We start from the raw sequence: 72,089 nt of genomic DNA, 5'->3' as shown, positions 1-72,089 counted from the left end.
TATTACAGACTTTGCTTATCGTGTCAAAAATATTAAATCGTATCGAGTATTTGGTTCAAAATTAGTCAAAATTTTCCGGGTCACTACAGTACCTACCCGTTAAAGAAATTTCGTCCCGAAATTTGAGTGAGGTCGTCATGGCTAACAATAAGAATGTTTTCATGACGAATATGAGTTGATAAATATAGTTTTATCATTATTGGGTAATATAGATAAAACGATTTGATTACGTGAAGCGTACGAGTGAAGCTGTCACAAAAGATTGAAACGTGGAGGATAAGGATTCGTCTTACTTTTGACGTAGTCACGGTGGATTTCCGAAATTCAAGGGAAAAGATAGAACTATCAAGATAACATGTTCTTGATATGTTTAGAGGTTAGATAGAATGTAAGAGTCATGTAACATGGCACATGATGATGGTACTGAGAATCATCACGTTTCATTAGAAACTCAGCATGAATTACTGTAATATAATCACGTTGATCAAGTGTAATTATATTATACTAACTCATGCATCAGTTCCCAACACTACTTCAAAACATTCCTATTTTAAATTCGAAGGTTCGCAGAATATAGAAACTAAAACAGTTTCCTTTTATGATATAATACGGATAGCGCAGATTGATAATTAATATCGAACGAGAATATTTATGAAGATATCTTCAGAAATATTGAGGATATTTACAATGAAAGATACGATAATATCTTAGAATTTTAGATTCACGTGTGATGAAGAAATTCATTCACAATGATTTAGAACAATTACGGAACAAGGCATTTTGCTAAAGATTTTATCAGAAACAGAATCATCTGGATTCTTTATGTACAAGTTTAGTCCTTGTGATTTGTTCAGAGTCTCCTTCATGGTTTGCTCAATCTGGGTTCCAGTTCCTACTTTTCTGAGCTTTGTCAATATACTATTCTTTATCTTTATACCTTCGACGGTTAAGGTCGTGTACAGTTTTTGCTGCTGTATTCAGCTTTTTTTTTCTTCAGAATTTGGAGTATTGATTTGTAGACTGGGTGCTTTTCAAAATTTCAGAGTGTAAGATCATAATTCTAAGAGATAAGGGTTATATGTATACTTATAACTGTTGATGTAGGTATGCTGCGAGATTTCAAAATACTGATTTCCTATTTCCCGTAATTGGTATGGCAATTCTCGTTATAAGATATGGATGGGTATATGGTAAGGTTTTAATGAACAACCATAATGGTTCTTCGGAGAGACTTAAGCCAATGAGTAAGGAAGTTGCTGGTAAGTTTACTGCTAATGTGGTGAGATATATACGATTCCCCGGTAACGATGACGAAAGGCAAACTTATATATCAAGGTTATAATAAGACTAATCCAAATGAATATCGAAGTTGACTAGCTGGAGCTGTGACAAAATTGGCTAATTTAGAAAAGAAATTGCAAAGTTATTTTCAGTAATAATAACGTCAAAGGAGCTAGCACAGATATGTGTTAAACGTTTTCTCAAATTCTGAGTGTTTTCAGGTGCATAACTATATGCATAATTCTTTTCTTTCGTAGATGTAGTGCGGTTGGTTCATCCTATCGATTGAGGAGTTAGCACAGATATGTGTTAAACGTTTTCTCAGATTCTGAGTGTTTTCAGGTGCATAACTATATGCATAATTCTTTTCTTTCGTAGATGTAGTGCGGTTGGTTCATCCTATCGATTGAGGAGTTTTCAAGAATCATGAAAAGTTTGAACGCAGATTGTAATTGTCAAAATACAAATGAGATTTAAGATGAAATCAAGTGGCAAACTCGAAGAATTGTTTAGTTTCATATGTTATAATTAATATTTTAATTCATTTTAATTGTCCACTGTTGGTAGTCCTCAGTTGATTAGTCCACAGTTAGCTAGGAACAGTTTGCTAGGATTTTGTTAGCGTGGATTCTTAACAAAATTTCTCATAGTTAATTTGTTTGTTTCTAACAAATTTTATTCCGTAAAATGTTTTCTTCATTATGCCACTTGTTAGATTCTGATAGGTTAAAATCCAAATATGAAATTTGAATGGAAATGGTTATTCTGTGGTGAACGGATTCATATATCTGTGGATGTAAGTAGGATAGGAAATGACTGTTGAATCAGATTTGAAGAATGTACAATTTAACTTATTAATGTGAAATTTTAAATATTCCTCGGGTATTACCTACCCGTTAAAATATTTTCGCCATTAACAGTTTGTACAAAAGAATTTTTAATTACAATCTTTATGAAAATATACTTGCATATATATTTTCTTCAGATGTAATCATGGAGTTAATGAGTTAATATGATATTAATCTCATTTGATTTTCCGTTTGAGCTAGAATAAGTAATCTCTAAAACTATTAGGAACCACATATTCTTCGCAGAATATTAATGAAGTTATGGATCAATACTTCATCGTTCATTGCTGTTGGTACTCCTTGGTATCTATAGTGCGTATGATGTTGATGTTCGTGGAACAGATTGTGATGTTGAGATGTAGAATGCGGATGTTGCTGTTGGTGATGGTGGTACTGTTGATGTTGCTGAAGCTGGTAAGTTTTGCACCATATTTTTCCAGGCTACAACTCGGGTGCGAAGCTCATTGACTTATTACTCCGGGATGATTGTCGGTCGGAACGAGCGGATGTATAAGGTTTTGAATTTGAGCTAGTATATAATCATCGCGAGATATTCTGGAATTGAGAGTGAAAATGATGTTTCGGATTGGTTCGCCGGTGAGTGCTTCAGGTTCATCACTAAGAGGTGAATTCGGTTGATGGAAAGGATCACCTTCTTCGCGTCTCCATTGATTAAGTCGACTATGAACCCATCAGATGAATTGGGGATGGCTGATTGATTAATTCATTCTGGTGACGCTGCTTCCGGAGCTGGAGTGGGACTCCATATCGGAATTCGGGGGGCTTGAACTAGTTGTGATTTCCATTGCGTACGATTTGATAAAGGATTTTTCGATATGAAATGATTTTCGGATATCGGATGATATTCTAATTACATAGAATACCTATACATAGTACAGAAGATTCCGTAGATCACAAAGGGAATTAAGGAAATGTGTCAGATAAAGTCTACAGTAACAGATACGCTAAGATATGAATTAGCAGATACGCTAAGATGTGAATTTTTTCTATACACTATTCATGCAATCAATGCAGTAAGATGTGTTTAGACTAAGAATGATAAGCAGGAATTTTTGACAAGAAATGATAAGCAAAACTTTTGACATGCAGACCAGGTTCAAGTCCAGACTCATTAATATAACCTAACAACTACTAGGTCGAAGAGCAGACTTCACTAATGCATCCTAACAAGTACCTATTAGACACACTATTGCAGACCTGGTTCGCTAAGACCACCGCTATGATACCACCTATAACGCCTCGTCCTAATCCATCCGGACGGAGTCCATATCGATTATAAATGATTCATAATAGTTGATTACATCGCGAGGTACTTGACCTCTAAATGATACGTTTTACAAACATTGCATTCGTTTTTAAAAGACAAACTTTCATTACATCGAAAGTTGACATGTATGCATACCATTTCATAATATCCAACTATAAATGACCTAATCCGTCATTTACTTAATAATCTCTAATGAACTTCAATGACTCGAATGCAACGTTTTTTGAAATATGTCATGAATGACTTCAAGTAATATCCTTAAAATGAGCTAATGCACAGCAGAAGATTTCTTTCAAACCTGAGAATAAACATGCTTTCAAGTGTCAACCAAAAAGGTTGGTGAGTTCATCAGTTTATAGTAATCATTTCATTTTCATCATTTTAATAGACCACAAGATTTTAAATATTATAAAACGTGCAGAAGTCCCATTCCAACTGCACAAAAAAATATCTTTCATATGAAGAACACCTGGGGAGAATTCAAAATATAATAGTAACCATATGTGCCGGTCTTTCACCCCACGGCTGAATACATGTGCCTTCAAAATATAGAACCTCTGTGCCGGTCTTTACACCCCACGGCTGAACACATGTTTATAAAATATAGGACAACTGGTGCCAAAATGTCGTAAATAATAAACCATCCACCCGGCTCGGGAGCTCATACGCTCTAACGGAAACCGGGGGCTAATACGTGTCATAATAATCAATCCCAATCCCAGATAATTCTATCATAGGATGTAGTTAAGGTACTTGTGTCTATTGTGTCAAACATTTATAAAAGCGCATGTATTCTCAGTCCCAAAAATGTAAAGAGTAAAAGGGATTCAAATGAACTCACCATACTATATTTTGTAGTAAAAATACATATAACATCATTGAACAAGTGTAAGGTTGGCCTCGGATTCACGAACCTAAATTATTTATATATTTATATGTTGGTCAATATTTGTCTAACAAATTAAGTCAAGTCATAGTGTACCACAATCCTAATGCTCGAGACTAATATGAAAAAGTCAGTTTGACTCAAGATGGTTTCAAAATTTATACATGATTACTATATAGTTTAAATATCGTCGTTTTATATTTTTTAAATATTTTTAAAAGATTTATTAGAGTAAAAATATAATTCATTTATTAATAAATAAAACTTTATATAAAAATATTCTTTTATATATCTTAGCTAATAAAATTTATAACGTTCATTGAATATCATAAAAATATTATGATAAGTTTTATTAAGGTACTTATATTATTTGTATTATATTTATTTGATAAAATAACATTGATAATAATAATAAGTAAAAATTGTATTATTTTGTATTAATAATTATTATTACTAATAATAATAACAATATTTATATTTACGAAAATGGTATTATAACAATATGATAGTTCCTATTAATAGTGAGTTTTTATATTAACAATAATATTCCTATTACAAATAATAATTTTTTTAAAGATGATATTTTTAATATTTATAATAATACTTTTAATAATAATAGTGGTAAAAATAATGAAGAATGATAATTTTATCTAAATCAATATCTTTAAATTTCATCATGATACTCATACTCATTATTTCCTAATCAATTTATTAATAGCTTTTAAATCGTCTTTTATATCGCGTTCAGTTTAATGATAATAATAGTAATCATAATAATTAAGTGTTACTAATATTAGTTTTAATTATAATAATACTAATAATAATAAATATTATGATAATGATAATACTAATAACTATTTTTAATGATAATAATAATAATACAATAATAATAATAATAATAATAATAATAATAACAATAATAATAATAATAATAATTAGATAAAAACTAAAACGACGATAATAACGACGATAATAATAATCATTTTTAATAATAATACAAAAATTCAATTGACAATAACTTCTAATCCGTTCATCGAATCCATTCGATATCTAAATGAAAAGTTTATAGTTTTTCGCCAGCTTTCCAACGACATGTATATCTTATACCATATCTTAACCGCATATGTAACTAATTCAGGATTTAACATAATCTATCTAATGGCGATATCAAAAGTACAAGCATGCATATCAAAAGCACTAGTCAGGGATACACTAATAATAATAATAATAATAATAATAATAATAATAATAATAATAATAATAATAATAATAATAATAATAATAATAATAATAATAATAATAATAATAATAATAATAAAATAATAATAAAGGAAACTACCTTTAGAACAAGTTAAAAAAAAAATTGCCCATGCTCGGGATCGAACCCTCGACCTCTCGCCCACACGTAAACAGCCTAAACCGTTCCTCCATTTCTGTTTTTGTGAATTAATACACAACTAAAATATAGCTCAATCGTTTTAACCTGTTTCAACTTCCTCTTCTTCTTCATTAAACCCATTTCGTGATTTATCATATTAAATCATCACCATAGCATCATTCGTCATCATCAACATCATTCCATTATTATTATTTTATTTCGTGATCATCACTCATCATCATTCTTTTCAGCTCGTCACCCTTCATCATAATCATTTGATGAGTTCTTCTTTGGCAACAAATTTTACAGAGATTGGTATTCGGTTTAGATTTATTCGACTAGGGAAAATATAACGGTCAATAAAAATTAATATGGTTTCGAAGGGTGTTTGATTGATCTAACAGAAACATTATGGCAGAAGCAAAAAGCGAATAACAGCTGCAGGAATCGAGTATATCATCATCATTTAATCACTTATCTTAATCATCATCATGTTATAACTCGCTGCACAGACAACATAAACTGGATATTGGCCCAACAACACAAGAGTTATACGGCCCAAACTTACACAATCCCTTCTAATAATTTTACGGCCCAAATTGTTGTGGGTGTTTGGGTCTGTTTACGAGAGGTGAACCAGGAGTGAAATAAAAGAAAAACGAAACAGAAAAAGAAGTTGTAGGGCTTACAAGTGGTTTTATTTGTTGAATATCTGTCGGCCACAACACAAAAGAAGGACATTCATCTTCAGCCTTTATTATGCTTTTAATATTGGTTTTAATATTTATTAACCAATACTCTTCTTTTTCGCTGAATCAAGAGAAAAGAAAACGCAGCCATGGCTGCTACTTTCGAAAGAGAACATGGATAATTGTTACGGTTTAAACAAAAAAAAAATAGAAAGTGCAGCAGCGCGAGTTGCAGGTTTAAATCGTGTTTTTCTTGGGTAGTTTGACGTGGTGGTTTCAAGGATGATTGGGTGTTCGGTTGTTAGGGTGTTGGTTGGGTATTCACGACAGAAAACAGAAATTTTGCAGTAGCATGTAGGCGATTATGGTGATCAAATGGGTTACGGTTTAACGGGTTGGAAGTAGTGTTTGAAGGGTGTTCACTAGTGATGGAACCATGGTGTTTTTCAGATGAGAAGAGGAGAGGAAAAGAGAGATGGAGGTGGCTGTCCAAAACAGATAAAAATAAATAAATAGAGAAGTAGCTCTTGTTGATGATTTGCATTGGTGTATGAGACAGAAAAACAGAAAATAATCGATATATGAAAACATTCAGATATAGAGGCATAAATCTTTACAGCTCATCAATGATTTGTCGACATTAAGTCACGGAATTAGGAAAAGGAAATATCATAGATCGTGATGTCTTTACAGCTCAATTATTTACTTTTATATATAATTATATTTAATTTTAATAATCAATAAATATTTTAATGATAATTATAATAATAATAATAATAATAATAATAATAATAATAATAATAATAATAATAATAAAAATAATAATAATTAATATTGATATTAATATTAATATAATAATGAAAGTTGGATCACAGATGCACAGTAATCAAACGAATTATTTGAGTTTAAATTGTCTGACACTACCGACACTGGGGCTATTATTTCGTACCCCGTTGTTACTAGTGGCGGATAAAAAGTACTCAGATAAATTCCATATTTTTATAACAATTATCTTTATTTATTTCAGTCACTATGATATAAAATTCAATCATTAATTATTAAATAAAAAATACATCAACTGTCCCTCTCAATTTTGGGTAAAATATAAAAAGTTCTAAAATTTGATAACTATATCCTAAATACATTTTTAGTAAGCCTAAAATTTATAGAACTCATTTTCGAGTCACCGTTTATTTTAAAATGATATAAGTTTGATTTTAACTCGCTTAAATAACCATCGAATGATGAACGAGTGCTATCACCGTTTACTAAATGAATTCGAAATCAAATATGTATATTCAATATACTTTATGTGTATATATATATATATATATATATATATATATATATATATATATATATATATATATATATATATATATATATATATTCATAATAATAAAATTTACTTCTAATAATTAAGTTGTATATTATTTCCAATAATATTTCAAACTAAGTTATATATACACATTTAAATATATATGTATCTATTTACAAATAATGGTTCGTGAATCGTCGAAAATAGTCGAAGGTCAAATGTATACATGAACACAATTCAAAGTTTTTGATATTTCAATATTACAGACTTTGCTTATCGTGTCAATAATATTAAATCGTATTGAGTATTTGGTTCAAAATTAGTCGAAATTTTCCGGGTCACTACACTAGTGTACCATTACTTACATGTTTTAACATCTTTTGCCATGTCACCCAACATGTACAACCACCACCATGTACCACCATCCAATAGCAAGGAAATGGTCCCCCCACACCCCCACTACAACCGTCGGCTTATAGGGTCACCACCAACACCACCATTTCATTTCAAACACTCTCATTTCATTTCAAAAACACACACTTCTTTTCTCTCAAATTCTCTCTAACTTTTCTCTCAACTTTTCTTGAAGAACTTGAAGGTTTTAATTCTTTTTCTCATCTTTTTCTTCCTTCAAAACCGTAAATCATCATCATCATTAGTTATTTTTGGATTTTGGTTTTTATAACTTCAATCCTCATGTTATCTTGCAACCTTTGATCGCTTTTATGATAAAGAAGCAAGAACAAGGATCAAAGCTTTGTAGCTTTTGGTTCTACATGAACTTGTAACAAATTTAAGGATCAAACACTTTAAGATCCTTTTTATGTTCAAGTGTTGGAACTTTAAAGTTCATTTCATGGAGATTCAAGCTTGTGACTTGATATCTCTTTATGTATGAATCCAAACTTGAACTTGTTTATTTTTAACTTTAAATTTATCATTTATGTTTGTGGATTTCAATTTGTATAAGTTACTTGGTCAAAGATTACTTGTTAACTTTGATCTCATAAATCTTGTAACCAAAGTCTAACTTTGAAAGTTCAAGAACAAGAAAGTTTAAGCTTACTAGTTTATAACTTTCACTCATCTAAGATTGATCTAAGTTCCATAACTTATGGTCATCTAACTTGTTAAAACAATAGTTCATTAATTTGTGCTCACCTTACTTTACAAAATTTAAGTTTTATAACTTATGGTTGTGTAAAGTTGAAAGTCTAAGTGTTTTGACTTAGGGTTTCACCAAGAACATGAGATCTAGACTTTTTAGTCTAAGATCTTTAATATCTAGTTAAGATCTAAGCTCTTTAGCTTAAGGTCTTGATTATTTAGTTTGATTCAAAGTTTATAGCTTAATAGAACTTGTGATTGTGTTGAAACTAGGAAATTGATGTAACTTTGGTTCATAATCTTGCTCAAACTCTTACATAAGTTGTATTTTGCTTCCTAGTCTTAACCTTGTGTGTTGATGGTTAAACCTTGGTCAAAGTGATGCAAACATATCAATGAGTTGTACACTTGTAGCTACAAGCATCAAGGATGAGAACCGTGATAAGCATCAAGCACCAAGAATCCCACCGGAGCACTTACTTTCTGTTTTTCAGGGTCTGATCAGACTCTCTGGGCTACTGGAAAGTTGATTTTCAGTTAGTTCGGTTCGAGTAGATGACTTTTCGTTTAGGCCTCGCCTAAATCCGATATACGGTTTAGGATTTATAGCCTTCCAAAAGTCACTACGCCCTTGTAACGTTGTGCTGAAATTTCTGACCTACTTGCACTTAAACCGTCGCCACGGTCAAACGAAGATGAGTTTCGTTCTGAAAATTGGTCAGCGATTAGAGGACTCATATACGGAGCCATGGCCACTGGCCTCACATCATTTCAGTTTGTATAGAGGTGGTAGCAGCTGAACGAAGTCAGCCTTTGTTTCGGTCTCTATTTTTGATTGAAAACTTACTTTACTTTTTACATATGATGTTGATGATGATGACACTTAAGACTTAAATTATGTATATTTAAACCCGTTGGGACGATTTACTGACTTAGTAACTTTTAACTTAGGTTGACGACCTTTCGGACCGACTTACTTGCTTACTTACCTCGTATCGACTTTTACCGCGCATTCATTGTGAGTTATAGCTCCCTTTTTACTTCAACTATTTTTGGGACTGAGAATACATGCGATTTTTTATGTTTTACTTACTAGGCACGAGTACTTAAACTTTATATATGTGTGGGTTATATAATGGCATAAACTTTTCCCTTAGCTCGGTAACGTTTAGTCATCGGTTTTTGAACCGGTGAACGCGAATCTTAGATATGGATCCAGGGTTTGACATCCCCACTCGGGCTAGTCGCGCTAGCATTTAACGGGTGTTTAATTCTTCGTAAACGTACGCACTCGCCAGGTGTACTTTTAGGGGGTGATATTGACGTTAAGTTAGTTACCAAGTGCCCACGGTTAAGCATATACTTTTCATACTGTTTTGAATACGAAATCTCGTGGCCTACATTACATTACTGTTACAATTAAACTATAGCTCACTGATGTGAAGCGAGGTGTATATAAAATAGTTATTATTTTACTAGGAAAACACTATTAAATACGATACAATTTTACACAAGATATTTATTTATTTATAGAATGGATATACTTAAACCTTGCTACAACACTTATAGGCAGTGTACCTAATCGTACAGTAGTGTAGTTTTTAGTAAGTCCGGTTCGTTCCACAGGGAAATCTTTAAATAAAGCTCAACGCTATATTAGTTTACTTTTATAAAAATACAAATATATATATAAGTAATATTATTATTATAAAGGGGGGTTTTTTACCGTTTAATGACCGGTTTGTCGATTTTAAAACTTTAGTCGCAGTTAAAACCTAATGTAAAATATAAATACAAGACTAAAATTAAAGCGTAAAGTAAATAACGATAATGAAATTGCGAATAATAAAAATGCGATAAAATAAAATTGCGATAATTAAAAAGTACGATAATTAAAAGTGCGATAAAATAAAATAACAATAAATAAAAGTGCGATAATTAGAAGTGCAATTAAATATAAAATAAAGGAAATTAAATATGAAATAAAAGAATTATGCTTATTTAAACTTCCGTAATCATGATGTTTGACGTGTTGATTTTAGTTTTATGCCCATGGGTTAATTGTCCTTTGTCCTGGATTATTTAATATATCCGTCTGGTTTTTGTCCATAACAGTCCATCAGTCATAAATATAAATTGCAAGTGTCCTTGTCAAATTATTATTATACCCGAAGATAAATATTCCAACTAATTGGGGATTCGAATTGTAACAGGGTTTTAATACTTTGTTTAATGAATACACCAGGTTATCGACTGCGTGTAAACCAAGGTTTTACTACTTTGTTAACAATTACACCAATTACCCTTGAATGTAATTTCACCCCTGTTTTAATTATTCTAGTGGCTATTAATCCATTCCCGTGTCCGGTTAAATGAACGATTATTCGTACATATAAATACCCCGCCCATCGTGTCCGATCGAGTGTATATGGTAATTTATAGGGACGCCCAATTGTAAATCTTTATATTAACATTAACAAACTTTCATTTAGTTAAACAAATATAAAGCCCATTAATAGCCCATAGTCTAATTTCCACAAGTGTCGTTCTTTTGTCCAAACCCCAATTATGGTACAAAGCCCAATTACCCAATTTTAGTAACTAGCCCAACATCATGATTACTTCGTTTTAAATAAGCATAATAATAACTTAGCTACGAGACATTAATATAAAAAGGTTGAACATAACTTACAATGATTAAAAATAGCGTAGCGTTACACGGACAGAATTTCGACTTACACCCTTACAACATTTGCTAACATACCCTTATTATTAGAATTATAATTAAAATTAAAATATAAATTATATATATATATATATATCGTATATATTGAGAGAGATTAAAATTATGTGTATCAAACTCGGCAGAAAACTGGCTTTATATAGGACCTGACCAACATTTTCACTCCATGCGACTCGCATGGATTTGTGCCTCTGGCCATGCGAGTCGCATGGCCACCCTGGATCCAGCCAAATTGATTTGTTTTCTTCTTGCCGACGTAATATAATATATATAATAATAATATATAATTATATATAATTATATATATATTATATTATATTCTTGTGCATAGTAGACTAGATATTTTTGGTCCGTTGCGTCGGGCGTTTCTTCTTGGCTCAGGTCCCGGTTCCGGATTTTCGGACGTCTTCGCGTATTATTTTATATCGTGTACTTTGCGTCTTGTAACTTGTACTCTTGTCATTTTGAGACGTTCCTCATCAATATTTTGAACCTTTTTAGTTGTATCTTGTACTTTTTAGCTCTTTGGACCTTTTTGTCTTCAATTTGTCGAATCTGCCTTTTGTCTTCACTTTTTAATATTTAAACGAATATTGCTTGTAAATCGAACAATACCAACTAAAATCTTGTCTTTCTTGGGGAATAATGCTATGAAATATATGTTCGTTTTTAGCATTATCAAATATTCCCACACTTGAGCGTTGCTTGTCCTCAAGCAATATTGTCTTGAAATACTAGAATCACTTCTTTATTCTTCATACTTTGTACATCAGTGATTTCTATACGGCGGTATAAACAATGGTAATAACGATATGGTTTACAGTCCCACATGACTATAAAAATTTAGATCCATTAAGGAAATTGGATCTTTATGAAAACATTTGATCTTTTGAAATCTAGTTTTTACCCTAGATAAGTTTTCCGGAATAACCCTTTACCGGTGTTTGTAAAATATTTTTGTGGGTTTGGTGGGTTTCAGATTTGAAAATTTTAGCTCAAAACTTGCGGTTTTGTGTCACCCACTTGCTAACCTTGTATTTGGAAAGCAACACGTCCAGTTTACTTGTTCCGTATATTACCTTTCGGCAAACTACCGTCCGGTTGTAAAGGAAAGCGTTGAACAAGCAACTGTTTAAGGCAATGTCCCGTGACATGCTTTTGATTATGGTCTATAACGTGTCGGACGCAATTACTATCCTTGGTAGGAGCAATAGTAAAGCTCACCCTTATAATTTTTTCGGTCTGGCACAAGGTCCTGTCTTTGACCATGTTATGCAACCACCGTTCTTACGGTTGACACCCGATTTAGTTCAGGTGACCTAGTGAATTCCAGGTGAATTCCTAGGATTTTACGTTCCATGGTAATGAACGCATTGAAAATAGGGTTTTCAGAAAACAAATCGGTTTATAATTTTGATCAAAATATTTTCTCGTTTAAGCTCGAGCTTAGATATCATCGAATTCCATGAGTTTGAATTCTCAATCTTTAAGGTCAATCTCTAGGATTGAGTAATATCAGTCTTAAAAGCTGATTTTTAATCTTTAAGGAGATTATCCTTTCTGGGAATCTGATTCATTAGTCTTATCCAGCTAATTTGCATGGTGCCTCCCCATTGTACGAGATAAATCCTTCTCATGGTTAGGATAAATCTGACCACTTGGCGACCCTGTTTAATGCTGAGGTCCGTGGATTTCCTGCTGATTTTAGTGATGACTTTTCTAGATTTTTCGTCAACCTACAGCTGGTCTGGACGACAACTTCATGACCTAAATCAAGAAGCGCGTGTCTTTTTAGGAAGACTTTACTTCCTTTTAGTGATGGAATTGATTCATCGTGTAGATCCATCTCTTCTTTTCTTTCATCGGGTAAAACAGTTTAGTTTAGTCCAAAGCAAAAGTATTTTCAGTTATTTGTTACAGATATATGTGACATATGTTTAAAATAACTTGGTAAATTTTCTCACACTTGGCTTTTATTTTCCTTTTTATCGTCCTCTATTCCATTTTAAATGAATTTTAACATTTTAGTTTGTTTCTCAATTTATGTCCTTTCCGAGGTAACAATAATTTCGGTGTTAAAACCTAGTTTTATCGTTCATAAATATGTATAAACATGATTTTGAATTCATTTAATTGAAAATTTTTAAAAATTTTACTAGAATTGGGTAGTCAGTATATAAGACTAGGGCTGTTCTTTTTTTTATCAGAGAGCACTAGATTCTAATACAACTACTGCTTTACTAGTATTTTTAATGGTAACCAAGTGTTTAAGATAAAAATTTTAAAATCCGAAAGAATTTAATCCCTTCCCACACTTAAGATCTTGCAATGCCCTCATTTGCAAGAAATCAGTAACAATTTAAATTATTGAGGGTGATTTGTGTGAAAATGATTAAATTTTTACCAAAGTTTCCAAATATATTGGCGTTTGTTTGCTGAATGATAAATGGTGCACATCATTTGTTCATCCCGTCTTGTTGTTATTTCACATATATTTTGCATCTTGTCGTCAAAATTACTTGCTTTTGCTGAACTTAATGCCAGTCTTTGAAAATGCGTTGTTTTACCCTGTTTTGTGCATAAAATAGAATACATACAATACAAATATAATCATACATGTAATTTGAAATGGAACTTTGGCATCCCACTTTCAAACTATTAGAAAAATATTAGTACACAATAATAATAAGAATATCAAACATTACATAAACGTAATAAAATGTTAAGTGTTTAAAATAATAAAAATATAAATTACCAACTTATCTCTACTGATCAGGAGGTGGGTTAGGAGGAAAATTAGGATATGGATCCCAATTCATGTTCGCGTCCGGGTTCCATGGCTGATTATAGGTGAACTGGTATGCTGCGTCATAATCATATGAATCATAGGGTGGTCTCATTTCTGGCTGATGTGCGGGATAGTATGCGGGTCGGGTCGGATAATACATCTCGCCAGGCTGCAACTGGCTTATAATTTGGCGCTGATGATAATCCCATCGGCCATTCTCTCGTTGCCGGGAATGCTCGTAGTCATTCCGACGTTGCCATGCCTCGTACTGCATATGCCTATCATAGTTCGTCATGTATTCATCCTCCATACGAACGCCTAAATCAAGAGCAGTCTCCCGAACAACTCCTATAATGTTGTTCGCCTCTTCCATTTCATCATCCGAACCTCTTTCTACCTGTCGCTGAGGTCCCTCGTATCGATATACCTGACCACGTCTCATCAATAATACCCTTGCACCGTGATAAAGGTTTGAACTTATAGTTTCACCTCCGTCCTCTATTTCGTTCATTGGACCCCCTTGGTGCTTATCTACACCTAAATACTCTCCAATGAGAGTAATGAAAATACCACCACCTATAATACTCCCCGATTTCATCCCCGAAACTACATTAGCGAGATAATAACCAACACAATAGGGAATGTTAACGAAACTCCTCGGGTCTCTAATACACTTGAGGTAGAACAAATCGTTTACGGTCAATTTCTCCTTATTTCTTCCCCTTTGTGTAATTGTGTTTGCTAAGAATCTATGAATCACCCGGAGTTCAGCTCTGTCTATATCTAAGTATGTATGATTTCCACTGGCGTGAAATTCATTAAAGTGGGACATACGCCTCCAGATGGCGTTAATATCAAATTCCCTATCTACCCTTTCTCCTTGGGCAATCAGGCTATTACAGTCGGGGCTCAAAAGTTCAGCAGGGGTGTAAATCTGTAAGGCCCTAGCTAAATCTATCATGGACATTCTGTACATGCGTCCACCTAACAGAAATCTAATAAAGCTTCTATCATCTATCCTCCTAACATCACTGTTTAACTTAATAGTACTAAGTAATTCTATACACCATTCCCTATATATGGTTCTACGAATGGAAAATAGGCGCATCCAATCGTTAAACTGAGAATTACCATACCTTTGCACCAATAATTCCCGAATCGGTTCGGCAAGGTCAACTGTTTCCAAAGGTACCCAGTCAATTGCCCTTGGCATTTCAACAACCTTAAAGTAGAGAATGTGCATGTTCTTTTGATAATCTGGATACTCTATCCAACATCGATCAAATCTTAGATTTGGGTGTAACTGATCTTCATTAATGTCTAAGCTCAGAATCCTTTGATGTGGAGCGAATTGACGAAACTGATTCATGAATAATTGATCTTGATCGTGATATGGAATATGTTGCTCCTCCTGTTCTTCTTCTTCTTGTTGCATATGTTGTTCTTGTTCATGAAACATTTCCGGTTCGGGCTCTGGTTGCCTGGACGATGATGCTCCTGAACCTCCAGTATCGGCTCTCTGTAAAACACATTAAACACAAAAAATGTGCATCCAAATATGCATTAGTGTTAGCAAAATAATAACTTGAAACAATTATGATGACATGTTCAATTCATAACACATTTTATACACATTTTCTTAACAATAACAATTCTACACTTTTACATACGAAAATGTGTACAATGTTTTATCACATTTAAACTCTTAAACATGTCAACAATAATCACTATGGCAATTAAACACTTGTTACATGGCATTCAAATCAAACTAGTGCTCATTTTCATATTTTTGTCAAGTCTACACTTTATCAAATAAGCATATACGAAAAATGTACATCAGGTTCATAAGCATTTATCTCAAATAACATGCCAAAATAATCACTACTAGCAATGAAATAAGTTTCAAATGGCCTTTATATCAATTTATCCAAGTTCATGAATTTTTGGACTTAAAAAGTCCACTTTAATTCTCAAAAACATGTTTAGGCTCAAAGTTTGGATCATTTAACTACCTAGACATGTTACACTACTCAATTTAGCAACAATTCATGACAAAAATCGGCCATAACCTGTTTATATCAAAAAGCCCCAAATTGCTCAAGAACACAAACCCTAGATTCTTAAAAATTTGAAGTTTTTAGCTTCAATTCATGTTAAATAGCTTCTATCTAGGATATACATGCATAATATAACAACAATTTAGCTCTAATTACACCTAAATTTAACAAAATCAAAATATAAATTTTCTAGCTCAAGAACACAAAAATTCGAATTTAAAGAGATTAGGGGTGAAATCTTTACCTTTCTCCTGAAGGGGTTGAGACTACTGAATCTAGGCATAATTGTTGTGAAGTTTTGCAAGAAATTTGGTGAAAAATGATGAATTTTTGAGAGGGTTTTGTAGTAAGTTCGTGTTTGTGTATGTGTGTTGTGAAAAAGAGCAGCTCGGCTGGAATTTTGATCCTGGCCAGTTTTTGGCTGCCATGCGACTCGCATGGTATAAGCCTTTCCCCCATGCGAGTCGCATGGGGGTATTTTCCAGGTTTTTTATTTATTTATTTATTTATTATTTTTTTTTTTTTAATAACCTTATACTTTTAAAACATAAAAATTTTAAAAATTTTGTTTCTTTTTAAGACGAGGTCGTTTCGGGAAGATGCCCTAGTCCGTCCCTCGACAAAATTTTAAAATTTTGTCATTTTCAAGCGATTGTTTTAAAAGCTTAGATTTTTGGATTTTTTTTAATTTTTTTGGCATACTTTAAATCAAAAAGATTAAAAATAATGATAATAAAAGTTCTCGTCCCTCCCTCGGGTAAAGCAATTTCGGTTCAAAGACCTAGTCTTCAACTTACGACGAATTTTAAAAATCATATTCTTAACTTAATGAGATAAAGTAAATTTTTGTTTTTAAATTCACACAACTTAAATATAAAATTAAAAATTCACACAACTTAAATATAAAATTAAAAATTCACACCAAACTTAATTTTAAAAATTCATAAATTCATATCAAACTTATATTAATTTTTCAAATATTTACAATTTTAAATATATTGTTTTTATAAAGTTTACAATATTAACTTAAGATTTAAATATTAATTTTAAAAACATGGTAAAAATAAATTTAAAAATCTTTTTGTCTTTTTATCCCACTTTAATCAATCAAATATTATCAAAAATATGCGCCCCTCTTTTCGGTAAAGTAATTTCGGTTCCAAGACCTAATTTAACTCATGACGAATTTTTGAAATATTTTGGGTTGATTGATTAAAGATATTTATACCTTAAGAATAAACGTTAAATTTCGCAGTGATGTAATAAATTTTTGAACGATATCAATAATTTCGGTCGCCAAACCTAATTTTATTTAATACCAATTTAATACTTTTTAGCGAACAAATTAGCGTTTATTATCAAAAGGTTAAAAATAAAAATAAAAATAAAAACTGTACAGACATACCTGTGAAATAGATTTCTTAGTTATATGATCTATTATATTCATAAGATAGTCGGTTTAATTGGTTTTCCATGGCTGCATAGGCGTAACCTCGAGCATTCATTGTCTTTTCTTCTAAACATATGAACGGTCCGTCTCTGCATAAAGTAACAAATTCGGTATTTGAATAGGTTTGATTATTTGAACATTTACCTCCATGTGACCATTTTCCGCATTTGTGACATCTTTCTAGGTGTCGTGCTCTTCTTTTCGCTGCGAATTTTGATTTTCCTTTACCAAATTGTAACTTATTATCTTCGCATCTGGATCCTTTTCTAACTCCGTCCATTCTTTCTCTGATTACTGATACTAATTCGCTCGGTAGTATGTCATTATTACGTTTAGTGATCAAAGCGTGTAGCATTAGACCATGGTTTAATTCACAGGCAGTCTTCATTTCGTAAAAACCTAAAAAAAATAAAAATTCAGAATGGGGGGAGAAGACTAGTTCTTTAGGGTCTGCTAGGGAAAGACCATACGTGTTCCATTTTCGAGAACTACACGAAAACAGACAATCTAACTCTAACAGAAATACATATTATCCTTTAAAGACTTGATTCTCCCCACACTTAGTTAGCTGTGGTGTCGAAATTGTGATTAACTTCGTTGTCGACTTCCATCGGACCATGTATGTAATGTTTAACTCTGTGACCATTAACTTTAAATTCAATCCCATTTGAATTTATTAATTCTATCGTTCCGTATGGGAAAACTCTTTTGACTATGAATGGTCCAGACCATCTTGATTTCAATTTTCCAGGAAATAGCTTGAATCGTGAATTGAAAAGAAGAACTCTGTCTCCTTCTTTGAATTCTTTTGAACTTCTGATTCTTTTATCATGCCATTTCTTCGTTCTTTCTTTATAGATTAACGAATTTTCGTATGCTTCATGTCTTAATTCTTCTAATTCGTTTAGTTGACTTAATCGTAGACGTCCGGCTTCATGTAAATCAAGATTACATGTTTTCAAAGCCCAAAATGCTTTGTGTTCAATTTCTACTGGAAGATGACATGCTTTTCCATAAACAAGTCTAAAAGGTGTGGTTCCAATTGGAGTTTTGTAGGCTGTTCTAAAAGCCCAGAGTGCATCCTCCAATTTAATGGACCATTCCTTCGAATTTGATCCTACGGTTTTCTCTAGAATACGTTTTAAAGCTCGGTTGGTATTTTCAACTTGTCCACTTGTTTGTGGATGATATGCGGTGGAGATTTTATGAGTTACTCCATATCTTTTAAGAACTTTCTCAAGTTGATTATTACAGAAATGAGTACCCCGATCACTTATTAAAGCTTTCGGTGTTCCAAACCTTGCAAAAAGACGTTTTAAAAAGTTGACTACAACTCGTGCATCGTTAGTTGGGAGAGCTTGTGCTTCCGCCCATTTAGATACATAATCAATGGCTACGAGTATATATAGATTATTATGAGATTTTGGAAATGGACCCATAAAGTCAATACCCCAAATGTCAAATACTTCACATATTTGGATGACATTTTGTGGCATTTCATCACGTTGACTTATTTTTCCGGCCCTTTGACATGCATCACAGGATTTGCAAAGAAGGTGTGCGTCTTTGTAAATTGTAGGCCAATAGAATCCAGCTTCATAAACTTTTCTTGCTGTTAGTTGAGGCCCATAATGCCCTCCTGTTGGTCCTGTGTGACAATGGTTTAAAATTTTACTAGCTTCATCTCCAAATACACATCGGCGTATTATTCCATCGGGACAACTTTTAAACAGATGTGGATCTTCCCAGAAATAGTGTTTTATATCACTGAAGAATTTCTTTCGTCTTTGGTACGATAATCCTTTTTCAAGGAATCCACAAACTAAGTAGTTTGCATAGTCTGCAAACCATGGGATTTCTTTATAATCTATCTTCAATAGATATTCATCAGGAAAGTTGTCTTGTATGGCCGATTCATTTAGAACTTCTAATTCGGGATTTTCAAGACGAGAAAGATGATCAGCGGCGAGATTTTCTGCTCCTTTTTTATCTCGAATTTCAATATCAAACTCTTGTAAGAGTAAGATCCAACGGATTAATCTTGGTTTAGCATCTTGTTTTGAAAATAGGTATCTAAGAGCAGAATGGTCGGTATAGACCACCGTTTTTGCTAGAACGAGATATGATCGAAATTTGTCAAAAGCAAAGACAATAGCAAGGAGTTCTTTTTCAGTAGTTGTATAGTTCGTTTGTGCTCCTTGTAATGTCTTACTAGCATAATATATAGGTTGAAATCGTTTTTCAATCCTTTGTCCTAAAACGGCTCCCATTGCAAAATCACTTGCATCGCACATTAGTTCAAATGGTAGATTCCAATTTGGTGTTATCATGATCGGCGCATTAGTGAGTTTTTCTTTAAGAATATTAAAAGATTTGATACACTCATCTGAAAAGATGAACGGCGCATCCTTTTCTAGGAGTTTATTCATAGGAGTGGCAATTTTTGAAAAATCTTTTATGAAACGTCGGTAAAAACCGGCATGCCCTAGAAAACTCCTAACTCCTCTAACATTGGTGGGATGTGGAAGTTTAGCAATTACATCTACTTTAGCTCTATCCACTTCAATTCCTTCTTTTGAAATTTTATGTCCAAGAACGATGCCTTCTTTAACCATGAAATGGCATTTTTCCCAATTAAGTACTAGATTTGATTTTTCGCATCTAATTAGCATTCGTTCCAGATTAACTAGACATGATTTAAATGTATCACCGAAGACTGAAAAGTCATCCATGAATACTTCCATGCATTCTTCTATCATGTCGTGAAAAATCGCCATCATACACCTTTGAAAGGTTGCAGGGGCGTTGCAAAGTCCAAATGGCATGCGTTTGTAAGCAAAAGTACCATAAGGGCACGTGATTGTGGTTTTCTCTTGGTCTTCGGGTGCTATTGGAATTTGAAAATATCCGGAAAATCCATCTAGAAAACAATAGTAACTATTTCCGGCTAATCTTTCCAACATTTGATCTATGAAAGGTAAGGGAAAGTGATCTTTTCTGGTGGCGTCATTTAATTTTCTATAATCAATACATACACGCCATCCTGTTACAGTCCTAGTAGGAATAAGCTCATTTTTCTCATTTGTAATGACAGTCATGCCACCCTTCTTAGGCACGCATTGAACTGGGCTTACCCATGGACTATCAGAAATTGGATATATCAAACCTGCATCTAGCAGTTTAATAATCTCTTTCTTAACTACATCTTGCATATTAGGATTTAGTCTTCGTTGGCGTTGCACATACGTTTTATGACCTTCTTCCATAAGGATTTTATGTATGCAATACGAAGGACTTATTCCTTTAATATCATGAATCTTCCATGCAATGGCTGGTTTATGAGCTTTCAACACAGAAATGAGTTGTGATTTCTCATTTTCAGTAAGAGAAGACGATATTATTACAGGTAATTCAGATTCACCATGTAAATAAGCGTATTCCAAATGGTTTGGAAGTGGCTTTAACTCTAATTTCGGAGGTTCTTCTATCGATGATTTATATCGATATCTGTCTTCTTCTTTTAGCATTTGAATTTCTTCTGTTGTTGGTTCATATCCATTAGCTATAAGTGTAGCTAACATTTCAGCTTCATCAATTGGTTCATTACCTTCTCCTAAAGAACATTCTCCTGTTCCTTGTAATTCTGGAAATTCTTCTAATAATTCTGCATGTGCATCTATAGTTTGAATATAATAACATGTATCATCTGCAGATTGTGGTTGTTGCATTGCTCTATCAACTGAAAAAGTAACACTCTCATCCTCTATACTTAGGGTCAGTTTCTTACCGAACACGTCTATCATTGCTTTAGCCGTGTTTAAGAATGGTCTTCCTAATATGAGAGGAACTTGAGAATCTTCTTCCATGTCCAAAACAACAAAATCTACTGGAAATACTAAAGTACCAACTTTAACTAGCATATTCTCCATTATCCCTCTAGGATATTTTATTGATCTATCGGCTAGTTGTATGCTTATTCTTGTTGGTTTTAATTCTCCAAGGTCTAGTTTAGCGTATAGTGAATACGGCATTAGATTTATACTATCACCTAAGTCTGCCAATGCTTCTATTGAACTAAGACTACCCAGAAAACATGGAATTGTGAAACTTCCTGGATCAGATAATTTTTCTGGTATCTTATTCAACAGCACTGCTGAACAATTAGCATTCATAGTAACAGCCGAGAGTTCTTCCATTTTCTTTCTATTCGTGATTAGATCTTTCAAGAATTTAGCATACCTTGGCATTCCTGAAATCACATCAATGAAAGGAAGATTTACATTTATCTGTTTAAACATATCCAAGAATTTGGATTGCTCGGCTTCAAGTTTTTCTTTCTTCATTTTACTCGGATAAGGAAGTGGTGGTTGGTACGGTTTAACATAAGGTTTATCCTTAACTGTGTTATCTTCATTAACCTTTTCAACTACCGGTTCTTTTTCCTTATCTTGATCAGGTTGTGGTTCTTGTGGAGTAGGAATAGTTTCATCAGAAGTTACAGGTATTTCAGGTGGTTTAAGTGTTGTACCACTTCTTGTGGTAATGACTTTAGCTGTTTCATTCCTGGGGTTAGCATTTGTATCGCTAGGTAGACTTCCCGGTTTTCTTTCACCTATTAACCTTGCTAGGTTACTTACTTCTTGTTCCAGATTTTGAATAGAAGCTTGTTGATTTCTAAATGCTTGAGCATTTTGTTCATTTGTTTGTTTTTGAGATGTGAAAAACTGCGTTTGAGTTTCAACTAGCTTCGTCATCATATCTTCTAAATTCGGCTTTTTATCATCGGTTTGTTGTGGTGGTTTGTTTTGAAAATTAGGTCTTTGCTGATTATAAGTATTATTGGATACTTGTTGATTGCTAGGACCTTGTTGGTTGTTGTATGGAATATTTCGGTTATAATTCTGGTTTTGATTGTAAATCGGTCTTGGCGGTTGATAATTATTCTGATAATTATTTCCAGGCCTTTGGTTTATGTATGAAATATTCTCTCTTTGTTCCATTGTTAATTCAATACTGAGACAATCTTTTGTCAAATGTGGTCCTCCACACTGCTCACAAATAATTCGTATTGAGTGAATATCCTTAGTCATCTTTTCCATTCGTCTCTCGAAAGCATCTATCTTTGCCGAAATGGAATCTAAGTCATGGCTAGAATCGGCTCTAGCTGCTTTAGATGATCTAATGATATCTTTTTCTTGGTGCCACTCATGTGAGTGGGAAGCAGTGTTATCAATAATTTTGCAAGCATCAGTTTCGGTTTTCTTCATAATAGAACCACCAGCTGCTATATCTATGTCTTTTCTTGTAGTGATGTCGCATCCTTGGTAGAATATTTGTACTATTTGACAGGTGTCTAAACCATGTTGCGGACATCCTCTTAATAACTTTCCATATCTTGTCCACGCCTCATATAGAGTTTCATTTGGCTTCTGTGTGAACGTAACAATTTCTGCTTGAAGTCTTACGGCTTTAGATGCAGGAAAGAATTGTTTAAGAAATTTATCAATTAAAACGTCCCATGTATTGATCGCCCCTTCAGGTAACGATTCCAATCAATCTTTGGCTTCTCCCTTTAAAGTCCAGGGAAATAACATGAGATATATATGTTCATCCTCCACTTCTCGAATTTTAAATAGTGTGCAGATCCTATTAAAGGTACGTAGATGTTCATTTGGATCTTCCTTCGGCGCACCACTAAATTGGCATTGATTAGTCACCATGTGTAGAATTTGTCCTTTGATTTCATAATCTGGCGCATTAATGTCTGGATGAGTAATTGCGTGACCTTGGCCAGTGCGTTTAGCTCTCATTCGGTCTTCCATACTTAAAGGTTCCAGATTCTCCATAATTGAATTTGTTGAATCGGTATCACTAGATGATTCTGTTTTAATAGTTCGTTCCTCAACAATCTCTGTTTGAATGATTGGTGGTTCCGGAGGAAAGTTTAATGGTTCAGGATCTACGAACCGTTCCTGAATATTTTCCGGATTCTCAATTGTGAGGTTGGGTTCAAAAAATGGATTATCGGAAATTTGAACTGAAGTACTTGGTCGACTGGATGACGATTCTAAAGAAAAATCAACGGCGGTTATATTTGTTAAACGATGTCTTGATCTAGTTACAGGTGGTGAACGTACAAAAGGTGATGAACGTCTTGCTCGGTGCATTCACTGAATATCCTATTAGTTTTAAAAAGGAAAGAAAAATTATAATAAGTTATCCAATCAATAGACTTTTCTGATTTTGCCCACGTTTCGAATAGCCAAAAGATGCAGCAGAGGGGCAGGATTCGTTTGGTCTCAATATAATTGAGGACTGTTTGGCTCCAATAACCCGGTCCACGTACAAATCCAACTATTACTACGAACCAGAAAATTTTGATGTCTATTAATTTAACCACTTAAAATAAATTTTCGTAATTTTAAGAAATTTAGATAAGAAGTAGAAAAAATTCTAAGTCCTAAAAACTAGAATGGCGAGAAATAAGAGAGAAAAAGAGTTCGTCGAAAAAGGTTGAAAAAGAAAAAATGGTTGAAAAATAAAAGGTGACGGAAAAATAAAAGAAACTTATAAAAACTTAAAAATATTTGACTAACCTAACCTTATTACTACAACTAACTTAAAATTATAATCGCAAATTGAAATTACTAATTGGAATGATAATTGGTACATAGTAAAAGGTCTAAAAATATTAAAGCTTACAGGAAAAACTAAATCCCAAATGGAAATAACTTAAAAAGTAACTAAAACTTAAAAAGGCGTCGCAAAATTCTAAAGCACCTAAATCTTAGTCTAAAGAAAAAGCACTTAAGGAATTCTACGGCAAAGCCTAAAAATCTAGGAGTAAAAATAACTATAGCACAACTAAGTTTAAAATTAAATATGAGCTAAAAATACAAATATTACGCTACAACGATTAAAAAGGTACAAAATATTAAAAGAAATAAAAAGTGAAAAAAAAAATACAATTTTTATTAAAATATTATTTTTATATTAATTATATTAAAGTATTAAGTTTTAAATATAATAAAACTAATTAAAAGTAGTTAAAATTAATTAAACTAAAAACTTAATTAATAATAATAAAATCAAATTAGGGTTTAATTAATAATAATAAAATAATATCCGTAATAAATGCGTTTTTAGGGTTTGTTTGTGGCCCTGTCAGACCCCTCATGCGAGTCGCATGGTTTAAGGGGGTGGGTCATGCGAGTCGCATGGACACCCTGAACTGGTTCAATTGGACTGGTTCAAATGACAGGTCACGTAATATTTAATATTTTATTTTCTTTTTTTTTTTCTGTTTTAAATTTAAATAAAATATATATATATAATTAAAATAAAAACTTAAAAATAAACTTAAAATACTTTATAATAAAAGAAAAACTTAAAAATATACTTAAAATATTTTTTTTTTCTTTTTCGATTTTAAAAGTTCTTTTTTTTTTATATATTTTTTAATTTTTAAAAATATAAATTTTACCAAAACTAATTATAACTTAAAAATTAAAAATATGGCGTTTCGCTTCGGCGAATTTCCCCGGCAGCGGCGCCAAAAATACTTGATGTGAAGCGAGGTGTATATAAAATAGTTATTATTTTACTAGGAAAACACTATTAAATACGATACAATTTTACACAAGATATTTATTTATTTATAGAATGGATATACTTAAACCTTGCTACAACACTTATAGGCAGTGTACCTAATCGTACAGTAGTGTAGTTTTTAGTAAGTCCGGTTCGTTCCACAGGGAAATCTTTAAACAAAGCTCAACGCTATATTAGTTTACTTTTATAAAAATACAAATATATATATAAGTAATATTATTATTATAAAGGGGGGTTTTTTACCGTTTAATGACCGGTTTGTCGATTTTAAAACTTTAGTCGCAGTTAAAACCTAATGTAAAATATAAATACAAGACTAAAATTAAAGCGTAAAGTAAATAACGATAATGAAATTGCGAATAATAAAAATGCGATAAAATAAAATTGCGATAATTAAAAAGTACGATAATTAAAAGTGCGATAAAATAAAATAACAATAAATAAAAGTGCGATAATTAGAAGTGCAATTAAATATAAAATAAAGGAAATTAAATATGAAATAAAAGAATTATGCTTATTTAAACTTCCGTAATCATGATGTTTGACGTGTTGATTTTAGTTTTATGCCCATGGGTTAATTGTCCTTTGTCCTGGATTATTTAATATATCCGTCTGGTTTTTGTCCATAACAGTCCATCAGTCATAAATATAAATTGCAAGTGTCCTTGTCAAATTATTATTATACCCGAAGATAAATATTCCAACTAATTGGGGATTCGAATTGTAACAGGGTTTTAATACTTTGTTTAATGAATACACCAGGTTATCGACTGCGTGTAAACCAAGGTTTTACTACTTTGTTAACAATTACACCAATTACCCTTGAATGTAATTTCACCCCTGTTTTAATTATTCTAGTGGCTATTAATCCATTCCCGTGTCCGGTTAAATGAACGATTATTCGTACATATAAATACCCCGCCCATCGTGTCCGATCGAGTGTATATGGTAATTTATAGGGACGCCCAATTGTAAATCTTTATATTAACATTAACAAACTTTCATTTAGTTAAACAAATATAAAGCCCATTAATAGCCCATAGTCTAATTTCCACAAGTGTCGTTCTTTTGTCCAAACCCCAATTATGGTACAAAGCCCAATTACCCAATTTTAGTAACTAGCCCAACATCATGATTACTTCGTTTTAAATAAGCATAATAATAACTTAGCTACGAGACATTAATATAAAAAGGTTGAACATAACTTACAATGATTAAAAATAGCGTAGCGTTACACGGACAGAATTTCGACTTACACCCTTACAACATTTGCTAACATACCCTTATTATTAGAATTATAATTAAAATTAAAATATAAATTATATATATATATATCGTATATATTGAGAGAGATTAAAATTATGTGTATCAAACTCGGCAGAAAACTGGCTTTATATAGGACCTGACCAACATTTTCACTCCATGCGACTCGCATGGATTTGTGCCTCTGGCCATGCGAGTCGCATGGCCACCCTGGATCCAGCCAAATTGATTTGTTTTCTTCTTGCCGACGTAATATAATATATATAATAATAATATATAATATAATATATAATTATATATAATTATATATATTATATTATATTCTTGTGCATAGTAGACTAGATATTTTTGGTCCGTTGCGTCGGGCGTTTCTTCTTGGCTCAGGTCCCGGTTCCGGATTTTCGGACGTCTTCGCGTATTATTTTATATCGTGTACTTTGCGTCTTGTAACTTGTACTCTTGTCATTTTGAGACGTTCCTCATCAATATTTTGAACCTTTTTAGTTGTATCTTGTACTTTTTAGCTCTTTGGACCTTTTTGTCTTCAATTTGTCGAATCTGCCTTTTGTCTTCACTTTTTAATATTTAAACGAATATTGCTTGTAAATCGAACAATACCAACTAAAATCTTGTCTTTCTTGGGGAATAATGCTATGAAATATATGTTCGTTTTTAGCATTATCACTCACCAACATTCGTGTTGACTTTTAAGCATGTTATTTCTCAGGTGCTTAGACGTTTGATGCTTCCGCTGTATTAGTCTCGCTGTTAGACTTGCTGTTTAGACTCCCGCTGCTTTTGTTTAGAGATGTCTCTGCATGAAATATTTACTTTGCATTCACAACCTATGTTACTTTTGAACAATGAAATTGTAATGACCTTTGAGTCTCGTACTTATGTTATTGCTTTCTATTCGTAGAAGCACACTATCATTTGTAAAACATTTGACGTCGGTAAAGACGTTACCTCTTTTTATGAATGCAAAATTCTTTTAAAACAGCATATAGTGTTTGACCCTGTAATGATCCTGTTGTTGATGATCCGTACACGTTAATTTTGTACGTGGCGTCACATTACACAACCCTTAACCCATAAACCCTAAATCCCTAACCATAAATCCTAAATTCTAACCTATAAACACTAAACCCTAAAACTCAAAGCTTAACCCTTAACCCTTAACCCTTAACACCCTTAACCCCTAACCCTAAACCTTGAATCTTAAACCCTTAACCCCTAAACCATAACCATGAAACCCTAAACCCGAACCCTAACCCCTAAAACCCAAACCTCAAACTCTAACCCCTAAATCCTAACCCCTACCCCTTACTATTTATAATTACTCCTACTAGCGAGTGTAAACTATAACTTTAAAAATTGTAAGTATTTGTGAACCCCATGAATTCACGGGTTCAAACTAGTATGATATGAAACGAACGTAATAAGAAATATTACAATATTTCATATTTTGATTTTGTAACCAATCCAGCAAGACTTCTTCGCTTTTGCTCACCATTTACAACACAAAATAGCTTAGTTAATCTTCCTCTGGTAGTAGCTTCATCTCTTTAACTGTTTTAACTAGAAAAAGTGAGCTCTTTTCTGTGTTTTTTTTTTTGGGCGAAAAAGTGAGCTCTTTTCTGAGTTGATGTCTTGTCTCTTGATGTTTAATACACTATATTTCAACCATAAAGCCAAAGATTTCCATTCCAGAAACTACTCCAGACAGTAAAGATCATTAATCCCCAAAAGCTTTTGATTGTTGTCCTGTAGTGTACATCTGATCTGCACTTAAAGTGTTTCTAATCCACTTCCGAAAAATATTTCTAGATAGAACTCAACACTTTTAGTTTCTTTCTTTGCAATTAATTCATCATGTTTGATTTTTACCTCATTCCTTCAATTTCTATTACAAGGGTCTTTACAAGCATTGAATTAACTCTTCACCCAACACATTCATTGATGCGCCAACATAATTTTTTTTTTCAAGTATGTATTTCATTCGATCAACATATTCTTCAACTCATTATACATTTCAACGTTGAACTCAGATCTCTCTCCACTAACTTTGTGAGCAATTGCCGAGTCTTCCTTTGATACTCACTGAGAGTTGTTCTTGCCTTTCCCCATTACATCATCAACCTCCATAACAGTGTTGGAAGGTTCTGGAAAAGTGCTAACAATTTAATTCATACCAGCTCTCAATTTTCCTCTTGTTTGAACTTCTGTTGGATAACTGACATTGGTTTGACTTTGATTATTGGATTCTTTTCTGCTTCAAGGTCTTCTTCATTAACCTTGACTGAGATATAAGTGGATTTGGAATACCAGACTAAGGCATTGTTTGTTTTTCAGTCTGCAGATCTTATAAAGTTTTATGTTTGCGCGCCTGCAGACGTTTCTACTGCAGACTGTTTGTTTTTCTGAAGACATAAGATAAAATAATGTCTTCAACTGTTTGCAAAATCTCACACACTTAGAAATGATGCAGACAGAATTAAGTTATTTTACAGACATAAAAACAAATAGTCTTCAGTATTCAACAATCACTTTTAGGCCACATCTTGTTTACAGAGATCACAAATCTTCGACAAAAACATCTTAAAAAACAAACAACATCTAAGTTTTTGACTCATCCTTAAAGAATCGTCAAGAATTTCTACAACGAGTTCACGTTTTCAACGGAGAAAATAAGTGAAACTGAGGTTGAAATGGGAACCTCCGGTGAAATTGAAAAATTTGTGCTGTTGTAAACAGCTAGGACTTGTTCATTTATGTCATTGTTTATTCAATCGGTGTATGCGATAGTAAAAGAAAAAAAATCAAACGTAAATGCAAGCGTGAGTTTATTTTTTCTTGTTAAGAATAAAAAAAAAAAAAAAAAAAAAAAAACAACTAAATGAATACATGGTATATTGAATCGGCAAAAAGTAACCCACTATTACCTGCTCACCTCAATCCAGCTACACCCGATATCTTTCTTTAATCCTCTATCACGCATTAGTTCCCTTAATCGTCCAATTTCATCCCACAAACCATATTTCGCATACATATTCGACACTAAAACATAAATCCCAGTATTCATAGGATCTAACTCAAGTGCCCTTTGAGCTGCAAACTTACCCAAATCAACATGCCCATGATCACAACACACACTCAACAACGCCCCCCAAACAGAAACACTCACATTATCTTTATTCAACATCTTATTAACCACATTCCACGCGTTTTCTACTTCTCCCGCCCTACAAAACAAATCCACAAGGCAACCATAATGTTCAGGACCCGGGTTTAGCCCAAAATCACGACCCATTGAGTCGAAGTACTTGGTTCCAAGATCAACCTGACCCGTGTGACCACAAGCTGAGATGACAGTAACATATGCCACACCATCTGGTCTAATTTTCTTTAATAACATCTCTTTAAATAACTGGATTACTTCTTTGTGATGCCCATTTCTACCATAAACGCCAAGCATTGATGTCCATAAAACGACGTCGGTAACTCGTGCAGTATTAAAGACTCGCTTAGCTTTAATCACCAGTCCACATTTTCCATACAAATCAATCAACGAACTCAAGAGAAACACATCGGTTCCTGGGTTGTACATGGACCGAATCACTTTCCCGTGTACTTGACTACCCAATTCAATTGCATACAGTCCAACACATATATTTAAAGCCACGGAAAATGTCCAATTATCGTAACGTAAGTTCAACCCGGGCATACTTCGGAATAGTACAAGACCGTTTGCCCACATTTTAGCATCAGAATAAGCCGAAAGAATCGCATTAGCACAAACTGTATTCTTCACAGGAATTTCATCGAACACCTTAGCTGCATCAACAACGCCCACTAGTTTGGAATAAAAATCAACCAACGCACTGCCTAAAAACACACTAGAACCCCAACCAGATTTAACTACATGGCTATGAATCTGTTTACCGAACCCAACATCTCGTGTTAAACAGCAAGCTGTTAACGAGCTACATAACGCATACGAATCGATCGAAACGTTATGATAATGCATGAAAGATAAAGTTTTGAGAGCAACAAATGGAAGCCCATTTCTAACGAAACAAGAAAGGAGTGAATTAAAGGGAAGTGGGTGTGTGAGAATGGAGGATTTGAAGAACTTTGTTAGGGTTTGAATGTTATTTTGTGGGTGGGAGCATTTGGTGTATGCAAAAACGAGATTGGTTTGAAGTGTGTAGGAGATGAAGATTACGCCTGTTGTAAGTAAATGAGCATGAAGTTTTTTGATTGCTTTAAGATTGTCAGTTTGTGAAAATTTGAGCAGTTGATTACAGAATGATTCGTGGATTGAAGAATCAAGAAATCCAGAAGTTATAGAAAACATAAAAAAAAAATGTTTAATTATCTATATTTGAGAATTCTAAGTTCAAAATATGTTACTAGTTTTATCCTAGCACATGAATAAAAATCAGAAGTTGGATTTTAACCACAATAACACTATTTGTAGTGTTTACCCAAAACTCACATTTAAAATTTCGCCACAAGTAAGCCCATAACCAAATACATGACAAATACAAGTTATTTTTGGGGGGTTTAGAATAGGATGACTACGTGATAATGTTATTTCTTCGAGAGGTGTTGGCGAGCATCGGGAGAGAGTGTTGTGAGTAGGTTATAGGTACCACAAGAATACCCAATCTCACGATGTAGATAATTCTTCATCTATCTTAAAATAAAAGAGAAGTCATTTTTTCACCCACGAGTAGAGAAAAATGTTTCTCACCCACGAGTGATATTGCAAAATATGATGAAAAATGGGAAAACTACCGTTGCTTAACCCGTTCACATAAGCCCAACGCTCGCAAAATTTTGAGAAAAAACTGCTCCATTATTAACTGCCACGTCATATTTGAAGGGTTTTGTTACGAGTCGTTGAGAATGATCTAACATACACAAAATAACCGATAATTTCTCTCCTTTTTTTCCAAGCCCCACAAATGATGCGTAAATGTTAGCCATCATGATGACAACTCGAGCCAGTTGACTCTGCAAAGCGAACCCAATACAGAGCCCCGAGAGTAGTGTCAATCTTATCGCTTGTTCTTGGAATACTAGTGAACCGGAATGAGACATTGAGTTTAAGCAGCGGTTCAGGACGGCTGGGGAAGAACTTGGAAACTTTTCATGGAGTTAGACCGGTTGGTTCAGAGACACCCAGGTTCATTTGTTGTTTGACGTCACTAAATGTTCATAAGCTGATTGTCACAAGTGTTATGGTGGCTGCTAAGATTCTAAACAAAGAACGTCCCTATTTCTATCCCTTCCTTATATACTACACCTTTTAAAATTAAATCATAAAGTGTTGCTAACTCATTATTCAAACAGATTTGGTCACAAGGTGCAAGTAAGAAATATTTATATACTTCTAATAATACTGATAATCAAAATCAACTTGATGAACACAGCAAATCAAAACCGAACCCAACTAACATTTAACTATCTCGATAACAAGATGATACATAAATTAACGATCCTACATATGACGTTGTAAGAAAACTTATACTCTGGTTCTATATATACAACAAAAACACATCAGTAATGTCTTTTTTTCCAATCATCAAGCAACCAATCGGGCCTCTTCATTATCGGGCACCACAATATCCAACCTCATCATCGGCACATACTTACGAGGAACCGGGGCCCCCGCCTGCACACAAAGTTCCACCACAACTGGAGCCTTCCCATAAAACCTCTGCAACGAACTCTTCAATGACGGCCCTTTCGGATCCCGAACATGCCACACGTAATTTTTCGGAAAAACCTCGTCCACCGTCGCATCTTGCCACCCGTGCTTCCCGTCCCTCCATTGGTGCTTAAACTCCCCACAAAGTTTCGCATTGTGTCCCCACGGGCCCACGTGGACCTCCGAGCAATACCCACACGCTTTCACCGTGTACCCCTTCATAAGTTTGCTCACACCCCATCTTACTTTCTCGTACGCATTTAACGTTGCTTGTGCAATTGCAACGACGTCGGATTCTTCTGGAGGTGGGACCCGCTCGAGAGCCCTATGCGTGTCGAGTTCCAAAATCTCGTTCGACGATAGGGGTTTAGGTGGCTCGATGATTACACCACGGTCTAGAATTTTCTTTCCTAACATTCGGATAGGTTGAGTCCTTCTACGTGAAGGGTATTCTGGTAATTCTACACCGGCTTGAATGCAAAGCTCTACAATAGCTGGGATTCTATCATAGTCAAATCTTGTTTCGTGTTTGATTCGGGTGCCAAAAGGATCGTATTGGTGGTATGACTCAATAGGGAGAAGGATGTCGTTAATTGACCCTTTTACCCATAAGTGAAAACTTCTCCGAACTGCACTTTTTGAACCACGGCAGTTTTGAATCTCGTGACCCGTTTGACCCACGTGAACTTCCGAGCACTCACTGCACGGAAACAAACAAGCCCCTTCCAATGAAAAACATTCTTATATAGAAAAGATAAAATTACACGGTTGGTCCCTAAAGTTTATAAAAAATTGCACAGGTGACCTTTTTTCAAATTTGATCCGGATGACCTTAAACTTTGCACTTGTATCATCCAGTTCAAAATTGAAACAAAGATCACCCGTGAAATTTTTGACAAACTTTAGGGACCAACCACATAAATGTCAATAAAAAGAACTAGTACAAACATAGTAATGACTTATTTACTCTTTACAAAAAGATTTGAGTACAAAATTTTTGTCAAACCTGCAAGCATGAACAGGGATGATATGGAGAAGTTGTGAAACGCCTTTGATTAAGATCTTCCAAGCATCAAGAACTTCATAAGCAACTGGAATAAGATCAGGAACAAGTAGCCCGTTTTTGGGAGGTTCAAGTGGCTTCTCGATGCCCTTTTCCGCAAGTTTTTTGTCTGCCCTTGACGCTTCCAAGATCTTTTTCAAAGGGATAGGATACGGTTTCTTCTTAGTCTTGGATAATATGGGAGGAAGGTCTGTATTTTGAGGGTTGGTTAACCTTTTCTTACTGTAACGATTATCCTGAGCAGCAAAAATGGAGGTTTTTAATGTCTGTGGCCTACGCCGTTCATGTGGCTGCAAGTAACCCAAAGTTAACTTCAATTAATACCATTGCAGAAAAATAAAACGATATTAGAAAACTTATTGTGATTGCAGTAATTATTGTACCTGATGACATTTGTTGAAGAAGACGGACGAAGTTTCATCATTGACCCGATAAGTCCAGTTATAGCAATTATAATTGGGCATACAATACATAGTTGTGGGAAAAGATCCACGTATAGTTGGGGATGAACTGCATAGGTTTATGACATGCTCCATTTTTTTGTACAGTATTCCGTCCAAAGCTTCATCAGATTAAAAAAAAAAAAAACTGAGAATTAAATGATAGTATAAAAGGAACTAATATCGATAAATTAAACTAACAAGATGGAAGCCTAATTGATTCATAACATAACAATCAACTGAAGAGTGACACATTTTGACCTTTTAGATTAGGAGCAGTAACTAGTTAACTGATTATGTGACCTTAAATAATCAAAACAGCTACTATATAGCCAAACACTAAGATAAATTAGCGTTTATCATCATTTGGTTCTAATTATCATTTCGGTTATGTAAAATTAAATTAAGTTCACTTAATTATATTATACAAATAATTATGTGAAGTTAGCAATGCAACAATCAATCAATCAATCTATAAATTAAAATAAGAAACCTAAATTAGCAAAAACAAAGTATGCGTATAAGCAACTTTAAGTATATTATATTTATACAGAAACAGTAACAAAGACGAAGTAAGCTGTAAGTGAAAACCTACCTGAAAACGAGCGACGGAAATGGGCGGAGAATGGTGGCCAGAAAATAATAATTTCAATTTTCTGGTACGGTGAAGGAATGAGAATCGGAAGGCTTTTTAGGAGTAGAGATAATAACATGGATTCAATGAAATGACAAGTATACCCCCTAAACTGTTGTCTAACTTCAATAACATCCTCAAAGTTGGATTTATGTTGGAGAGGACACCTAAGGTTTATAGTCAATTAACTAATTGCCAAACAATTTAGAAGCCAGAAGTATTCGAAACGTGAAAATGAACAATAGTTGATCAAGCATAATTCGATTTCAATGTAACATATGAGGATTTGTGAACGGTTTATGAGTGATTAATCTTTTAACACTCTGGTTTCTATGAATTCATGCAAGATTAAGTTCAATTTAAGGGTGATTAAGAGGATTAATTGTCATTAATATGAAAGGAAACGTCAATGAGTGTATGAGGTGCTTAGTGATGATAAGTCGTAGACAACTCCAAGCAAGCACGATTATCGGTATTTATAAAGACCCTTATGAAACCATAACAATATGATAAGTCGTAGACAACTCCAAATCAAGACCATAACAATCACTAGCATTTATTCAAGCATTTTCATCACCAATTACCAAGATTCAAGCACAAATTACAACTTTTATAAGAACTAGCAAAAACCCTAAATAAACAAGGAAGAATCATAAAAGAAATACAAACCTTTGTTGCTAGATGATGAAGATACAAGTAATTCCGAATTTATGCTTTCAAATAATCATCATCTCCATTAATAATGGAAGCTAGGGTTATACGGTGGGATTGGGGTCACGATGGAGAAAGAGAGGGGGAGAAACAAAACCGTGAAGTAGACAATTAAAATACTGTTATAATATATAAATATATATATATATATATATATATATATATATATATATATATATATATATATATATATATATATATAAATATAAATGGATAGTCAATTATTGATACACAAAAGTAATATTATTGTATTACCTAAACTTGTGATATTTTTGCTATAAATAGTCATGAATGCAAGCATTAAACTTGCACCATTTCTCACACTTACAAAGTGTTTCTTTCTTTCTCTCCATTATCATCTTTGTTCTTACACTTCATTATTAGTATTCTTAATCAAGAATCAAATCACTAAAGGTAGTTATAAGCCTACTGAATTATAACATCAAGAATCAAACCACTAAAGGTAGTTATAAGCCTACTGAATTATAACACGTTATCAGCACGATAATCTTAATACTAATTATGGTTGGCTCTGCCACCTAAATGATATATGGTCGGTTATACCACCTGAATAATATATGGTCGACACTGTCGTCTAATTATCATTTATGTTACTAACATTTATATTTCAATTATCTAACATTTATATGGCCGACACTGTCGCCTAATTATCATTTATGTTACTAACATTTATATTTCTATTATCTAACATTTATATGGCCGACACTGTCGCCTAATTATCATTTATGTTTACTAATATTTATATTTATGTTATATAACATTTATTAATGATTGCTTACATATGGTCGACACTGTCACCTACTTATCATTTATGTTATATTAAATTTATGTTTAATGTTTATATACTTATGAATATAAAGTGACTATAATTTATCATGTTGTTTGTTTTAATAGAAAATGTCGAATCTGGAAAAGCTTAAATTTACTCCTTTAGAATCAACTGGAAATAACTACATGCCATGGGTTATAAAAGTAAAAATGCATCTTAAATCAATGGGCATTCTTGAAGCCATAAATGAAAACAACACTTGTTCTAAAAAAGAACAAGCAACGGCATGTTGCTTTATTCATTAACATATTGATGAATGCTTACAAAATAATTATGTGACTGTAGAAGATCCCCATGTTTTATGGGAAGGTCTCAAAAGCAGATTCAATAATCAAAGAGAAATTTTACTTCCAGCTGCTATGGAACAATGGAGAACATTAAGGTTCCAAGACTTTAAGAAAGTAAATGAATATAGCTCAGCTCTGTATAATACATGTTCACAACTTAAATTCTGTGGACATGAAATAAGTGATGCAGACATGATGGAGAAAACTTTCTGTAGCGACCCCGACAAATCGTCAAATGACGGCGTCATCTACGTATGGTCCCATTACATGGTCGTAAGTCTTTATAACAAAGTTTGACCGAAAAATATGTCGCATTCATTTCATAAATAAGGATGTTTCAAAGTTTACAAAAGTAGTTTCCATAACAAGTACATAACAATGTTTAAAGTTTGTATGAAACACGTGCGACACAATTAAAAGTAGTCAAAAAGACGCTCCACGTGTGCAAGTATACCCGACATCCAATGCAAGTATCAAAAAGTATGAGCGGAAGCATGTATCACCTAAGTTCAAGGACCTGAGAAAAACATAGAGAATCTGTCAACGAAAACGTTGGTGAAATCATAGGTTTAAATAAGTAAGTGAGTAATAGTAAGTTGAACCACAAGATTTGCAACATCGATAAAGTCATAGTACATTCTAAAAGTTAATATTCACGAGCACTCAATTATCAAAGCTTAACATTCCGTCCGTTGAACCCCGTAATAATAGTGTTAGAACATACACTGTTTCCCGAAAATATATTTCACCCGTAGACGGTAGCGAACCGTCCGAAGTGAGGGTTTGTCAAACCCATATGGCCATATAACATAAGTTCTCGCTTATACCATCTGATGTAACTAATGATAATCGAATTGAGGATTTGTGTTCAAACTCGTATGTAGAATGTTTGTTTTCCCTGTACTTGTGTTCACGTAGTTTAAAAGAACGTTTATGTTTTCTCATCCCAAAAGTAAGTTCAAAAAGAGTAAAAGTGGGACTATGATCTCACCTTGTATGCACGAACCAAAAAGTACTTCGACAAGTAACGTGTGCAAAGAACAATGCTAGTCTTGACCTAAACAAATAGGTTGTATCAATAACGATAGTCACGAAGGGTCAAAGATGTTCAATTAGTCCTATGGCTCGTTACGACTCGATTATGTAGCATGTGAAATCAAATTGTCAAGTTTCATGCAAGGTACAAGTATATAAACAAGTTAGGAGGGTTGCATAATCATTTGGTTAAGTTTGACAAAAAGTCAAACTTTGGTCGGTCAAAGTCAACAAAAAGTCAACACGTTCGGGTCGGGTCCCGAACTATTTTTCTGAGGTTTTTAATCATGTATGAGCATGTTAGGACAAGTTACATGTGAATCGGAGGTGCGTAGCATAGCAAACATTATTCGAAAATTGACAAAGTTGGACAGACCATAATGGCGCGCCGCGCGGGTATATGGAGCGCCGCGCCATTACCTGTGCAGAGAGTTCTGGCAGTTTTTAAGTTTTATGCACGAACCTAACTTCAAACAATCACCATTTATGATCCGCAAACAATCAAGACAAGTATCTTATACCGTTGGGAAGGTAATTTGACGAGGAACACAACTAAACACATTTCATCAATCAATCTACCTATTACAACAACCAAAACCGCATCTAATGCTTAACATTAACCGCATACAAGTTCATAAATGCAATTCAATGATTCGGGCAACCAATTTACATGAATGATATGCCGTTTCGAAGGTAATCAAGCATACAATCCAACTAAACACTTACCAATAATATTATCAAGCATTTAATGCATCAAGATTCAATTTACTTCTATCAAACCCTAACCCAAAATCACAAATTCAACAATCATGATTATGAAACTAATCCATGTCAACCTACATACCAATTTGAAGCTAGTGATGTTAGGAACACAATTAAAACATGAACTTTCATCATCAAACAACATATGAACACCTAAAACTCAAGATTATGCAAGTGTTCTTTCATAATGAACTAGTTACATCAAAATTGCAAGAACAAGCATACAAATCACATAATCATACTAGACTTGAGCCATAGACACTAATTAACAACTTTATAACTCAAAAATCTCAAGAACACATAAAATTAGTGATTTTAGAAAGTTACCCAAAATTGATGAAATCGGTATGGAATCGAAGAGGAGATCACGAGGAGTTCAAATATGTAATTTGTTTTGATTGAATCCTTCTTGAACGAATTTAGATGATGATTTCCTTTTGATGAAATTTGAGAAAAATATGGAAGTATTTTAGAAAAAGAGAAATGAATGGATAATGGTGGGGGGGTGGTTGACTTAGTCAAAAGCTAGTCACCACTTTGGTGTTTTGGCGAAACTAGTCCCTCGAGTTCGGTTGCGGGTGCGTTAAATTACCTAAACATGATAATTTAAAACGCGTATTAACGAGATGTGTTATAAACATATAACGGAACTTAAATAGTTAAACGGAAAATTGACGGAAAAAGGCGGGATGTTACATTACCTACACCTTAAAAGAAATTTCGTCCCGAAATTTAAGCAGGCGTAGTAATCGTAGTTTCTTCCTCAGAATCTGACGTTTCCGGAACCGGAAATAGATGAGGGTGTTTCTTTCGCATTTGATCTTCCCTTTCCCAAGTAAACTCGGGTCCTCTTTTGGCGTTCCATCGGACCTTAACAATCGGGATCCGGCTTTGTTTTAATTCCTTCTCGACGTAGTCCACAATTTCAACCGGTTCCTCCACAAAATGGAGTTTGTCATTAATAGTAAGTTCCTCGAGAGGGACGACGATATCGGGCTCGGCGAGACACTTCTTCAAGTTAGATACATGAAAAGTAGGATGGACGGAGCTTAGTTGAGGCGGAAGGTTTAAACGATAAGCAACGGTTCCAACACGCTCTAAGATTTCGAAAGGACCAACATACCGCGGATTTAGTTTCCCACGTTTCCCAAAATGGATGACACCTTTCCAAGGTGCGACTTTTAACATGACGCGGTCACCGACTTGAAATTCGAGGTCTTTGCGTCTTTTGTCGGTATAGCATTTTTGACGACTCCGGGCCGTCCGAAGCCTATCTCGGATTTGAAGAATATTCTCGGTGGTTTCGTGAATGAGTTCGGGCCCGGGAATTTGCACGTCACCCACTTCGGCCCAACAAAGAGGAGAGCGACATTTTCGACCATATAACGCTTCAAAAGGTGCGGCCTTAATACTCGCGTGATAACTATTGTTGTAAGAGAATTCGGCGAGAGGTACGTGATTGTCCCAAGCTTTTCCAAAATCAACAACGCAGGCTCGTAACATATCCTCTAAGGTTTGTATTGTACGTTCACTTTGCCCATCGGTTTGGGGATGATATGCGGTGCTCATGTCCAAACGCGTTCCCAACGCTTCTTGTAACGTACGCCAAAATCTAGAAACGAAACGACCATCTCGGTCGGAGATAATCGATAAAGGTACACCGTGTCGGGCTACAATCTCCTTAATGTATAGTCGTGCAAGTTTCTCCATTTTGTCGGTCTCTTTCATGGCGAGAAAGTGCGCGGATTTGGTGAGGCGATCGACAATGACCCAAATAGTATCATAACCGCCCGACGTTTTTGGTAGTTTGGTGATAAAATCCATCGTGATCCTTTCCCACTTCCATTGCGGGATCTCGGGTTGTTGAAGTAACCCGGACGGTCTTTGGTGTTCGGCTTTGACTTTTGCGCAAGTCAAACATTTGGCAACGTATCTAGCAACTTCCTTTTTGATGTTCGGCCACCAATATTGTTCTTTAAGGTCATGGTACATCTTATTGGCGCCGGGATGAATCGAGTATCGTGATTTGTGGGCTTCGTCTAAGATGAGGTTTCGTAAATCGCCATATCTAGGCACCCAAATCCTTCCGGCGTAATATCGAAGTCCGTTCTCCTTAACTTCGAATCGAGAGACGAGGATGTTTAAAAGTTCACGTCCGATGTGGTTGTCCTTAAGAGCCTCCTCTTGAGCTACACGAATTTGGCTATTAAGGTTGGAGTGGATGGTGATGTTTAATGCTCGGACGCGAAGAGGTACCGTTCTTTCCTTTCGACTTAAGGCATCGGCCACTACATTTGCCTTTCCGGGGTGGTAACGAAGTTCACAATTGTAATCGTTCAAGGTTTCAATCCACCGTCGTTGTCTCATGTTTAGTTGCTTTTGATCGAAGATATGTTGGAGACTTTTGTGATCGGTAAAGATGGTACTTTTGGTACCAAGAAGATGATGTCTCCATAACTTAAGTGCAAAGATGACGGCACCGAGTTCAAGATCATGTGTCGTGTAGTTTCGTTCGTGGACTTTGAGTTGTCGAGAGGCATAAGCAATGACTTTCTTTCGTTGCATTAATACGCATCCATAACCGTTTTTCTAGGCATCACAATATACAACAAAATCATCATTGCCTTCGGGAAGTGACAAGATAGGAGCGGTGGTTAGCTTAGTTTTCAAGATTTGAAAAGCGGTTTCTTGTTCGGATGACCAAATGAACCTTCGGTCCTTGTGAGTTAACGCGGTTAAAAGGCGAGCGATTAAGGAAAAGTCCTTGATGAATTTACGATAGTATCCGGCGAGACCCAAGAATTGACGAATTTGAGTAGGAGTAGTAGGAGTCTCCCATTTACTAATGGCTTCGATTTTTGCGGGATCGACTTTAATGCCTTGATCACTTACAACATGACCGAGGAATTGAACTTCCTTCAACCAAAATTCACACTTGGGGAACTTGGCATAGAGTTGTTCTTTTCTCAAGAGTTCAAGCACGAGTCGGAGATGTTCTTTGTGTTCCTCTTCGCTTTTAGAATAGACCAAAATATCATCGATGAACACGATAACGAATTTGTCGAGGTAAGGTTTGCACACGCGGTTCATGAGATCCATGAACACCGCCGGTGCGTTAGTGAGACCGAAAGGCATGACAAGGAATTCATAACTACCATAACGAGTCCGGAAAGCGGTTTTGGAGATATCTTCCCCCTTAACCCTTAGTTGATGATAACCCGAACGGAGATCGATTTTTGAATATACACGAGAACCTTGTAGTTGATCAAAGAGATCATCGATGCGAGGAAGGGGATATCGGTTCTTAACCGTCAATTTGTTTAGTTCACGATAATCAATGCACATTCATAGGGATCCGTCTTTCTTCTTGATGAACAAAATCGGAGCGCCCCATGGTGAATGGCTAGGTTGAATGAAACCACGGTCAAGTAGCTCTTGGATTTGACTTTGCAATTCTTGTAATTCGGATGGAGCGAGTCTATACGGTGCACGCGCTACGGGTGCGGCTCCTGGAATAAGATCGATTTGAAATTCAACCGGTCGATGAGGTGGAAGACCCGGTAATTCGTCGGGAAATACATCGGAAAAGTCACTAACAATTGGCACATCTTCGATGCGCTTTTCGTCGGCCTCGACTTTCTTAACGTGAGCAAGAATCGCGAAACAACCCTTGCGAAGTAGCTTTCGAACTTTAAGGCACGAAACGATATTGAGTCCGGTGCAATTTTTGTCGCCATAGACAATCAATGGTTCACCATTCTCGATAGGAATTCGGATTGCGTGAAGATCGCAAAGAATGTGAGATTTATTTTTGACCATCCAATTCATACCGATTATTACATCAAAACTCCCTAGTTCCATGGGTATCAAGTCAATTTCAAATTCATTACCCAAAATGTTTAAAGTACACCCCCGGTAATATGTGTCGGCACTTAAGAGTTTTCCGTCGGCCACTTCGATGGAATAAGTAGTATCTAAGGGGTGTGGTGGAGTGCAAAGAGTAGGAGCCAAAGTCTTAGACACAAAACATTTATCGGCACCCGAATCGAATAAGCAAGTAACATAAGTGTTGTTGAGAAGAAACGTACCCGTGACTAGTTCATTGTCATCTCGGGCTTCCTCGGTGTTGATGTTAAAGGCTCGGCCTCGGTTGTTGGGGTTGGTTTTCTTTTTCGGGCATTCGTTCTTATAATGGCCCGTTTGGCCACATTCGTAACAAGTGACCGTTTTTGGAGGATTGGGCCCCTTTCGAGCAACGGGGGCGGCGCTTGTGCAATTGTTGGCCCTATGACCAACACCTTGGCAACGGTGACAAACTAGCTTGTTACATTCGCCGTGATGATGCTTGTGGCATTTGTTGCAAAAAGGTAAGTTTCCGACATAACCCTTCTTGCCGTCGTTGTTGAAAGGCTTTTTGGTGAAGGTGTTGTTGTTGTAGTTGGTTGATGGAGTGGCTTCCCATTTCCTTTTGTTGCCACCCGACTTGTCCTCGGCCTTAGGAGCCGGCACTATGATTTCGTCAACCGTTTCGATTAATTGACGGGCCATGTTCATAGCGGCTTGATGAGTAGCGGGTTTGGATGACATCACCCCTTGTTTGATGCTTTTTGGAAGACCGAGCATGTAGAGCTCAATCCTTTGAGATTCGGGGTTAACAAGATTAGGACACATCAAGGATAGTTCGGCGAAGCGTTGATTATAAGCCTTAAGATCGTTTCCGACCGCTTTCAAAGCTCTTAGTTCTTCCTCAAGCTTTCGGGTTTCTTCGCGCGGAAAATATTCAACAATCATCTTTTCCCTTAGATCGGCCCAAGAGAGGGCATGAGCTTCATCGGTACCTACCGATTGAACATAGGTGTTCCACCATGTTAGAGCAATTCCGGAGAAAGTGTGGGTGAAGTATTTGACCTTGTCTTGATCCCGACAACCGCTTATGCTAAAGACGGCCTCGGTTTGTTCAAACCAACGAGTAAGCACAACCGGTCCCCCGGTTCCATCATAAGTGTGGGGTTTGCACCCCATGAAAGCTTTGTAGGAGCACCCTTCGCTAGAGTTACCGGCTCCTTGGTTGTTGTTGTTGTTGTTGTTGTTATTGTTATTGTTATTGTTGGACGAGTGACCGGCCATGGCCGCATCCACGGCGGTGGCTATCATGCGTTGCAAAGCTTGTTCGGGAGTTTCATTGCGTCGTACACGGCGAGGAGGCATTGTTCCTTCAAAACAAATGAATACCGTTGGTTAGTATTCTAAATAATACTAACCGCGGTATGGAATAAAGATAAAGAGAAAATTATCCTTGACTCGCCTTAAATTCTTTATGGCATAATGTCGGTATGTTCATATGAGTCACCGTAATATAATTTCCAGGAATTATATTACCCTAATTCATATGTGCATTCGACATCACATCATATAGTCAAGGTGGCGTGTCAATTAAATTATACAACGCAAGATTTAGATAGAATAAGAGTAGATATGAGTAGAAGAGTTAGAGTATAAATGCACAATTTGCCAAGTAATTCCTATGTCAAGTCTATATGCCGGTTGTAGTCTAGACTCACCAATGTACCCTATGACTCGGGGTCGACACCAATGAACTCTAAATCCCTACAACCAAGGCTCTGATACCACTTGTAGCGACCCCGATAAATCGTCAAATGACGGAGTCATCTACGTATGGTCCCATTACATGGTCGTAAGTCTTTATAACAAAGTTTGACCGAAAAATATGTCGCATTCATTTCATAAATAAGGATGTTTCAAAGTTTACAAAAGTAGTTTCCATAACAAGTACATAACAATGTTTAAAGTTTGTATGAAACACGTGCGACACAATTAAAAGTAGTCAAAAAGACGCTCCACGTGTGCAAGTATACCCGACATCCAATGCAAGTATCAAAAAGTATGAGCGGAAGCATGTATCACCTAAGTTCAAGGACCTGAGAAAAACATAGAGAATCTGTCAACGAAAACGTTGGTGAAATCATATGTTTAAATAAGTAAGTGAGTAATAGTAAGTTGAACCACAAGATTTGCAACATCGATAAAGTCATAGTACATTCTAAAAGTTAATATTCACGAGCACTCAATTATCAAAGCTTAACATTCCGTCCGTTGAACCCCGTAATAATAGTGTTAGAACATACACTGTTTCCCGAAAATATATTTCACCCGTAGACGGTAGCGAACCGTCCGAAGTGAGGGTTTGTCAAACCCATATGGCCATATAACATAAGTTCTCGCTTACACCATCTGATGTAACTAATGATAATCGAATTGAGGATTTGTGTTCAAACTCGTATGTAGAATGTTTGTTTTCCCTGTACTTGTGTTCACGTAGTTTAAAAGAACGTTTATGTTTTCTCATCTCAAAAGTAAGTTCAAAAAGAGTAAAAGTGGGACTATGATCTCACCTTGTATGCACGAACCAAAAAGTACTTCGACAAGTAACGTGTGCAAAGAACAATGCTAGTCTTGACCTAAACAAATAGGTTGTATCAATAACGATAGTCACGAAGGGTCAAAGATGTTCAATTAGTCCTATGGCTCGTTACGACTCGATTATGTAGCATGTGAAATCAAATTGTCAAGTTTCATGCAAGGTACAAGTATATAAACAAGTTAGGAGGGTTGCATAATCATTTGGTTAAGTTTGACAAAAAGTCAAACTTTGGTCGGTCAAAGTCAACAAAAAGTCAACACGTTCGGGTCGGGTCCCGAACTATTTTTCTGAGGTTTTTAATCATGTATGAGCATGTTAGGACAAGTTACATGTGAATCGGAGGTGCGTAGTATAGCAAACATTATTCGAAAATTGACAAAGTTGGACAGACCATAATGGCGCGCCGCGCGGGTATATGGAGCGCCGCGCCATTACCTGTGCAGAGAGTTCTGGCAGTTTTTAAGTTTTATGCACGAACCTAACTTCAAACAATCACCATTTATGATCCGCAAACAATCAAGACAAGTATCTTATACCGTTGGGAAGGTAATTTGATGAGGAACACAACTAAACACATTTCATCAATCAATCTACCTATTACAACAACCAAAACCGCATCTAATGCTTAACATTAACCGCATACAAGTTCATAAATGCAATTCAATGATTCGGGCAACCAATTTACATGAATGATATGCCGTTTCGAAGGTAATCAAGCATACAATCCAACTAAACACTTACCAATAATATTATCAAGCATTTAATGCATCAAGATTCAATTTACTTCTATCAAACCCTAACCCAAAATCACAAATTCAACAATCATGATTATGAAACTAATCCATGTCAACCTACATACCAATTTGAAGCTAGTGATGTTAGGAACACAATTAAAACATGAACTTTCATCATCAAACAACATATGAACACCTAAAACTCAAGATTATGCAAGTGTTCTTTCATAATGAATTAGTTACATCAAAATTGCAAGAACAAGCATACAAATCACATAATCATACTAGACTTGAGCCATAGACACTAATTAACAACTTTATAACTCAAAAATCTCAAGAACACATAAAATTAGTGATTTTAGAAAGTTACCCAAAATTGATGAAATCGGTATGGAATCGAAGAGGAGATCACGAGGAGTTCAAATATGTAATTTGTTTTGATTGAATCCTTCTTGAACGAATTTGGATGATGATTTCCTTTTGATGAAATTTGAGAAAAATATGGAAGTATTTTAGAAAAAGAGAAATGAATGGATAATGGTGGGGGGTGGTTGACTTAGTCAAAAGCTAGTCACCACTTTGGTGTTTTGGCGAAACTAGTCCCTCGAGTTCGGTTGCGGGTGCGTTAAATTACCTAAACATGATAATTTAAAACGCGTATTAACGAGATGTGTTATAAACATATAACGGAACTTAAATAGTTAAACGGAAAATTGACGGAAAAAGGCGGGATGTTACACTTTCTCTACAATGAATGCTGCAAACATCACAGTGCAAAGAAATTTGAGAATGCTAAAGTTCAAAACATATCCTGAACTTAATTCATATCTCTTAGTTGCAGAGCAAAATGATGAGCTATTAATGAAAAATCAGCAATCCCGTCCTACTGGTACACTTGCAATCCCTGAAGCAAATACTGCAAATAATTATAAACAGGGACAAAGACGCGGGCAAGGTCGTGGTTATAATAACCATCACCATCATCATGCCAAAAGCCATAACTATGGTAGAAACCATCTTTATGGTAATGGTAATGGGCGAGGACGTGGTCGTGGTCGTGGCTGTGGTGGTCAAAGAAATAATAATCCACGAAAATATAAATATCAACCACAAAACAAGCCCACTAAACAAGATGTTGAAGAAAATTCTTCTAAAAATTCTGAAGAATCTTGCTACAGATGTGGTAGAATGGGCCACTGGGCTAATACTTGCCGAACATCTAAACATCTTGTTAAGATGTATCAGGATTCGCTGAAAGATAAAGAAAAGGAAGTAAACTTTGTGGATAACGTCGATCCAACAGTCACTGAGAAACCATCTGATTTATATGAAGATTTCTTGAATGTTTAAGTTGTGTGTCTTTCGAAAAATAAACGATTTAATATCGTCTGTCTTTGTCATTATGTTTGCTAAATGTTTCAGTACTATCTATTTGCGTGTAAAATATTGTGTAATATTAATGTACTCACTATTTATTTCTTATATATGAAGTTCAATATGAATTTTGCTGGAATACAACATCAATCAAGTGGTGGAGATCTCTGTATAGCAGACAGTGGAACTACACACACTATACTTAAATCCGAGAAATATTTTATTGATCTAAAACCAACGGAAGGAACTATACATACAATATCAGGACCTGCTAACTTGATAAAAGGGATAGGAAAGGCAAATTTCATACTACCAAATGGTACAAAATTTTTAATAAATGATGCCTTATTTTCTCCCAAGTCAAGCAGAAATTTATTGAGTTTCTCCGACATATACCTTAACGGGTATGATTATCAGTCAGTGACAACATAAAATGAGAAATATTTAAGTATCACTGACAAGAGTCATGTGGTTGAAAAACTGCCAAGACTTAGTTCTGGATTACATTATACACATATAAATGTACCAGAAATACATATGGTAGTTAACGAAAAATATATTGATCCTGGTGTATTCAGTTTATGGCATAACAGATTAGGCCATCCAGGATCAACAATGATGAAAAGGATTATTGAATGTACTCATGGACATCCACTAAAGGATAGAAAAATCCATCATGATACAATGGTTCCATGTACATCTTGCTCTCTTGGAAAATTGATAACTAGACCCTCACCACTTAAGGTTGAGAAAGAATCACCAATGTTTCTTGAAAGAATTCAAGGTGATATATGTGGACCAATTCATCCACTATGTGGACCATTTAGATATTTCATGGTTCTAATAGACGCATCTAGCAGATGGTCTCATGTTTGTCTGTTATCAAGCCGTAATGTGGCATTTGCAAAATTTCTTGCCCAAATTATTAAATTGAGAGCTCATTTTCCTGATTACACCATTAAAAGGGTGAGACTTGATAATGCTGGTGAATTTACATCTCAAGCATTTAATGACTATTGCATGTCTATAAGAATTGTTGTTGAACATTCTGTTGCTCATGTGCATACACAAAATGGTTTAGCCGAGTCATTGATTAAACGTTTACAGTTAATCGCTAGACCATTGATAATGAGAACAAAACTCCCTGTATCTATATGGGGTCATGCAATTTTACATGCTGCTGCATTGATTCGCATCAGACCAAGTGCAAGTCATAAATATTCCCCCCTACAACTTGCTTTTGGTCAAGAGCCAAATATTTCCCATCTTAGAACATTTGGTTGTGCAGTGTATATTCCAATTGCGACACCACAACGTACAAAAATGGGTCCTCAAAGGATGTTGGGAATATATGTTGGATATGAAACATCTTCAATATTAAGGTATATTGAACCTATGACAGGTGACGTTTTTACAGCACGTTTTGCTGATTGTCATTTTAATGGAACATTGTTCCCTAGATTAGGGGGAGAAATGAAAAATAAAGAAAATGATGTTTCATGGTGTGAACCTCAATTAAAGTATCTTGATCCTCGCACAAAAGAATGCGAGACAGAAGTTCAAAAGATAATGCATATACAAGAACTTGCAAATCAATTGCCTGATGCATTTACAGATACAAAAACGGTGACAAAATCATATATACCAGCAGTAAATACTCCAGCTCGAATTGAAATTCCAAAAGCTGGCAATAACGTCACTCATGAATCTTTGCTACGTCAGAAACGTGGAAGACCAATTGGTTCAAAGGATAAAAATCCTCGAAAAAGAAAATCAGCTGATAATGAAGTAAAAGAAAGTGTTCAAGAAGAACCACAAATCAGTACTCCTACTGCAGAGGAGATTGATGATGTCAATACAGAAATTGCAATCAATTATGCATATTCAAAAATATTATGGAACCGAAATGAAATGAAAAATCTTGATGAGAAATTTTCATTTAATGTTGCATATGACATCATGAATAATGATGATGATCCAGAACCAACATCTATGGTTGAATGTCAAAATAGACATGATTGGGCTCAATGGAAAGAAGCAATACGAGCTGAATTAGAATCACTCAATAAAAGAAAAGTTTTCGGATCCATCATTCTCACTCCTAAAGATGTGAAACCTGTAGGATACAGATGGATTTTTGTCCGAAAAAGAAATGAGAAAAATGAAGTTACAAGGTATAAAGCTAGACTTGTAGCTCAAGGTTTTTCTCAAAGACCGGGAATTGATTATGAAGAAACTTATTCCCCTGTTATGGATGCAATTACTTTTAGGTACTTAATCAGCCTGGCAGTTTCTAAAAATTTAGAAATGCATCTCATGGATGTTGTGACTGCTTACCTATATGGATCACTTGATAGTGATATATATATGAAGATACCTGAAGGATTTAAGGTACCAGAAGCATCAAATGCAAAACCCAAAGAAATGTATTCGATTAAATTACAAAGATCTTTATATGGGTTAAAACAATCGGGACGTATGTGGTATAACCGATTAAGTGATTACTTGATAAGCAAAGGGTATACAAATAACCTTACTTGCCCTTGTGTTTTCATTAAGAAAACAACATCCGGATATGTGATCATAGCTGTTTATGTTGATGATCTTAACATCATAGATACAAATAAAGAGATCTATGAAGCCATTCAACTTCTAAAGAAAGAATTTGAAATGAAAGATCTCAGAAAAACCAAGTATTGCCTTGGTTTACAAATTGAGCATATGCCTAATGGTTTACTTGTACATCAAACAACATATACTGAAAAGATTTTGAAACGTTTCAATATGGACAAGGCAAAACCATTAAGTACTCCTATGGTTGTTAGATCACTCAATGTTGAAACTGATCCATTTCGTCCATGTGAAGATCATGAAGATATTCTTGGACCAGAAGTACCATATCTTAGTGCAATTGGAGCTCTTATGTATCTTACAAATTGTACAAGACCTGACATTTCTTTTGTAGTTAATTTGTTGGCAAGGTTCAGCTCTGCTCCTACCAAAAGACACTGGAATGGGATCAAACACATATTTCGATACCTTCGAGGAACCACTGATTTAGGATTATTTTATTCTAACGAATCAAAACAAGATTTGGTTGGTTATGCTGATGCAGGTTATTTATCTGATCTACATAAAGCTAAATCTCAAACTGGATATGTATTCCTAAATGGAGGTACTGCAATATCATGGCGTTCTCAAAAACAAACACTTGTTGCTACATCATCAAATCATGCCGAAGTGATTGCATTACATGAAGCTACTCGGGAATGTTTTTGGTTGAGATCAATGACACAAATCATTACTGATTCTTGTGGACTAGAACGCGATATGTAACATCCCGCGTTTTTGCGTTAAATTTATTTTTAACACTGTCTTTTTTTTTAAATAATATCTTTCGTTATTTAAATTCGTATTTTCCGTTGACTAACGTTCATAATATTCCCGTTATTTAATTATAACATCACTCGTTTACTCTAGCGTTTTAAAATATTCGCTCGGTTAATTCCCGCACCCGCTTTGAAACTTGAGGGACTAAACTTGCCAAGTGGGCAAAAATTTGACTAGGTCAAATAGTCAAAGTGGCCTTCTCCTCCATCCATTCCACCTCCCTCATTCTTGCTACTTCCATGTTTTCTCTCAAACCCCAACATCAAAGATTTATCATCTAAATTCAATCAAGGAAGTTCATCACAAAACAAATTACATATTCGTGATCCTCTCTTCATCCTCTACATTTTGGTACCAACTTCATCTCGTTTGGGTAACGTTTCTAAAACACTAATTTTCTCTAAATTCATTTTATATACTTGAAATGGTGTTAGTTAGTGTCTATGGCTCGTGTATAACATGAATATATGTTTTGTTTGCTCGATTCGTTGTTTTGAGTAACTAGTTTGAACATTTGAAATGGGTGTGCTTAATCCTTAATTTTGGATGAGTTAATGTTGTTAAATTGTTAGAATTTATGTTTTAAAAGTGTTACTAGCATCTTTAGCATCAATTTGATGTGTAGGTTGATTTGGAAAACATCATTAACATGATTATTGGTTTTGTGATTCTTGATTAGGGTTTGATGAACTCTAAAAGGAAATTTTGATGCTTTGAATGCCATGAAATGTTATTAGTTAGTGATTAGTTGTATTCCTTGTCAAAATACCTTTCCAACGATATAAGATACTTGTTTTGGATGTTTACGGTTTAGGATTTATGGGTATTTGAAGTTGGATTCGTGCTTGAGTGTGAAAACTGCCAGAATTCTCTGCACAGGTAATGGCGCGGCGCGCCATATACCCGCGCGGCGCGCCAAAGTGGTCTGTCCAACTTTGTCGATTTTTGAATAATGTTTGCTATGCTACGCACCTCCGATTCACATGTAACTTGTTCTAACATGCTCATATATGATTAAAAACCTCAGAAAAATAGTTCGGGACCCGACCCGAACGTGTTGACTTTTCGTTGACTTTGACCGACCGAAGTTCGACTTTTTGTCAAACTTAACCAAATGATTGTGCAATCTTCCTAACTTGTTTCTATACTTGTATCTTGCATGAAACTTGACAAATTGATTCACATGCTATATTTAATCGAGTCGTAACGAGCCATAGGACTAATTGAACACATTTCACCCGACCTTGTGTCGTAACCGGTTAATTGATACAACTTACTTGTTTAGGTCAAGGCTAAGCAACTTTCATGTACACGTTTACTTTGTGAAGTACTTTTATACTCGTGCACTCGAGGTGAGATCATAGTCCCACCTTTTCAACAACTTTTATACTTTTAAATCGTGGGCTGAGAAACATATACTTTGTTACATTTTATACTACTTACTTTTATGTTTTGAACACAAGTCCGATGAAACAAACATTCTACAGTGAGTTTAGAACAAAATCCTCAATTCGATTATCATTAGTTACACTTGCCGGGTGTAAGCGAGAACTTATGTTGTATGGATCCATATGGGTTTGACAAACCCTCATTCAAACGGTTCGCTACCGTTTACGAATGAAATATATTTTCGAGAAACAGTGTATGTTCTAACACTATTGTGATGGGGTTCTATGGAAGGAATGTTAAGCATTGATAATTGGGTGCTCGCGAACCAACTTTTGGAATGCAACTTTTGGATGATCAATTTTATGGAAATACTAAATCTTGTGGTTCAAAATATAACTTTTATTAATACATCTATGATTTCACCAACGTTTTTCGTTGACAGTTTTCTATATGTTTCTCAGGTTCATACTTGGCTATTTGATACATGCTTCCGCGTACTTTCATACTTGCTTGGGGTCGAGCATACATACATACACTCTGATTTCTTGCTTGGAGTCAAGCATACATACATACTTACGCTATTTATAGCAACTGTGATTTTCAATTAATTATGTCGCAAGTTATTTCATTTATACATTACTATTTTTGTAATCTTAAACTTGTTGTCGATCCTTTTGGTAAACTGAACTTTGCAAGTCTTGTACTTTTCAAATGAATGCGACGTAATTTTGGTCAAACGAGTCTCATATAGGGACTACGACCACGTAACGGGACCTAAGTTAGCGGCGCCGTCAATGACGATTTTGTTCGGGTCGCTACAGATGGTATCAGAGCGTTGGTTGTAGGGAACTAGGATATGCATTAGTGTGTCTGAGTCGTTAGGACGCATTAGTGAATCTAGACTACAACCGGATAGTTAACCATTGCATTCTGACATACATTTGCTATAGATAGCACTTACTTGACTACTTGTGCATTATACTTGAATCATTCTTAGGCAAACTTCTTAATGGTACCAAACTTTCACCATACGAATCCGTATTCTGCCATTTTCTAGTAACACACGTAAATTCGAGATTCATACGCGCAAGGATGACGACAACTTCATTAGTCACACTTGTTCGGGAACTCTGTTTCCCAGATTGTTATTCGCTACCGCATCAACTTACTATCGGTGTCACACCGGTGTTCCTTACTATCTACCACTTCTTGTTACTACCATCACTACTCTAGGTGAGTATCGTCATCACTATTTATCATTACGGTTGCGTACTATTCATTATCATGATTCGTTACACTTCTCGTACCGGAATACATTATTGTTTGACTTGAACCGCATTGACGTGAACAAACATTTATACACTTCCCTCGGGGAACACCTCTTTAGAGTTGCACTAATTCTTTCGATTAATACTAGTCACGTTAGAGACGTCGTTACACTTTGTTCATTTTAAAACTTCACGATTTCACGAACTTGAATCTATGGAGTGATGTGGGAATGGAGGTATGAGTTAGCGTAATATAACGACACTCGATCAATGTGGTTATATTACGGTAAGCCATACCAAAGTTCTAATGACTCGTGATGGTGATTGGACTCGATCAACCTAATCACTACCATGTGCCATGTACATGATTTCATTTTTCTTGTTTGCACATCCGACAACTCCGAGAATACTGATAACAACCATACCCGGGACACATCGTCGATTATTGTCGAACCATATTTATGCTTCCAAATGAATGGCAAATTCTTTCAACATCAGACGTATGTTACACGTGTATACTATCTCGTTTTCGCACAGTTTTATCGACGAACTACAAACTGTTTGGTATGCTCACATCGAGGCAGAAACTTCTCTCGCATTACACTCGTACTTCCATTTAAGGAAATCATTATTCTAAACTCTCAATGGAGAGAGAGACTCTTCACGTTATACTAGTATTCGCCACGAGGGTGAATAGCCCAGACGAACGTTTTCAGAGACCGATGAGAACTTGCTCCGACAAACGTTTTTGGAAACAGATAAATCTTTCGTGACGCAAATTTCTTGAGAAATTTGTTCTAACTAACGTTTTCGAGTCCTGATGTACGCGTTCAAACATACCTTACAGAAATGTACCTCATTTCAGATCGAGATTCTTGTTTCACTTCTAGATTTCAGAGTGCTTTTCGAAAAGCCTCGGGACCACGTTTAAACATGAGTACAACACATCAACGCATCTCGAAGGGCCAAAAAAAAAAACATACGATTCAAACCTTGGAAATCATAAAACGAATTCGTGTTATCGACTTCAAAATTTCTTGAGAAAAGTCATTGCCTTTAACCAAATTCTCTTACAACGATGGTTATCATTCAAGTCTTAACGTCACACCTTTTGAAATCTTATATGACCGGAAACATCATTCTCCTTTTGTAAAACCAAGTAAATGATAATCAAGTCACCGAACCTGGACTCATTCATGGAGTAACCGTTAAAATCCTTCCAATCCGAGAAAGGCTCGAGACGGCCCGTAGTCGCCAAAGGAGCTATGCCAATGTTAGATATAAACCTTTCGAATTCCATGTGAAAAACCGCGTAACGTTAAAAGTCGCACCTTGAAAAGGTGTAGTCCGTTTCGGAAACGTAGAAAGCTAAATCCGCGATATTTTAGTCCTTTTGAAATCTTGGGGTGTGTTGTGCCCGTTGCTTACCGCTTCGAACTTCCGACTCAAACAAATTCCGTTCATCCTACATTCTGTGTATCAAACTTAAAGGCGTGTCTTGCGAGACAAGAACTTGTTATCCTCTTCGATGAACTTACTATCAACGATAAACCTCACTACCAAGGAGGACCGGTTGAAACTATAAATCGTGGAACCAAACTTTAAACCAACGTAAAATCGCGACTGTCGAAGTTCGCTGAAATACCCGAGGGAGTACCTTCACTTATTCGTAGAACCGACAACGCAAGATCTCAAGGAAGAAACAACGACTACTACTTCCAACTAAATTTCGGGACGAAATTTCTTTTAAGGTGTAGGTAATGTAACATCCCGCGTTTTTGCGTTAAATTTATTTTTAACACTGTCTTTTTTTTAAATAATATCTTTCGTTATTTAAATTCGTATTTTCCGTTGACTAACGTTCATAATATTCCCGTTATTTAATTATAACATCACTCGTTTACTCTAGCGTTTTAAAATATTCGCTCGGTTAATTCCCGCACCCGCTTTGAAACTTGAGGGACTAAACTTGCCAAGTGGGCAAAAATTTGACTAGGTCAAATAGTCAAAGTGGCCTTCTCCTCCATCCATTCCACCTCCCTCATTCTTGCTACTTCCATGTTTTCTCTCAAACCCCAACATCAAAGATTTATCATCTAAATTCAATCAAGGAAGTTCATCACAAAACAAATTACATATTCGTGATCCTCTCTTCATCCTCTACATTTTGGTACCAACTTCATCTCGTTTGGGTAACGTTTCTAAAACACTAATTTTCTCTAAATTCATTTTATATACTTGAAATGGTGTTAGTTAGTGTCTATGGCTCGTATATAACATGAATATATGTTTTGTTTGCTCGATTCGTTATTTTGAGTAACTAGTTTGAACATTTGAAATGGGTGTGCTTAATCCTTAATTTTGGATGAGTTAATGTTGTTAAATTGTTAGAGTTTATGTTTTAAAAGTGTTACTAGCATCTTTAGCATCAATTTGATGTGTAAGTTGATTTGGAAAACATCATTAACATGATTATTGGTTTTGTGATTCTTGATTAGGGTTTGATGAACTCTAAAAGGAAATTTTGATGCTTTGAATGCCATAAAATGTTATTAGTTAGTGATTAGTTGTATTCCTTGTCAAAATACCTTTCCAACGATATAAGATACTTGTTTTGGATGTTTACGGTTTAGGATTTATGGGTATTTGAAGTTGGATTCGTGCTTGAGTGTGAAAACTGCCAGAATTCTCTGCACAAGTAATGGCGTGGCGCGCCATATACCCGCGCGGCGCGCCAAAGTGGTCTGTCCAACTTTGTCGATTTTTGAATAATGTTTGCTATGCTACGCACCTCCGATTCACATGTAACTTGTTCTAACATGCTCATATATGATTAAAAACCTCAGAAAAATATTTCGGGACCCGACCCGAACGTGTTGACTTTTCGTTGACTTTGACCGACCGAAGTTCGACTTTTTGTCAAACTTAACCAAATGATTGTGCAATCTTCCTAACTTGTTTCTATACGTGTATCTTGCATGAAACTTGACAAATTGATTCACATGCTATATTTAATCGAGTCGTAACGAGCCATAGGACTAATTGAACACATTTCACCCGACCTTGTGTCGTAACCGGTTAATTGATACAACTTACTTGTTTAGGTCAAGGCTAAGCAACTTTCATGCACACGTTTACTTTGTGAAGTACTTTTATACTCGTGCACTCGAGGTGAGATCATAGTCCCACCTTTTCAACAACTTTTATACTTTTAAATCGTGGGCTGAGAAACATATACTTTGTTACATCTTATACTACTTACTTTTATGTTTTGAACACAAGTCCGATGAAACAAACATTCTACAGCGAGTTTAGAACAAAATCCTCAATTCGATTATCATTAGTTACACTTGCCGGGTGTAAGCGAGAACTTATGTTGTATGGATCCATATGGGTTTGACAAACCCTCATTCAAACGGTTCGCTACCGTTTACGAATGAAATATATTTTCGAGAAACAGTGTATGTTCTAACACTATTGTGATGGGGTTCTATGGAAGGAATGTTAAGCATTGATAATTGGGTGCTCGCGAACCAACTTTTGGAATGCAACTTTTGGATGATCAATTTTATGGAAATACTAAATCTTGTGGTTCAAAATATAACTTTTATTAATACATCTATGATTTCACCAACGTTTTTCGTTGACAGTTTTCTATATGTTTCTCAGGTTCATACTTGGCTATTTGATACATGCTTCCGCGTACTTTCATACTTGCTTGGGGTCGAGCATACATACATACACTCTGATTTCTTGCTTGGAGTCAAGCATACATACATACTTACGCTATTTATAGCAACTGTGATTTTTAATTAATTATGTCGCAAGTTATTTCATTTATACATTACTATTTTTGTAATCTTAAACTTGTTGTCGATCCTTTTGGTAAACTGAACTTTGCAAGTCTTGTACTTTTCAAATGAATGCGACGTAATTTTGGTCAAACGAGTCTCATATAGGGACTACGACCACGTAACGGGACCTAAGTTAGCGGCGCCGTCAATGACGATTTTGTTCGGGTCGCTACACGATAAAAGTCCAACAATTATCTATGAAGATAATGCAGCTTGCATAGCACAGATGAAAGAAGGGTATATCAAAAGTGACCGAACCAAACACATACCTCCTAGATTCTTCTCATACACTCAAAATCTCATTAAGGACAACGAGATTGAAATGAGATATGTTCAATCCAGCAAAAACTCTGCTGATCTTTTCACGAAAGCACTTCCAACTGCTATTTTCAGAACACACGTTCATAACATTGGCATGAGACATGTTCAAAAGATGTAACAACCGAAGCGATGTCTACTTGAGGGGGAGTCAACTCCATGCTGCACTCTTTTTCCCTTAGCTAAAGTTTTTCCCACTGGATTTTCTTTAGCAAGGTTTTTAACGAGGCAGTAACTTACAGTTGATCTTCAACAAACAAAATTGCTATCCAAGGGGGAGTGTTATAATATATAAATATATAAATATATATATATATATATATATATATATATATATATATATATATATATATATATATATATATATATATATATATATATATATATATATAAATGGATAGTCAATTATTGATACACAAAAGTAATATTATTGTATTACCTAAACTTGTGATATTTTTGCTATAAATAGCCATGAATGCAAGCATTAAACTTTCACCATTTCTCACACTTACAAAGTGTTTCTTTCTTTCTCTCCATTATCATCTTTGTTCTTACACTTCATTATTAGTATTCTTAATCAAGAATCAAATCACTAAAGGTAGTTATAAGCCTACTGAATTATAACATCAAGAATCAAACCACTAAAGGTAGTTATAAGCCTACTGAATTATAACAAATACAAGAAGGGGTGGTTTTTTGGTTCATATATGGGCCTATGGGGATTAATTAAATCCCTTACCTGATAATTTACTTAGTTTTCATAAACGTAACCACCACAGTCTGGTCAGGAGTCCAAACTAAGTTCAAAATTAATAAATAAAATATTTCTGCGACCCTTGTCACAAAACGCACCCACTAAATTAATAATTAATTAAAATCACTCAATAATTAATTAATTCATTAAAACGCATTCTAAAACGTAAAAGGGCAAATCGGTAATTTCACCTAGGCCCGACACGAGAATGTTACAGTTACGGTGGAACAACAACATTGAACAGATAGATTTAATTAGATGGATTCAATCAGATTAAATACGTAGATTTAATTAGTTTAGATTTAGATTATAAACATTAATTAATATCAATATCAATATTAAATTATGAAAATTCAAGGCTCGCACACAAACAATGATACGAGTCAAACGCAAAAACAAAGAAGAATATAAATCCTAACTCTGCCGAACACTAGAGATCCTCTCAACAACTTGGGTGACAAACACCAACCTTCAGGAGCATCAAGTTTTTAAGGTGATAAAGAGAGAATAATTAAAAACGGACACACTATAATCTAATTCTGTTACGTACATTTAAATGAAAATTCACACTCTCCCAATGACTCCGAATAGAAAAAATCTATCTCCTTTAACCGTTTATCCCAGGGATAGCAAGATTTTCTTCTAGACATGGTAATTAAGCATTAACCATTTTTTTTCTTAATATATAAAACTGACCTAAAGAAAATGAATCTTCACATTTATACATTTCATTAACAGCTAAATTGTCACGTTCTTTGCATTGTAGTTATCGTTTCCTGTTATGGTTCGTTGAAGACAAATTCCCAAACACTCATTCAAATAATTCGATTCCATCCTCAATCATTCTTTTATCTTTATATAACCACATTCAAAAGAACAAATAAACCGTCATCAAGATCATGTGTCCAAAAATTGCAACTAAAACTACACTCTGGGCTGCAATTGTAACGATCACTTTTATCAACACAATTGCGACTCATAACGAATTTGTTTCATGCATGAATAACTACATCATCCCATTCACTAACACCTCAACTTATGTCTACACTCAAAACATGCCTTTGTATTCATCCCTAGTGTCATCTCAACACAACCCTAGATTCGCAAATTTGTCTTTATCTCGAAAACCACTTGCAATCGTTACACCTCAAAACGAACAAGAGATACGTGCAACTATCTTATGTAGCCGACACCATGGTTTGCAAGTCAGGGTTCGAAGCGGTGGCCATGACTACGAAGGAATGTCGTACCTATCCGAAACGCCTTTCGTTGTTCTTGACATGAGAAACCTTAACTCGGTTACTATCAACATAAACGATGAAACCGCGTGGGTCCAATCGGGAGCGACCTTAGGTGAACTTTATTACAAAATTGCACAAGTGAGTAAAGTTCACGGGTACCCGGCCGGAATATGCCCGAGCGTGGGCGTTGGTGGGCACTTTAGTGGTGGCGGGTTTGGTGCTATGGTGCGAAAATACGGGCTAGCAGCCGATAATGTTATCGATGCTTACATAATAGACGCTAAAGGGCGTTTTCTTGATAGAAACGCAATGGGCGAAGATCTTTTTTGGGCGATAAGGGGCGGTGGAGGTGCGAGTTTTGGCGTTATTGTCTCGTGGAAAATAAAACTAGTACGAGTTCCGCGAACTGTTACCGTTTTCAGCATTTACAAGAATATGAATCGACGTGCAATTGAAAGTATCAATCAATGGCAACATATAGCTTCTAAGTTGAAAGAGGAGCTCTACATTAGATTAGTCATTCAGTATATTCATGACAATAAAACTACGCCGGTTCAAGTGTTATTCAACTCGCTTTATTTGGGAGAGACTAAAGATTTGACCCCGTTAATGAATCGAAGTTTTCCGCAATTAGGTTTGAAACCAGAAGACTGTAAGGAAATGAGTTGGATTGAGTCTGTCCTGTTCTTTGCAGGCTTAGAAAATTCAACAAAAGTGCTACTAGGAAACAAAACTGACCCTTACGTCAGCTACTTTAAGGCGAAATCCGATTTTGTAATAAAACCTATACCGAAACACGTATTTGTGAAGATTCGAAAAAAGTTTATTCAACAGAAACTTGTTTTTATGATAATGGAACCATTTGGTGGAAGGATGAGTGAGATATCAGAAGCTGACGTCCCGTTTCCGCATCGAAGAGGGAATTTGTATAACATACAATATTTGGTCAAATGGGAAGTCAACGATGTTCGAGCATCAAACGAGCATATAGACTGGATGAGAGGGTTGTACGAGTACATGAAGCCTTATGTTTCGAAACACCCGAGAACTGCGTACGTTAACTATCGGGATTTGGATCTCGGAACGAATCGGGAAGTGAATGGGAGTTATTTGGAAGGTAGTGTTTGGGGTGAGAAATATTTTAAGGGAAACTTTAAGAGATTGGTGCAAGTTAAGAGCGTGGTTGATCCAGATAACTTCTTCAGAAATGAACAAAGTATACCGATTCATCGAAACTAGTTAGTACAGTAAAAGGCATAAGTGTAATTTACCTAGGTGTCACAAACAAATGAATCAATTTTAATACAATTGTTTCATGAATCACTGATCCATAGTATGAAAAGGGAACCATGAAATAATAAAGTGCCAGTAACTACTTTTAATATTGTTTACTATGACTTGCCGTCACTTTTTGTACGTAAATCGAAGAGTTAAAAGAAAACAAGCTAATAATAATAATAAGAAATACGGTAATAAAATAACAAGAAGGAAAAATTGTGGGAAATTTGTGTTGGATGGCTGTGAAGATCTGGGAACATTAACCGATTTCGACTTGTTTGTTCGACGGCTGTTTTATTTTTTATTGTTTTTGTTTGGTAAGGTTTTCGGAAAGAATAAAAGAGAAGATAAAAAAAAGGAAGATTTGACGGGGGCGGTATAAGATAGCGGTACGTGACGGACTAACGGCTGACTAGATTTCGGGATCATACCTGCTCTAATATCATGTTAGAGAATGAAATCCCCGTCAAAGTGTGATTCAAAGGTGAAGGAGCGGGATTCGATCTTTGGCGCAAGAGGCAATCTTGTTCTCCTCGTTCTTAGCTACGTGGTGATACTAGTGGTACGTTCCATTGGCGAGTTGCGGGATTGTATTGCACTTCATCGAGGCGTTTAAGGTGAGTGTAAATTTACTATACGTGTATGTATGCATAGGATAGATGCGTGTGTGTAGGGTGACCCTTGCTCGGGTTTACTCTATGTTTGTGCGGGAGAATGGACTCCTCTTGTGCTTCGGGTCCATGTGATACGCTTATGCGTTTTGCGTTACTACCCTTGATGTTGTGATTGGCTAGCGTATTGGATAAACTCCTTTGGAGATGGGTTTTGCTAGCATTTGTCGTGGAGATGATTCGGGTAGTGAATCGCGTGATGTTCGGATTCACTAAGGCGCGTGAAGTTCGGCCAACCCTATTGTGATGTATTGGTGATGATTCGGGTAGTGAATCGCGTGATGTTCGGATTGACTAAGGTATGAGTCGCTTGATGTTCGGATTCATAATGGCGCGTGAAGTTCGGCCATCCTTAATAGTCAAGTTGTTTAAAGGTAGTGAGTCGCGTGAAGTTCGGATTCACTAAGGCGCGTGAAGTTCGGCCAACCTTCATGTGGTTTAGGTTAAGGGGTTAACCTTATTGATGTTGTTGATTATATTTATTGTATATGCGTATATACTTATTGTTGTGTTGTAGCTAATCTTGTGGCGTTAGCTTGGTGATTACGTAGCGTGTAGCTACTTTGTGTATGTGCTCTTTTGTAGCTTGTTTACCATGCGGAGGTGGTATGTGTTTACTTTTTGTGCTTGGTGATGCGTAGTCATTTTATGCATATGTATGTGTATAGTACCTTTACATTCACTAAGCATTAGCTTACCCTCTCGTTATTGATATTTTTTATAGGTTCGCGTGATGGCGGCTCGGGTAAGCGCGGGGATTAGAGATCTTGGCTAGGTTGCTTTAGAAGATCTTGCTTTTGGACTCGATTTAGAATTGGGTAGCGTAGTCCCAATCACCATGCTCGATTTTGTGTAAAAGTAATTAGTCGGGTCATGTGACGTATATTGGTTTAGTCAAATGGGTCATGAGTAATACCCGGTTTTTGATTTAATTATATAATGTACGTTTTATTAAAGTCGTTAGACGTAATGTGATAACAAATACGTTTTGGAAATTGTGTAATGGGACCTAAAGTGTTATTTAATATATATTAAAAAGGAAAAATTTTAATGGGCCGGTAATCGACGGGTTGGGTCATTACAGTATGAGTGGACATTGGTGAGAGTTATGCACCGATTGGAAGGGTTCTGGTGTGGATTTGAAGAAGGTAGTCGAACACAATTTTTAGGCTTGGATCGTGCTTTCTACTGATACCATGTAGAGAATTAGGTTTCAATGAATGATTTTATTATTGAGAGAATGATACATTATATAGGAATAGATTACAACAACTTTCCTATTTACATGGAACTAACTATAGAAAAGATACAAGTATATATGGTTAAGATTTATCTTGGATCTCTATCCTTAATAGGTTTCTGTGCTATCGTGGTAGTTTAGTGGGTTATGTGGTTAGTTAGGTTGTAAGTTTTTTTAGTCTTTCGTGGTCTCGTGTAATTTTTAGCTTCTTCCTTCCTAGTTACATTTGTATTTTTTTCCTTCAATAAATAATACAGTATATATTTCTCGCCTTTTATAAAAAACATGATTCACTAAACACTCAACGTATAGTATAGCATATTATGATTTTGACATAATTAAAATATATGAATATGAATATTCCATGATGTTGAGTATATTTAGATCCAGATTTAGGGTGGTCAAATGTCTTTTAGCTTTTCTTGTAAAGCTTGTTTCCTTTAATGTGATTTTATTTAATATAATGTGTAACTTTACTTTATAATTATAATTCGCAATATTTTTATTCAAATTTGCTTCCTTAAACCATTCAAAAGGGAAATAACATGTGGCGTATGTTCATAAAAGGGTTTGTCAATACTTAAAATAAGTTAATGTTATGCTAATATTATAATTCTCCTCTTTTCAAAGGAAATTAACATGTGGCGTACGTTTCTAACACAATCATTAACGGTTGTTATCCGTCGCCATTTAATCATTACCTGTTTGGTGCCATAGGCACGGAATCGTCGCATGCATTCGTTACCCGCATACACCATGGTTTTGGCGAGACTTTAAACGAGAAGTGAGGCCCAATTTATGAAACATTGTTGTTTCAAATGGATTTATGCATGTGTGTCTTTGTTTTCAAAAGGATGGGAATAAAAGCCAAACACCACTTAATTTGTTATTAAAAAAATAATAATACAAAACAATCTCTTTTTAGAGTATATGTACATACTCTCACACTCATTATATATATATACACTCAACACATTTTATACACTACAAACACTACCAATTCATCTCAATTTATATTATGTTCTTTATAAAAAAATGTCTAAGCAACCTACAGAACCTAATTCATCGCCGAATGAAGATTTTCTGAATGTTTTGTTCAATAACCTAATAGTAATGTGACCCGCTAATTCATCTTCTGCGCATCAAGGGAGTAGTTCGATACTGGCTAGTCAACCACTATTCCAACAACAATACTTCGCACAAGGACCACCATTTCAACAACCGTATTATCCACAAACATCATTTTAACAACCGTTCCAACAACAATAATACCCACAATACCATTTTAACAACCACCATTTTCTCAAACACCATATCAACAAATGTATTATTCACAACAACCAATGAACGAACACAATATGGTGAAGCTGAAACTACACTTGACGAAGCCAACCTTTATCAGAATAGTGAACCCGAATTCGAGGTGGAAGTTATACCCGAAACTCAACTCGAAACTTAAAGTACAAGAAAAAGAAATAAAGAAAAAAGAAAAGTGTAAGGAAAAAAAAAAGTACAAGAGGAATAACTCGTGTACCGTGGTCCGCTTATGAAGAAAAAGTCTTAGCCGAACGTTGGGTTGATGCTACCCAAAATGCAATCATCGGACATTCGTAACCAAGCGCATCTTTTGGAAAACAAGTACATGAAAATTACAACAAATGTGTTGATACACCACATGGCTCGAACCAAATCAGTGGAAAATGGTCTAAATTCAATAGGAAGTTAAAACTTTTTGTTGGTCCCTTGATTAACAACAGGAGTATTGTAGAGGGGGGTGAATACAATTTCTTTGAATTAACTTATCAACTAATCACAGTTTAGTATTCAAGCATGTAAATTAAGTAGAGTCAAAGGTAATTTTTCAACTGTTATTCTTTATTGATTAAATCACAAAGAATTACAACTATCCTTGGCGGAATGATAGTTGGTTGATACAGATTTACCTAGATTATAGCTATGAGGATAAACTTAAAGTTATTACACGTTTTGGACTCTAAATAACAAAACCCACACCACTAGTTGTTACAATAGTGGATACAAAAATTTATAGTAGTCCTATTAACCGTGTAATGGTTCTATTGTCCACTGGTACATATGATGTCTGTACTTGTGGGGACAACTACATCAGAGAGCGTGCTCTCCTCTTTCCTCTTTGGTAGCTATTTGTAGGAACACTCCAATTTGGTTTGGCCCCACTATTCATTTAAACAAATAGAATGTTGTGTTCCCTAGGCATTGACAAAGTATAGCACATGTCTGCACATGCGTTAAACTTCTGCATTCCCACGTGGTCTTGTAAGGTCACTTGTCAGCCGCCGACGCGTGTCCTTTCCTGTTCAACTTTGTCTTTGACTTCTGTTGAATAGTACAATTGATGTAGACCACTCAGGAAACCACCATGCTTGTAATGGAGCATGATTGTCTTGTGTTGTATGCTGCTTACCAGGTTTACTGGTTCTTCTTATGCTGAGTCACTTGATATTCTTGAATTGCTGGGTACTCATCCTGTGCTGATTCGAAGAATACGCTCTACCTTGTACTGGTAGACTAGGAAGCATACTGAACACTTGACACAACAATATTTGCTGTTTATACATAAACAAACTTGTGCTGACTGCACATAACATTTTAGTGCAAATAAATTACAGTTTTGTCATAATTAAATCCTTAATTATTTTGGGGACTCAACAATCTCCCCCTATTTGATGATGACAAAACTTATGACATTTAGAGAAAACACTAAAGTCAGCACTGAGGGACCTAATGAAAAATAGGCAGTAAATTTGTCCCGTTTAAGTTTGTTTTTGGGATCTTTTGCTGAGTTATCTATATCTTAAAACTTGATATGATTTTGAAGATAAACTCATTTCATTTTCATTACAACAGAGTATATACAGTAATTACAAAACATCATAATGAAAAATGAAGTAACAAAAGATACAATTTGAGCACTAGAAGGCTATATGTCTCTATCTTTATCCTTTTCTAGTTCATCACCAGATAGCTCTTCTTCTTTCACTTTCCAGGCAGCCCAGGCTTCAGGAAACAAGTAAGGTAGCTCAGCAGGGTTATAAACTGGAACATGAGGAGGTAGAATGATGGGATCTCTTCTGTGTGGGCCTTCACCAGTAGATTTCTTTCCTTTAGGCTTTTGAGAAAGTACTTCTTCTACGTTTACTACTGGTGCATTCTCAAATTTTGTTGCTTTGTTGAAGAGCTCTTGGAGTTCAGGCTTTAATGTATCTTTAATACCACTTTTAGCCGTACCAATGAAGTATTCCAATATCTCCATCCATTCACTGAATCCGAAGGTTCTCAATTCGGTGTAGTCTACCCTCTCTTGAATGTTATCTTCCCTACTGATACTGAAAGCTCTTTTTGTGCCTCTGTGCACTTTGATGATCTTGCTGGGATTTGATCTCCTGGTTAGTACATCACCATACTTGCTCCTATAATAGTGATCAGATAGCTCTATTGTTCGTTCAGTTTCTATAGGAGCAGTAGCAGGTGCTTTCTCAGCAGCTTCTAGTTCATCAAGAGCTTTATCTTGTTCCTTAACAATAGCTTTGGCTAGCTTGAGGGACTCAACCTCTTGCTTTCTATCAGCAGCCAACTTAGCTTCTTCCTCCTGAAGCCTTAGCCTCTCAACAAATTCGGCATCAGCATCCTCCCTTATTTGCCTTTAACTTCTAGACCCAAAAGATAGTCATCGGCAGTAATGTTCAGGGATTTTGCTGTTTCAATCATTTTCCTGCCCTCAACAGTTCTAAGAGCATCGCGATATTGCCTTAGATCCATACCCAGTTGCCGAGCCTCATAAAATTGATCTTTCTCTTCATTAGTATGTAGCCTTTGACCACTGTTATTTAGATACACGCCAATTTCAATGCAATAAGTTAAGGCAGTGATGTAGAATGGCTGATCAAGAGGATGATGCAGCAATCTAACTTGGCGTATGCTTTTAGAAATAGCCGATTATCTTTGCTCAAGTAATTCAGGTACAGTGATCTCCAGCCTGTAAGCCTCTCTTTCATCGGGATTCATCCTTCTTAGATCTGGCTCACCTCGGGCAACTGAGTCATCTTCTCAAGTTGTGTGTTTATCATGACGTTTTAGGGAAGATGGAGGATACATGATTGATTCTGCTATGCCAGAAGAACTTACTGAGAACTGATTAATACGTTCATCCTGTGTTCTGTCAAAATAAGCAAGATTCCGGGGAGAGATAGGTGATTGAACAAACAGATGATCTCCTCTGCCCCAGACTGTAAAATCAGCAGGATCAACAGTATCAGTATCTTGTTTAACACCCAGCTCAGGCCCCTTGGCTGGGTCTTCAACACTTGTTTCACCCAACAACACACTACTGACTGGGTCTTCTATCACAGAACTCCTTGATGTGTCTTCAGTATCAGCTGACTGATTAGTATCAGCTGGCACAACTGCCACAGTATCTTCATCAGCTGCCTCAAATAGGAGTCCTTTCCTTAGGGGCTGGTTGTCTCTAGGAGCAGATTTCACCCTTTGTTTATCGATTGGCATGGGTTCAGCTGATGGTTCTTGTGTTGATACTGGTTCTTGTGGAGGCAGATAGGGAACAATTGCTAAGTGCTCCCCCTGAGTATCAACGTCATCAAGGTTTATAGTTTCTGCTGGACTGTTGTTGTGTAGCTGGCTAAGCAGAAGATGCTGATCGAGAGGAATGGCTGGTTTCTAACATTGCATCTAGCCATTTCATGAATACATCAGCTCTCACTCCTCCTGACTCAGTAGAAGCTAAGTAATCTCTCATCTGTTCAGGTGTCATCATCTTAATTCTGTCTGCTCGCTCAGCATACAACTTTGCTTTCTTTCTATCATATTTGATCATGAACTTAGCATTTCTTTTCAAAGCAGCCCTTTTGTGTTCTTCAATGCTGAGTAGTTCATCATGAATTTTACGCTTTTCAGGATCGAGGGATCGTACATGCTCAATTTTATGTTGTTTCAGAGCAGCATACGCCTCAAATTTAGCATTGAAAACAGCATCTAGTTCCTGCTATCTCTTCTGATGCCTCTCCAGTTTTCTTTTCATTTTACGTTCAATAGTTTGAGAGACAACAAAAGATTCAGCAACAGCCAATTCAAAAACATCACTGGGTTTACTGTCAGAACCAATATCATCCACAGATGTGGCAGACACACTGGGTTGAGATTCACCAGCTGCCTGAACACCTGCTTCAGTATGAGCGTTGCTGGGCTTAGTGCCAGAACCTTGACCAGTACCATCACCACCATCACCATCCCTCCTTTGCTGTTTTGGAGCCTTTTCATGCTCGTGCTCCCCCTTAGACTATTTTCTCTTTTTAGATTTCTTTTCAGACTTCTTCTCCCCCTTTTTGTCATCAGCAGGGGCAGAAGCAGGAGTTGGGGAGACTTGTGCATCAAGGTCACTATCAGACTCATGAACAGAATAAGTAAATCGGTTCCAGTCAGCATCAGCAGGAGATAGATAGGCACCAGGATCTACATCATATTGTCAGAGGCATAGGTTTGAAGATTGAACTTCATTCCTAGCAACACCCATGACCATTTGTTGGACATCAGCCCTAACATCAGCTTGAAGAGCAACCATTCGTTGCATTACCTCCACCATTTGTACATAAGCCGAGGCAAGAATCATAGTAGCCATTTGCTGTTCCTGCGAATCCAATCTCTCTTCCAATACCCTATTTTCTTCATTAAGAAAAAGAATTCTGCATTAGCAGCATCCAAATCAGCTTGAAGACGGGCAATATGATCAGCATACTCATTGTGAGAGATGATTCGCCTTTTGAGATCCTCCTCCTCTTCATGCTGTTTGACAATGGCTTCCACCGCAAGATCCACAAAAGCACATACTTGTCTGAGCTGGGCTTCAATAGATGAAGTTGTAACCTCCCCAGCTCTGCGTATGGCTTCAGTCATTCTATCAACAAGAGTAGTGTGGATGGTACGTTTTAGATCTGGTGTGATCCTGGCTACTGTTCGATAGACAACCAGGGTGGAGATGGCAGCCACCTCATTAGCATCAAAACTGCTGGTTGAGGGGCAATCACTAGCAGCGAAAATAGGACTACCTCCATAGGGTGGTGGAGGTGGAAGGTCAGAATCTGACTCATCACCATGATCACCATCATTTTTACCTTCACCCGAAGGTTTAGAACCACTGGTATCTTTGTCAGCATCATTATCAGCATCATCAGTTACACTGTGTTCTCGAGTTTTTTTTTAATGGAAAGGAGAGGGGTGGAGAAGAGAAGAGAGAATAGAGATGGAAAGGATTATAATATAAAATAGTTTATGGGCATTTTCGAGTTAAATAGAAATTAAAAGAAAGGAAAGGATAATAATATCTTATTTCTATTCTTGAGTTACAGTGGAAAAGAAATAATAGTGATTAGAGTATACCATTTTACAATTATACCCTTTTATATATTTTAAAAACTAAATTGAATTGTAAACCACTAAATCAATTATGTGAATGCAAAAGATTAGAAAATCAAAATAATAAACCATAAATTGAGTCTAGATACAGAAAGAAAAAAAAACATCACAACCCAAAAAATCTATTTTAATCCAAACAAAACGTACTATATGATCTTAAAACATCAAATATAAATAAAAACATCTTCGATTCTACGCTCTCATCATTTTTGCCAATATAGAAATACGTTTATGAATGGGACATCCAAATAGAGCTCGCACTTTGTCAGGACGATCCACCAGAAAAAGATATGCATTTTCAGTATCATCATCTTCTAAACCCATAAGCTCTAGCTCTCTATAGATTTCTCCCTCCTAATACACGTGCGGACGAGAGCTTTCCATTACCTAATTTTATGGGTATATAGTGACATACATTAATAATATTACCAATTTATAGTATTAAGAATAATAATAAATAATAAAGAATTATAATAATAAGATAAGATACACAATAATAATATACAATATAATTAGTTGTAATACCTTTGTACTTCGGTCAATCGCATCAGCAACATTATTCATTGTACTTAAGAACTTAGATGCAAATTCTTCTTCTTCTTCTAACTTCTTCTGCTTCCTTTTCTTACTTTTCGATTTAGTTGGAAGTTTCCCATTTGATGGTGGCGTGGTTAATGGAGAGTTATCTTCATCAAGCGTGACGAAGTTTTCTAAACCGATGTCATTAGTTTCAACGAACTGGTCAATTTCATCAATGGTTTCAGTTATAGGCTCCTTATTTTGTTGATGAGTTTTCTCTTTTGCAGTTGCAGCAGCTGCACCCGTTGCTCTATCCTTAGAAAATAGAAGTAACAAATCTTCGTAATGATGAATTACTTTTTTTTCTCCATTTTGCTGCTTCTGGTTTCTCTTACATAAAAAGAAAAAAAAGCGCATTTATATACTTATGAGTCATAAATGTTGCATTTCTAACTTCATTAAAAACTAACCTGGATCAACGTATCCCATACTTCGTCCTCAGCTTCAATTAACTTGATTTCAGAGTTCCATCCAAACCCGCTTAATTTTACTCCTCGAAAAATATCATAGCACTGCGAGAAGTTATCTTTTAGAGTTTTTAAGCGATTTTTAAGATGATCCTTTTTCAACCCTTTATCCGAGAATTCTGTATTTAACGTATTCATAATGTTAGTATATGCTTGTGTGGTGAATGTGCCATCAGGTCTGTTACAATCTCCTTGTTCTTTTAACATAGCCTGAATAAAAGAAGCATCCATCTTCAACGACCAATCTAACCTCTCCCTCTTCGTGCTACCTCCTTCATTGACACTTTTGCCCATAATTAATTCCTACATAGCAACCATTAACATTATAGGATAACTTTTAGCCATATCTTACATCTATTGCGACCATAAAAGTATTAAACATATATGCTTATTGTTAAGCAGCCAAGACAAAAACAAAAATGTATGAATGAAACTAAATATCATACTAACCAGTAACATTAAAATTTTAAATAATATAAGTAGTAATTATTTTTATATTGATTCGGTATCCTTCAACAAGCACATATAATTAAACACATATAACTAAACAGCATAATCAATTTCGTTATCTGGATCTAACAAGTATTGATTCCACATTTCAGTTGCTATTGTGTTTCTTATTTGTTCTCCTCTATCGTCTATGTCACTTTGACCACAGAGGTGTCCATCGGGTCTTGCATTTAACACCTTGCGTACAACTTTATCTTCGATTGCTTTCACACGATCTACCTCAAGTAAAAAGTTGTGTAGAATACAACAAGCCAAAAATACATCGGATTGTGTCTCACATGAGTAAAACGGCTCAGTTGTACTTCTAATTATAGGAAACCTTTTTTTTAATACACCGAATGCACGTTCAATCGCATTCCGTAGTGATGCATGACGAAGATTAAACAATTCTTTTGGATTCTCAGGTGAATGTGACAAGTATTCCTTCAAATGATATCTAACGCCTCTATAAGGTGCTATGAGTGAGCTTTTAAGAGGTAGGCCACCATCCACCAAATAAAATCTACCTATAAATATAGTAGAATTAATTTCACAATATAAATTAAAAATAATATAAGGTTAGGTTAAGATTTTTTACCATCGGGTATAATTAACTTATCATCTCTAGAAAGAGCATCTTTTATTATTCTTGAATCCGATGCAGTCCCTTCCCAACCACTCAAAACATACGTGAACTTTAAATCAAAAGTACATGCTACTAAGGCATTAATAGTCGGATATCCCTTACTACCGCGATATCGTGGAGCATCTTTATTAGGTACTCTCACCCGAACATGTGTTCCATCAATTGCCCCTATACAATTCTTGAAAAATGGGTAAAATCTCTTCTTCTGTTCAATCTCAGTTGGAACAATATCACCCGTTGGTTGTGGAATGTATTGATCTTCTATGGATAATAGTGCATTCAATACTTTATGAAAAAGTCTATTGGTGCATGATTCTGATCGACGAAAAAACCAAGCGATTATACCAGTTTTCAAATCATTTCCTATCATAAACAAAAATCTAGCAACTTGTTCTTCAACTGACATCCGTTGGGTTGGTCGAAGACCACCGTCCCTCTCTAACTTTTCACACAATACCATAAAAGCGTTTTCACTCATGCGGATAAGTTTACGACATTTACCACTTAACGAGAGGTCATGCAGAAGCTCATCTCGTACTTGTTGTCTATGCAACATTTCGTCTGGGCCACACAAACGGTTTCTAATACGAAACCTACGATGTGCAATTAGAGCTTCCACTAGACAAATCAACTGAATTGCCGCTAAACGTTGACTATTAGCCATAAAATAAATCTTATCATCCATTGCAAGTCTGGACACGTACCAAAATGAGAAAAATTGTTTATGAACACATTCAATTGAATTAAACCAATGTTTAAAGTTTGATTTAGTATTTTTTTTTTTATAATTAGAATCTTACTTATTTTAAAGTGGTGTAATAGATGTGATAAAAATCAATTAGATTGTTTCTGCAAATTTATTACCGAAATAAAAACCACCATCTCTATACAACCTGTGACGACCCGGAAATTTTCGACCAAATTTAAACTTAATCTTTATATGTTTCTGACACGGTAAGCAAAGTCTATTAAACCGAGTCTAAAAATGTTGGAACTATTTTTCATAAATGCATTTGACCTTTAACTATTCCCGACGATTCACGAACATCGGTGTGTAAATAAATATATATGTTATGAGTAATATTATTAAATAATTTTATTACCATTACAATTACGAATCATTAATATAAAAGTAATACAATTTGTTTTGATTATCATTAGTAATATTGTTTTTTAAAATTATTATAAGTACTGTTATTACTAGTACTAGTTATAATATTAGTGATATCATTTTTATTATGATTATTATTATTATTAAACTTACTAACATTATCATTTTAATATC

The 72,089-nt window shown here is 35.3% G+C and overlaps 3 protein-coding genes across 4 annotated transcripts; 1 reads left to right on the top strand and 2 right to left on the bottom strand.

The window, feature by feature from the left end:
- Positions 1-29,468: 29,468 nt before the first annotated feature.
- On the bottom strand, positions 29,469-31,067 carry LOC139850421 (putative pentatricopeptide repeat-containing protein At5g52630). Its single transcript, XM_071839994.1, has one exon. The coding sequence runs from the start codon at positions 31,062-31,064 to the stop codon at positions 29,646-29,648; it is 1,419 nt and encodes a 472-aa protein (XP_071696095.1). The 5' UTR covers positions 31,065-31,067; the 3' UTR covers positions 29,469-29,645.
- Positions 31,068-32,149: 1,082 nt separating this feature from the next.
- On the bottom strand, positions 32,150-35,371 carry LOC139847191 (APO protein 1, chloroplastic). Of its 2 annotated transcripts, none has more exons than XM_071836828.1 (4): positions 35,230-35,371; positions 33,870-34,048; positions 33,430-33,776; positions 32,150-33,123 (listed from the first exon to the last, which is right to left on the bottom strand). In XM_071836828.1, exons 2-4 carry the CDS (start codon positions 34,020-34,022, stop codon positions 32,298-32,300), a joined length of 1,326 nt encoding a protein of 441 aa, XP_071692929.1. In that variant the 5' UTR covers positions 34,023-34,048; positions 35,230-35,371; the 3' UTR covers positions 32,150-32,297. The 2 variants fall into 2 exon arrangements, with proteins under 2 accessions (XP_071692929.1, XP_071692928.1); XM_071836827.1 differs by lacking the exon at positions 35,230-35,371 and adding an exon at positions 34,522-35,107.
- A 23,256-nt stretch (positions 35,372-58,627) lies between these two features.
- LOC139849523 (berberine bridge enzyme-like 22) lies at positions 58,628-60,208 on the top strand. Its single transcript, XM_071839171.1, has one exon. The coding sequence runs from the start codon at positions 58,628-58,630 to the stop codon at positions 60,206-60,208; it is 1,581 nt and encodes a 526-aa protein (XP_071695272.1).
- Positions 60,209-72,089: the final 11,881 nt, after the last annotated feature.

The sequence above is a fragment of the Rutidosis leptorrhynchoides genome, chromosome 5, assembly GCF_046630445.1.
Source record: "Rutidosis leptorrhynchoides isolate AG116_Rl617_1_P2 chromosome 5, CSIRO_AGI_Rlap_v1, whole genome shotgun sequence".
Taxonomy (NCBI): Eukaryota; Viridiplantae; Streptophyta; class Magnoliopsida; order Asterales; family Asteraceae; genus Rutidosis; species Rutidosis leptorrhynchoides.
The sequence above is the reverse complement of the archived record's forward strand: the minus strand, read 5'-3'. Positions and strand labels throughout refer to the sequence as shown.

Coding starts and splice junctions, on each gene's coding strand:
- LOC139847191 (XM_071836827.1), bottom strand. CDS start 34,639: ATGTTATTATCTCTACTCCTAAAAAGCCTTCCGATTCTCATTCCTTCA. Junction 33,777..33,869: donor TCTTCAACAAATGTCATCAG/GTACAATAATTA, acceptor GGTTACTTGCAG/CCACATGAACGGCGTAGGCC. Junction 33,124..33,429: donor ATCCCTGTTCATGCTTGCAG/GTTTGACAAAAA, acceptor GTTTCCGTGCAG/TGAGTGCTCGGAAGTTCACG.
- LOC139850421 (XM_071839994.1), bottom strand. CDS start 31,064: ATGTTTTCTATAACTTCTGGATTTCTTGATTCTTCAATCCACGAATCA.
- LOC139849523 (XM_071839171.1), top strand. CDS start 58,628: ATGTGTCCAAAAATTGCAACTAAAACTACACTCTGGGCTGCAATTGTA.